The sequence below is a fragment of the Rhineura floridana genome, chromosome 12 (genome assembly GCF_030035675.1).
Source record: "Rhineura floridana isolate rRhiFlo1 chromosome 12, rRhiFlo1.hap2, whole genome shotgun sequence".
In the NCBI taxonomy this organism is placed as follows: Eukaryota; Metazoa; Chordata; class Lepidosauria; order Squamata; family Rhineuridae; genus Rhineura; species Rhineura floridana.
Genome location: NC_084491.1, coordinates 44863238 through 44924185, shown reverse-complemented (window position 1 = coordinate 44924185; position 60948 = coordinate 44863238). Strand labels below are relative to the sequence as shown.

The 60948-nt window shown below is 49.1% G+C and overlaps 3 protein-coding genes across 7 annotated transcripts; all 3 read left to right on the top strand.

Annotated features, from left to right (window-relative positions):
• The first annotated feature begins 1769 nt into the window (after positions 1-1769).
• On the top strand, positions 1770-9605 carry APOA4 (apolipoprotein A4). Its single transcript, XM_061592536.1, has 4 exons — positions 1770-1804; positions 5847-5939; positions 6680-6806; positions 8339-9605. Exons 2-4 carry the CDS (start codon positions 5888-5890, stop codon positions 9264-9266), a joined length of 1107 nt encoding a protein of 368 aa, XP_061448520.1. The 5' UTR covers positions 1770-1804; positions 5847-5887; the 3' UTR covers positions 9267-9605.
• A 6435-nt stretch (positions 9606-16040) lies between these two features.
• On the top strand, positions 16041-28427 carry ZPR1 (ZPR1 zinc finger). Of its 3 annotated transcripts, none has more exons than XM_061592533.1 (14): positions 16042-16271; positions 16843-17004; positions 19680-19770; positions 20654-20724; positions 24360-24446; positions 24563-24685; positions 24848-24901; positions 25087-25153; positions 25492-25562; positions 25655-25744; positions 25838-25948; positions 26360-26446; positions 26774-26839; positions 27823-28427. In XM_061592533.1, the coding sequence occupies exons 1-14, from the start codon at positions 16065-16067 to the stop codon at positions 27955-27957; spliced, it is 1422 nt and encodes a 473-aa protein (XP_061448517.1). In that variant the 5' UTR covers positions 16042-16064; the 3' UTR covers positions 27958-28427. The 3 variants fall into 3 exon arrangements, with proteins under 3 accessions (XP_061448518.1, XP_061448517.1, XP_061448519.1); XM_061592535.1 differs by having other exon boundaries at positions 16192-16271; positions 16914-17004; XM_061592534.1 differs by lacking the exon at positions 26360-26446 and having other exon boundaries at positions 16041-16271.
• Positions 28428-29685: 1258 nt separating this feature from the next.
• On the top strand, positions 29686-59770 carry BUD13 (BUD13 homolog). 3 transcript variants are annotated; one of them, XR_009758687.1, is made up of 12 exons: positions 29686-29896; positions 31780-31876; positions 32159-32243; positions 32904-32955; positions 34176-34960; positions 35099-35451; positions 35600-35708; positions 36403-36541; positions 37074-37261; positions 37895-37976; positions 38771-39021; positions 59518-59770. XR_009758687.1 is itself a non-coding variant. In XM_061592896.1 (11 exons), exons 1-11 carry the CDS (start codon positions 29748-29750, stop codon positions 38862-38864), a joined length of 2133 nt encoding a protein of 710 aa, XP_061448880.1. In that variant the 5' UTR covers positions 29686-29747; the 3' UTR covers positions 38865-39872. The 3 variants fall into 3 exon arrangements, 2 of the variants coding, with proteins under 2 accessions (XP_061448880.1, XP_061448881.1); XM_061592896.1 differs by lacking the exon at positions 59518-59770 and having other exon boundaries at positions 38771-39872; XM_061592897.1 differs by lacking the exons at positions 29686-29896; positions 59518-59770 and adding an exon at positions 30432-30711 and having other exon boundaries at positions 38771-39872.
• The last annotated feature ends 1178 nt before the right edge of the window (positions 59771-60948 follow it).

Sequence of the window (60948 nt, the reverse complement as noted above, 5' to 3'; positions counted from 1 at the left end):
CCCCTCCCCAGGTTTTCTACCACCACCCTGATCAGTCAGCGTTCTGTGTTCATGGGACCGGCTCACTTTGGGTTTTTCCCATCCATTTTGTTTTTTAGGGTGGTGGGTGATAGGGACACACTTCTGCTCAGTCCCAGCAGTGCTGAATTCTTTCTTTTACTGTTTAATATGTATGCTTTTTACTGACCTTTGTAATTTTATTGTATTTTACTCTATGTTGTGCACCGCCCTGAGAGCCTTTTGGCTGTGGGGGGTATAGAAATCGAAATAAATAAATAAATAAATAAATAAATAAAATGTCTCCATTAAAGGTGGGTATATCTGAGGACATGGAAAAATAGCTTCTCAGGGTGAACCAGGAAGTGACCTCTCCAGACAATGAGATGTCTCTCTCTCTCTCTCACGAAGGTTGTGTGCCTGTCTCTGCTGCCCTCCCCGCCCCCCATGTTGCTTACTATCCTTTCTTTGTATTTATTTATTTATTATTACATTTATATCCCACCTTTCCTCCAAGGAGCTCAAGGGGGCATACAAACATGGTTCTCCCCCTCCTGATTTTATCCTCACAACAACCCTGTGAGGTAGGTTAGGCTGAGAGACAGTGACTGGCCCAAAGTCACCCAGTGAGCTTCATGGCCAAGTGGGGATTTGAACCCAGGTCTCCCAGGCCCCAGTCCGATGCTCTAACCACTACACCACACTGGTTCCCAAAATGAAATATAGCTGGGCCATAATGGGAGAGACTCCCATGAACAGTATTTAATGTATTGTGTTGTCATTCAGCCGTTTCCCTTTGAAAAGGTCCTTTCTTTGAGGATGGCCGCCCTACGTCCAATAACAGAGTGGCCTGGTAGGGCGAGATGCAAGAGGTTCTCATGTATGCTGTCGTATTTGGATGCATTTATTCTTTCTCACTGGGGCTGTCCCGTCTGCCCTATGCAGAATGCACACAGAAAAGCTTAGGCCATAATACATTTCTTTTCTCTTTTAAGATGCCTTTGGACTCTCTTGCTGCTGCTGCTGCTGCTGCTGCTGCAACGAATTGAGGGTTGTGTCCAGTGCTACTCCTACTCAGAGTAGACCCTTTGAAGTTAATGGACATGACTAACTTGGGTTCATTGATTTCAGTGGGCCTACTCTGTGTAGAACTTAGATGGATACAACCCTAACAAACCAGCATACATGGAATCCCTGCGCCTGGCTGTCCTCTGTCCCAAACCTCCTCAGGCGGACCCATCGTCCTGCCTGGCCTCCTGGAGACCTGCCCAAGCTGGTCAACTTCGCCAATTCTCTTCCTGGTTAAATGGATGAATCTCACTTTGGGTTTATTGTTTTCTGCTGGAGCCTGTGGCTTGCCTTGCCTGTCAGAGCCGCCTGATTGTCCAGCAGGCAGTTCTCCACTCGCACCTGGCTGTGGTCTAAATTACGCAGGCTGATGGGCCCGAAGTATGAGCTCACTGCCAGGAGCTGAACTGGGTACTCCCTTCCAAATGGTGAGTCAAGTATGTCCTGCAATGAGGGACAGCTGTTTGTTAAAATGGGCATCTGCGAAGTTTGAACTACCTTGTGTTACACAACACAGCAGCCTTAAGAGATGAAAGAGCTCATCTTTGGACTCTCCTGGCCATTGCCATCCCTGGCTGAGCTCTGCCCCTCCATCCTGTACATCAAATCCACCTCACCTTGGACTGTGATCCCAAGATAACACATTCCAGACAGAGCAGCAGGGAGCAGCTCCATAAATTGGTTTCTTTCTAAACCAAGAAAGATGCCTGGGAGCCTGAAAGCCCCATCCGGGCAGATGGTGGGTTGGCTGTTTTCACTTGGTGGGGAGGGAAAGGCACCTTGCATAAGCTCAGAGGCACAATGCAATGTAGTATTTGCTTCACATATTGCAGAGGTGAGCAATGGCAGCAAAATCAGGCTCCAAGGCTGAGCTCTGCCTCCCATCTCCAACAGGGATTGTGCTCTAATGATTCTCTTTGGTAATGGGGGGGGGAGAGAGAAGGGAGTGCTCGGTCCAGCTAATACAGATTTGTCTGTATCCTGGCAAGGGGAGAGACTTTGGCCCTTCCGTCACTAAACCAGGAAATGGCCAAGGGTTGCAGCACCACACCTCGTCATCAGCCACTCAGGCAGGAATCTAAACCCAAAGCTCTGGGGGCCTGGTGAGATGGAAGGTGACTGGCTCCAGGACCTCCCACGCCCTGCCCAAGCGCTGCTGTCATCAGAAGCTGGGTGGCGATGTCACTGTTGGAGAGTGTGGTGTTCAGACTGGCACCCCTCTCTTTTGATGCTGGCTGGTGGTGTGCGCGCAGCATTTTTGCTTCATGCTGGGGCTTACAGACCAAAGAAAAAAAGTGGGGTAGCAGCAGGTGGGGAGTGGAGGTGGGGACCACAACAGGTCTGGAGAGAGATCAAAGTAACTACTGGCATACACAGGTGTGCGTGCACATGGGTATACATGTAATCCTGGTGCTCCTTGAAATAAAATTTATTTCAGGCCTGGCACATTTTGGAACAGTCCCTCCTCAAGAGCATTGTAAATATACTAATGCATACATACCAAATGGGATAGTAAAGTATAATACATTCTCAGACTCTTATACTGGATGAATATGAAATAAAATAGTTAAATTACTTTATGTATTCCCCCCCCCAAAATTAGAATGTATCTAGTAAAACCAAACTGAAAACACCTCTACAAAGAAAGGAGAGGGAAGAATGAATAAGTCTCAAAATTAAGCCTGAAAACTTTAAAAATAGATGTATGTATATGTCTAAAAAGTAATCATATAAACATATATATGATTTATATATCATCTATATATGACCAAGCAACCCTAATCCTGTATATGACCAAACACAACCAAGAAAAAGTAAAACTGTTCAGCGTAGCAATTCTTATCAAACGCATTAAGGCATTATGTCTGCAATAAACTTTAACACCCAGCCTGAAGAAGAGTTCTAGTTAGTCAGACACTCCTTTTCTTACTCTAGTGATAAACCATTTTGTTGTTAAATGGGACAGAAGGCCTTTTCTGTGGTGGCTTCCAAATTTGGGAACTCCTTGCCCCCTTGATGTACAACTGGCCGTAAAATTGGGGACTTTCAGAAAACGCACAAAAGCGTATCTTTCCCCCCTGGTTTTTGGGTGTGGGCAGCGATTCTTTACTTTCTGCATATAATTGTATTGTTTGGTTGTTGTCTTAATTGTTTTATGTTCAATGTATTTTATTGTTTGTTATGTTGTTGGGACCTTTAGTGAAGGATGGGTGAGAAATATGCTAAATAAAATAAATACTTTTTTGTTGTAAGATAGCTAGATTTGTTCAACACCAGGAAATAAAAGTGGCAAATCAGTGGTATCTCAATGAACAAAGGGGTCTTCCCTACATATTTCAACATGTTATTGACATCTGTGAAATGACTAATAACAGTTTAGTAAAAACTCTACAAGAATGGCATCACCAGATTTCATGCATGTGGGGGCTGCCTCTTGTCTGCTCTTTATTCCTCTGTGAGGAACCTGCTCTTTCGTTTTCAAAAGCATCATGAAGTCCAAGAGGTAAAATGTTGGAAGATGAGCATCCTTGGAAGCTAAACAAAGCTTTTTCTTCACCTCTGAAAACTGATGCACATAGGGTGATCCTTGGGTGGCCAAAGGACGGAGGTGCTGCGGAACCCCCGCTGTTGTGCTTCCTCTTTGGGGGGCGAGCCCCCCAAATACCTCTGCCACAAGCAGGTACGGGGGAGGGACACACGTCGCCTCCCTCCTGAGTGTGCATGAGAAGAACCTGTCTGGGCCAGGCTTTAATTGCCAAGTGGCACTGCCACCTTCTTTGAGTTTCACCTTGCAGGAGCCAGACGACTGGAGACTCCTGGCAGCGCCATTGGCCCTGTGGCTGGGATCCGTGGCTGCTGTCTTCAGGCAGACGCATAGCCCATTCCTCTTCCAGGATCTGGGAGCAGGCGGAGAGGAAGAAGACACTCTGGTGGGGGGACTGGCCAGGGCAAGGGATGAATCCTGAAAAGAGGGTGCCGGATGAGGTGCTCCCTGACTCACAAGCCCTACTGCTAACTCAGTATGTGTGGACCAGGAAATGGTTATGGAAGTGAGGAGGGTGGAGAGAGAGAAATGAATGCATTCTGTACATGCCCAGAGACTGTTTTCTTGCTCTTGTCTCAGAGTTGTGCCCTGTCACTGAAAACCAGTTCTGGGTTGTGGCCAGGGTGGGCGTCACCCTCTTCACTGGCAGGTTAATTCACAGGGACTGTGGCAAACGTGGCTCCTGCCCGGTAGAGCTGCATCCCACCCAGGAGTGCTATAGCGATCCGGAAGGGGCAGAATGCCCACCCCTGAGCCCGGCTGGAAGCGTGCTTGGCTGGGGGACCAGCAACGTCCCGGCGTCTTGGATCTTCAAGCCACACTCGGCTGAGGGCAAGCTGTGTTCACCCCTGGTTTACAGCCAAACTCTCCTGGCCATTCCATTCCAGGCCCCTTCACTGTACACACCGATGCAATGAGTAGTCCTCAAGCATTCATTTGTATATGCTCAACCTCGCCCCCTCCCAAAATAAGTGCTGGCTTGCCTTCCTGGCAGAGGCGGCTGTGGGGTGTGTGTGGGGAGAGATCCCCTGCTCCTGCTGCTGCTGCTGCGCCCTCTCCTTGCCCAGCAGATAAGGAAGGCGTCTTGTTGCCATCCAGGCCTCCACGTTGTGCTCTTGCTAAAGTCCAACTGCTTGAGGATGTGTCACCAGCCTGCGTGGAAGCTGCAAGGAAGCCTGCGCTCGGGGTATAAATACAGGTGGGCAAAGCAGGCTGAGCAAGAGGCGAGCAGCCCTGAGGGGAGAAGAGGAGGTGAGCTGAGCTGGCTGCAAGGGGGGGGGCTGGCTTGGGCACGGCTCCTCCATGACTCTGCAGGCCGCAGATGTTGGGTCAGTCAGGACCTCTGGCCCTTTGCGGCTTGGAAGGAAGGTGTGGGGGAGCTCCTTTGCTCTCCGCGGACCTTGAAGGGGGGCATTATTTCTGCCCCCTCGTCCCTCTCCCAGCCTCTAACGGTAACCAGAGCAGGCAGCACCTAGCCAATTGTCCTCCGGCCTGACCTTTTATGTTTTCCTGGAGGGGGCTACTGTTTGGTCCCTGCCTCGCCTTTGCGCTTTCCTGCAGCTCAGATTCAGGGCTGACCTTTTCTTCACGCAGCAGCACAAACACTCGGGAATTTGCTCCCACAGGAGGCACTCACGGCCACCAGCTTGGATGGCTCCAAAAGAGGATTACATGTATGGATGACAAGGCTATCAGTGGCTGCTAGCCAGGATGGCTCTACTCTGACGCCACTCACAGCTGGAGGCAGCGTGCTTCCGAATACCAGTTTCTGGAAACCGCAGGAGGGGAGAGTCGCTCTTGTGCTCAGGTCCTGCTTGCAGGCTTCCCACTGGGATGTCTCCTTGCCCACGTGTGAGCAGCAGGCTGGACTAGATGGGCCCCCTTTGGCCTGATCCAGCAGGCTCTTCTGATGGTCTTATGCTAACTTAAGTGCCTTATTCAGCCTTTGCCAACCTGGTGCCCTCCAGATGTTGCTGGACTACACCTCCCATCAGCTTCAGGCAGCAAAGCCCTATTGTCTTTTCCAGCATGGCCTGAGTGGGCTGGGGCTGATGGGAGTTGTCGTCCAACAACATCTGGAGGGCACCAGGTTGGCAAAGACTGCTTTAATTGATATAGAAAGGATGCAGAGAGCTATATGTGAGAAGGCAGGGGGGAGGGGATGCTGCAGCCGGGCTGACATTTCTGGGACACCCACTAAATCAGTTTTGACCCTCCCGCCTCTTCTCTTTGGCAGATCAGATTTCTGAAACTACTTCCACAACCCCCCAGACACGAATGATGACTCCGAAGGCAGTTGCCTTGGTTCTCAGCCTCTTGGCCATCACAGGTAACCCAGAAGACCATATTTCTAGATATTGAATTGGTGCATTTTAGAGCTGAACAGTAAATCTAAATATTCTTCTAGCTTTGAAAATTCTAAATGACCGTCTCCTGCTGTTTGCTGGCAGAGGAGCTGGCCAGAAATTAATTCAGAAATATGCAGAGGTGCTACATAGCTATGATCTAAGGATTTACGAGGGATGTTTGCCTCACAACTCAAGTTTAGCGAATGAATCTTGACTTACAAACAAGCTAAAGTCTTGTGAGTCATGCACCACAGATTAATTCTTTACAAAAGTGCTTTGCTCAGCTGTCTCAAATGGCAATAACATTGTTTAGGAAAACTCCATGAATCAGGAAGGAGAGGCACAAAACTGGGAGAATTGGATTTCACAGCGGGAGGAAGATAGAAAAACTGGGTTCCTTGTGCTTGGGATGAGAGGGAGAAGGGGCAGATCTGAGTGTTGCTGGGTTGGCATATTCACCAGAAGCCTATAGCTGGCCCTCCTGTGCCCGGCTGGCTACATACATTAAACCTGGCAGCAGTCTGGCTGAGGGAGCTCAACTGTTTGGGCACGAGAGCTGTGGCCACCACAGGCTTCGAGGACACAGGTCCCCAATGTCTCCAGAAGTGATGGGAGCTCAGCTGTGGATGTGCAGAAGCTGGCCCCCCAGAGGTGGAGTGGGGCAGGCGCTGATCCGGGCCATACACAGTGGCACCCACTTGCCTCCTTTCTGTTCTTGCAGGGGCCCAGGCCAATATCAACGCTGACCAGGTGGCGGACGTGGTCTGGAACTACTTCACCCAACTGGGCAGCAATGCCCAGGAGACAGTGGACCAGCTCCAGCAGTCAGAGATCACCAAGCAGCTGAAGTGAGTCGATGCTTCTTCTGCAGGGGCCTGCAGAGCGGTGGAGGGTGGGCTCTTGATTGCCTCCAGGCTGGAAAGAGAAGGCTGTTCTGCTTAGAGAAACCTGCACCCCTCCTCCCTTGTCTGAGCTTCTCCATGTGCTTGTGAAAGCAGAAGGCAGTTTGTAGGAAGGGAAAGGACCTGCCTGGCAGGGAAGCCATTTTAGTTGGGTTCCAAGTTATTTTATGTTAAATCGCTTGATTCTGCTCTTTTGCCACGTGAGGTTTTTATTCTGCTTCCAATTATTATCATTATTATTATTTTATATACTACTTACTGCCACAAGAGGCTTCTAGGGAGTTGACAAAGGATAAAAACCAGTTACACATTAAAATATAAGCAGCCATAATTAAAATATACAATAAAACAACCCAATTAGAACATTAAAATATAAATATCCATAATTAACATTTGCGATAAAATAATCCAATTAAAACAACGCAGCCATTAAAACAGGAGACCCTGGTGTGCGGTGCAGCCCCTGAAAAAAGCAGATTTTTAGCTGCTATGTTATGGTTTTCTTGTTTTAGTGTACTTTGATGTTCTTTATAGCTGTTTGGAAACTGTTTCTAAATTGAAAGCAGTCTGCAAAAATCATTGTTTTTAGGGAGAGAGGGTGGATGGCTGCTTATCAGGGATGCTCAAGTAGTTGTGAGTTTCCTGCATTGGTGAGGGGCTGGACTAGATGACCTTTGAAGTACCTCAGAATTCTATGTAATGCCTACATAAATGAACACACTCACAGACACACAATGGTCAGTAGGTAAGGTAGGGCTGGCACTGGCATTCTCTGGGGGTGCCTGCTGGGGGTGGGCAGGCATCCCTCTCTCTCTCTGTGCCCCCTTCCATTTTTAGCCCACATGAAATAAGATTAGATGCTGCATGCAGGCCTTGTGCTGCACGTTGCCCACCTCTGGCGTAGGGCACAGTCCCCGGGGCTGAAGAAAGGAACTTTCTGGGGGCCTCATACAGACGGGTGGTGGTGCAAAAAGCGGGTGTGTAACTGTCCTCTCTGTGCTCCATCCAGGCAATTGAGAGGCATTCTCACAGTTCAAGGACACCTGCCAGCCACGTATCACTAGAGGAGGGTGCCAGTGAGGGGTGTGGCCTGGGTAGAGTCCCGAGGGCCAGGTGGAGTCATGGAGAGGGCTGGAGGGCCACATTTGGCCTCAGCTTCCCTATCCCTGCTGTGGGGTGCAATCCCTGACAAAATGCATTGCTGCTGTTCTCCCTGAGCCGGCTAGAAGGGGACAGGCCTGCCTGGGAACAAGCCATGCAGGGGGCTGGGATCACAGACGCAGGGGAAAGCCCCACTGGGAAGCGCCACGAGTCTTGGCTGCGTGGCCCAGCAGCAGAGGTGGAGAGTCAGTGGTGCACCCTGGGTCGGCACCACAGAGAAAACAGTGTCACTCCGAGGGCTCCCTGGTTCGAGCGTTTTGGGAGCCAGGGAGTCCTTTCTCTCTGCTCCTCGCTCACCAGCGTGTCCTCTTCCACAGCGCCCTCCTCCGGGATAACCTCCAGGCCGTCCACACCTACGCTGACGAACTGAAGGAGCAGCTGATTCCCTTCGCCACCAACGTGCACGCCCGGCTGGCAGCCGACTCCGAGAAACTGAAGGAGCAAATCCGCCAGGAGGTGCAGCAGCTCCGCGCCCGGATCGTCCCACATGCCGACGAGGTCCACCAGCAGATCAACAAGAACATCCAGGAGCTGCAGGCCAGGCTGGCCCCTTATGCCGAGGAGCTGCACGCCCAGGTGAACAGAAACGCTGCAGAGCTGCGCAAGCAGCTGGAGCCCCTGGCCCAAGAGCTGCAGGCCAAGGTGCAGGAGAACATTGGCAGCCTCCGGGCCTCCCTGTCCCCCTACGCCGACGAGCTGCAGCAGCAGGTCAACCAGAAGGTGGAGGACATCAAAGGGCAGCTGACTCCCTATGCTGATGACCTGAAGGCCAAGGTGGACCAGACCATGGCCGATCTGCAGAGTAGCCTGTCTCCCTACACCCAGGATGTCCAAGCCCAGCTGGACCGCCAGCTGGAGGTGCTGTCCTTCCAGATGAAGAAGAGCGCCGAGGAACTGCGGGCCAGGCTCCTGGAGGGGACCGAGGAGCTGCGGCTGAAGCTGAGCCCTCTTGCCCAGGAACTGAGGGAGAAGCTGCAGGAGGACACGGCTGGCCTGCGTGAGTCTCTGACTCCCTTCGTGGAAGGCCTGAGTGGGAAGATCGACCAGCAGATCGAAGAGTTCCGCCAGACCGTGGGGCCCTACGGGGAGAACTTCAACAAGCTCCTGGTGCAGAAGGTGGAGGAGATGAGGCAGAAGTTGGAGCCCTATGCTGGCGAGGTAGAAGATCACATGAGCTTCCTGGAGAAGGACGTGAGGGACAGGTTCACTTCCTTCTTCAACACCGTCAAGGAGAGTGGAAACTAAAGGGGCCCCTTTCCTCTTTATGTAGCCCATAATGGTAAAAGGCGCCTTTTATTTCTGACACCACAGCTCCAGCATGCCTTGTGCTTGAAACCTTGCACAATGTCCTCCTGACCTTCCCAGGATACGAATGAGAAACAAGTCCCAAAATAAGTCTCCCAGCAGGATCCCAGATGCCACAGCCTCGAATAAATGGGGATGGGAGCCCCAGGGCCATGCAGGAGGAGGCCTGCCTGTTGGGACAATGCTGGGCACCTTTCTCTTACTGTCTGTCCATTGCTGCTGGCAGTGCCCATGCACTGCAGTGTGCACAAGCGCCCATGCGCGCACACACACGCACACTCTGCTGAAATAAACAAGCAACTCGGCAATGCATGCATGCGACTCCGTCTCTTTGATTGAGAGAGGCAGCCTCATGCCTGGGCTGCCTCAGAGGGCAGTGGGGACGGGAGAATCTGATCCCAGTATTGAAACTGTTTTGAAGAATGGAAATGGGGGTACCCTAGGCTGAATAGATGGGACAAAGCTGAGGCCCAGTAGAGAGACTCTTCTCACAAAAAAATACAAATTTGCAGGGTTTTTTTTAAACCTGCTTCACAAATAGGCCTGTTGCCTGCCTCTGGCACTATTGGTTGAGTTGTTGTGATGCCAAGGAATGTTCACAAGCATTTTAGCTGCTTGGGGAAAAGGCTTCTGCAACAACAGCTACATCTGACACAATGTGGGGTCTCTGAGCGGAAAGGAAAGTTCATGTCGGGTGGGAGAATTTATATTTATTTATTTATTTATTTATTAAATTTCTATACCGCCCCATAGCCGAAGCTCTCTGGGCGGTTCACAACAAACCTTACATGGGGCTTAGAGAGGGAGAGGCTGGGTGGTAGGTAGGGGACTGTGGCCCAGGAAATAGATGCTTTTCTTTGTGGGCAGAGACGAAAGTGCTGCCCCTGAATCCCACAAAGAGCTCTCTCCCAGAGACGAAAGTGGGTTTGATGAGTGAAGAAGCAGCATCATGGAAGAGATGGTGTGGATCCAGTTCAGGACTTAGAAAACCAGGGCAGATATGATCAAAAGGAGGGATGGACACAAATATTAAAATATCCCTACGTTTCCACCACATGCAAAATCATTCAGGTACTACCCAGTGAGGCTGAACAACAGGCTTAAGACTACACTCTGTAAATCAGAATTTTGGCTTGCTAGTAGAAAAGGCTAAATTCTTACAAGGTCTGCCACTCCACCTTTAGACATGAAGTGTTAACAGCTCCATTTTAGCAAAGTTTCTCTGAACCAATTTGCCAGGAGATGAGAGCAATGCTTTGATCTAGCATCACGTGATATTTTAATGAGCCTTGCAAGGCACATAGCTTTGATCTCCTGCAAAGCTTATCTTGATTGCTAATTACATTGTTTAGGAAGCTGGAAAGTGACCAGGAGAAGGAGAAGGTGGCAAGGTCAGGTTCCAAAGCCGGAGTGAGGGGAGGGGTGGCAACTTTAAGAGCCCACCCATGCAAAATTCTAGAGTTGGAAAAGGTTCAGAAGAGGGCAACCAGAATGATCAAGGGGATGGAGCGACTCCCTTACGAGGAAAGGTTGCAGCATTTGGGGCTTTTTAGTTTAGAGAAAAGGCGGGTCAGAGGAGACATGATAGAAGTGTATAAAATTATGCATGGCATTGAGAAAGTGGATAGAGAAAAGTTCTTCTCCCTCTCTCATAATACTAGAACTCGTGGACATTCAAAGAAGCTGAATGTTGGAAGATTCAGGACAGACAAAAGGAAGTACTTCTTTACTCAGCGCATAGTTAAACTATGGAATTTGCTCCCACAAGATGCAGTAATAGCCACCAGCTTGGACAGCTTTAAAAGAAGATTAGACAAATTCATGGAGGACAGGGCTATCAATGGCTACTAGCCGTGATGGCTGTGCTCTGCCACCCTAGTCAGAGGCAGCATGCTTCTGAAAACCAGTTGCCGGAAGCCCCAGGAGGGGAGAGTGTTCTTGCACTCGGGTCCTGCTTGCGGGCTTCCCCCAGGCACCTGGTTGGCCACTGTGAGAACAGGATGCTGGACTAGATGGGCCACTGGCCTGATCCAGCAGGCTCTTCTTATGTTCTTATGTTCTTAACTGGGAGCTGTGGCAGGTTTGCTTTGAGGTGTTTCAGTTTTCAGTTCAGGCTTCCCCAGCCGGGTGCCTTCCAGATGCAACTCCCATCAGCCTGAGGCTGGATAAAGTCCTAAACATCTGGAAGGCACTGGGTTGGAGAAGGCTGCTTTACGGAAAGGAGCAGGACCATGCAGGGAACTAGATTGAAACCACATTGGAAAAGGTCAGAGGTCATATTCAGGGAGGAGAAAATGATCACACACACCCCTGGCCCCAGGGGAATGCATTTTCTACCCAGGAAGCCACAGAGAGCCAAGGTGGGCTAGAGATGGGAGGAGGAGGAGTGCTGCCACATGAGGCCTTACTCTTCCTTTGGGAAGAATTGGGGCCTTCCTGGGTTGACCTTTGATACCAGGTTGGGGGCAATGACCGCATGGAACTTCCCCTGGCCACTAGCTGGCCTTTGCTGGCTATGCAGACTCTGACCTCTTTCAATGATTCACACACAGAGGTTTTGCTGGGAATAGTTCTGTGATCATGGAGGGCTGTGTGTGTGTGTGTTTTCAAAATGGCCAGGGATTGGGGAGCACTCCCAAACTCTCTACAAACATAGGAAAGGGGGAGTTGGCAGACACTGGGCTGCTTTCCTTCAAAGCATCTCTCTCTCTCCCCTTTTTTGGGACCAGGGCAACCCCTGCAAGGGCTGGCTCACTTTCCCCCCTTCAGCCTCTTCATTGGTGTAAGATGGAGACGGCACCCACGCAGGTGTCTTGAGGGGCCCAGCCTCTCTGGCAGCCCAGGAGCACAAATGTGGCCAGAGCCAAGGGTCAGAGCGGGCAGGTCAGCTCTGAGGCTCTCTGAGGCTCCACATGCGGGCCATGGGTTGTGTCCCATGGTACTCCTACTCAGAGTAGGCACACAGGTTAGTGGACGACACCCATACGATCATTAGTTTCAGTGGGTCTACTCAGTGGATGCAACCCTTTATGTCTGGCTTTCCCAGTATTGCAGAGATGCATACCATGGTGGCTGTGGGAAGATGGGGTCAGAATTGGCTCTCAGCATCCCATTAACCTGCAGTGACTCTGCACATCCTGCTCAGAGTAGCTGTTATTTAGTTAATGTATATACTGCACCATATTTGAGCAGAAAACTCTTAGCAGTTTACTGATCCAAAACTGCTAGAGGTCCTGCTCCTTGCAGCATGGTGCAGGAGGGACCCTCCTCCATTGGAAACAGCTGGTTTGCTCCTCCAAAGCCTTTTCCAGCCCAGAGGGAGGAATGGGGCTATACAAAACAAGGCCATGAAAGATTGGAATAAAGCAGAGCTACACAAAGAAGCAATTCCACTGAAGCTCCGTTATATTTCTGTGTATCAAAACTCACTTGGCCAGGGTGGTGTTACCTTGAATACAGTTAGCCTTCCCAGGGTTCATTGTCTGTGAATTTTTCCCTTCCTTGAACTAATTAGTTTGGACTAATGGCACCTTGATGCTTCCCACTGCGCTCGGCTCATAGTTGGAGGAGACGGAATATTTGGGGCTGGGGAGGCAAAGGCCAGACGAGATTCCTGCTTCACTCCAAATACAGGGAGCCAGGTAGATCAAGACCAACTTGATCTGGGGGTTAATCAGGGGATCCAATGAGGGTCCACGCACACCATGCCAAATTCTGGCCTGCATCAACCTTCACTGGATACTTTCAATCCTGGTTCAGTCTGCATCAGCAGCCTGGTGGATCAGGGAGCAAAGCAAGACAGAAAAAGCACAATCTCAAAACTATAAATGGTTTATTGAAAAATACAAAGACGGATGATGTTATGGAACTGCTAAAATAGAATATGAAACAATGTTAATATGGAAGTAATTTAAACTGAGAACTTAAAGAACATATATATATACGTTTAATGTTTTGACTTCATCATACACACTCTGACCAGCACATCAAGGCTTCTGGCTGGTAGTCAGCAGTCTGAAGGGTACCGAGGTACAAGCAGCTTTTGGCCAGAAATGAAATGGACTGGGCATATTTTCAGCCATCTTTGCTCACCATGGCCACTGCTCTACTCTGTCCTCGTCATGCGATAACAGTTGCGCGTGTGGACTTAACAAGGATCAAACTAACCCAGGGAGCTGGAGCCCATTACTGTCCGCAGCAAAGGCAACGGTCTCTGTTTGCCTCCCATTGAGGAGGGGGGATGTAAGTGGTGTATGCGTGGGTTGGGGGCCGGCAAAGTAGGCCCTCTGCCCACTGCTCCCAACAGATGCAGATGTCACCTCTTCATAAATGTCTTTCAACTTCCACGTTGTGTTTACATGGAGGGAGGGCCAGGCTGGCTGGTTCTGCAGCTGTGCGCAAGGCACTGAATCCTGCCCGGCATATATAGAGGGAGCAGCAGGGCATCCTCAGGAGCCAACCACAAGAAGGGAAGTGCCCAGCAAACAGATTGGACACAGGTGGCACAATTCCAGCATCGGTAGTGGATGAACAGAATGCCTTAAGGAATAAGGTAAAAGTGATTAAAATCTGGCACTGTAACCTGAGCAGAAAAAGCAGTTTAGTTTAATCAGTTCCTGATTTTTTAATTTGAAAAGAGGAATAATAAAACAGATGGATTACATCTTATAGTGTGGAAGGAACATGCATGGTGTCCATGTGCAGCCGAGTCTGAATGAAATCCATGTGCACTGGGGTGATACTGCTAACTTGTCATTTTCATGCCTCCTTGCAGAATCCCAGATCATCATGGCCCCCAAAGCTGCATTTCTAGCTGTGCTCCTTCTAGCTGTCACCTTTTCAGGGTGGGGCTCTTCCTGTCAATAATCAGTGGGCATTGGGGAGGGGAAAGGTCTGGGGCTGTGCCTCTGGCTGGGGCAACTAAGAGATCTGAGTGCGTGCTTATGGTCCACCGTCTCTTAACTCAGCACTTGCAAGTCTCTCCTTCTAGCTCCAAGACCCAATCAGAGCAGCCAGCAGTGTGCCAGGCAGATTCACCTTCTGGGTGTCTACATCTTCTGGGCACGAGACTTTTCTGGATATAACCCCCTCCAAATAGTTACATGAAAGGCCTGGAACGTGACCTCTCTGGCTGCCTGCACTGCAACCCCCAAGGCAGGGTGCTACAATTTTAAAATACAGCATTTCAGTTCATTGTAACTGAATTTATTCCAGTTGAATGTGAGAGCACTGCTGGGTGCACAAGGATCACGCTAAGGCTTTCCCTGAGATGGTTGTGTTGCCTTTTCTTTACACCCCCCCCCTTCCACACAGCTTCTCAGGGCAATCTTCAGCAGAGCCGCTTCTGGGGCGACTTCAGCCAACTGACTCATGACAAGGACAGCATGGAGCATGCCCAGCAGCTGAAAGCAGGGAAGGGAATGAAGTGAGTCTGACTCTGTAAGATTATCATCAAGGACGACGGCAGTGTTCTTGCAAACAAATGTCACAGTTTGTGTGTTTCCTTCTCACCCACCCTTCTCCCCCAGCAGCCACTTTGTAGGGGAAGGGCAGGCAGTCACGGCTTGCAGAGAGATTGGCCACTCTTTATACTGGCCGAAGGAAGCAAGTGCAGCCAACTGGGAATGTTTATTGAACTCGGTTCCTGTTTGTGGGCTTCCCACAAAGGGCATCTGGTTGGTCGCTGTGAGGACAGGAGGCAGGACAAGAAGAGCCCCTTTGGCCTGATCCAGCTACAGGGTCTTCTTCTGTTCCGATTTTGAAAATTATATCCTGCCTCTCAGTGACACAAGGAGCTGCGCATGTGCAACTCATGGCTAGAAATGGTTCTTTTGGTTGGGTGGGGGGTTTCAGCCCACTACATTGTCTTTGAAGGGAAGGGAGTGAGTCTCCACTACTGACCATTGGTAGAGAGAGACCCCCTTCTGTTTTGCCTTCCCACTCTTTGGGCTCGCAGTGCACCCACATGCAGGAGAACCCATTTGCTAATATATAGCAACATATTTATGTAATTGTTGTTTAAATGTTTATTTAACTCTCTCTCTGGAGTCTGAGCAGTGTAGAACACCTAAGTAAATGAGAGGCAGACTCACCCCATTGTTCCATCCTCAGAATTAAGCTAAGTGAAGTTGAAGACGACTATTTTATGGTGGCCAGGGAGGACAGGTAGTCAGCACAAGGAGCCTGAGCTTTGGAAGTCTGCCCTCAACAGGTGCAATGCAGCCACAGTATGAGGAATTGGGGATGCTGGAGGAGGCAGCACCATTGCTGAGGTTGGTGGCCTGGCACAGCCACGACTCGAGGGACGCTATGTTTGGAAGAGAGATGGGGCTACCCCATGATTGCAAGGGGAGGGTAACAACAGTGTGATAGCCGTGATGTGTGGAATCACATTCGGAAGTCTGCAAGCAGGCCCTCCCCTAAAACTAGTATTCCAAGGTAGACTGCCTGTGGTTGTGGAGGTTCTCCAGAGTCTTCAGCCCGCTTAGCTCCCAGCAGCCTCAGGCGCTTGCAGCCTGTCCTGGGTCGCCTTGGCAGGTGCAGGATCTACTTTCTGGTACGCAGGGCCTCCAGGCTTCGGGCAGGCGGCAGTGGGAAGGCCGCTAAGGCCTAGGCCAGGCCCCGAGGCCCACGTGGGAGTACCACGCGCTGATTCAGCCACTCGGCGCCCGTGACGTCATCCGAAGCCGGCCGGCGCCCATTTGGCAGCCGTAAAGGGGCGCGCTGGGCAGAATACGCATGCGCCGAGTGGAAGTTCCGGGTTACCGGAAGCGGAAGCGCGTCTGGGTCGCCGCTGAGGGAGGCATGGCGGGTCTCGGGGCGCTGGGCCCCGTCAGCGACGGTGGGGGAGAAGCGGCCCCGGGGCTGTTCCGCCCATTTAGCGCCGAGGACGAGGAGCAGTTGCCGGCCGAGATCGAGTCCCTCTGCATGGCCTGTCACTCCAACGTGGGTCGGGGGGGTCGGTCCGTGGGGGGGGCGGCGGGCGAGCGGGGGGGCTCCTTCCTATACCTAGCTTTTACTGTTCCTCCATCCCCTCTCCTTTTCCTGACCTCTCCCTGAAGCGAGGTGGCCTCCTCACCATCCCTTTCTTTGCTGCCGCCTTAAGCTACGCCCGGTGAACTCCGTCCGACAGCCCTTCATCCCTCGCCGTCTCTCCCTCCTCTGCAGGGGCCTCCTTTCCGACAAACAGCCTCGGTGCTGTGTAGGCTTCAAACGGCGCTGCTGAATTCAGGGGTAGATAGATGGTGGGCTTCGGCTGTGGCTTGTTCCCACGCCTCTCTTGGTGTTTGAGGAGCAGGTTGGTGTTAGTTTGGGATGGGGGGCGTCTGCCATCGTAGAATCGTAGAGTTGGAAGGGGCCTCTAAGGCCATTGAGCCCCCCCCCCGTGCAATGCAGGGGTCCAGCTTTGGTGCTGAGGTGAAGGCTGTGGTGCATTCACGTGAAGTGGGAAGGTGCGACAGGGATTGGGATGGGGAGCCCTTGCAGTTTGGATTTATGCTTCTTTTTCTTGTCCTAGGGAGTGACTCGGTTGTTGCTGACTAAGATCCCATTCTTCAAAGAGATTATTGTCAGTTCCTTCACTTGCAGTAGCTGCAGCTGGACCAACTCAGAGATCCAGTCTGCTGGCCGGATCCAGGATCAAGGAGTGTGCTATACGCTGACTGTGCAGTCCAAGCAGGTGGGTGGGTTAGGCTGCCTCCAACTCCCCCAGGGTAATTCATTAAGGACAACAATGTTGCTTTATGTTGGCAGCTTTGAAGATTGGTTTTGGCACCATCCCTGCCCCTTTGGATCAACTGCTAACACTTGAATGCATCACAGAACCGATTCACTTCAAGGCTGATCTGGCTCATAACACCCCATTTGGCACAGAAGAGTTGGTCAATCATGCTTGTTCTTCTGTATTACAAAGCCAGCATGGTGTGTGGCCGTAGGTGGGCTGGGCTGCTGATTTCACGTAGCAGATATCAGCCTAGAGAAATCCAGCTTTGAGGTCCCCAGCCATGATCTCAGAGGACATGATGCAGCTGCATTGCTAAAACTAAGCAGGTGTTGGTCTGGTCAGAGCCTGGGTGAGAGACCATCTGGGAGCCTCATGCACGCTGCCTTGAGTTGCACAGAAAAACAGTGAGGTAGAAATGTACGAAATAACTTGACACCACTGAAATTACCTTTATTTATTACATTTGTATACTGTCTTTCCTGCAAGGAACTCAAGCTGGTGTACGTAGGTTGTATTCTGCGAAGTTCTACACATAGTAGACCCATCAAAATTAATGAATCTAAGTTAGTCATGTCCATTAACTTCAGTGGGTCTACTCTGAGTACAGTTAGCATTAAATAGCCTCCCATGCTTCTTCCCATTTTATTTTCACAACAACTGTGAGAGGTAGGTTAGGCTGAGAGACGTTGAATGGCCCAAGGTCACCCAGTGAGTTTCATGACTGAGTGGAGTATTGAACCCTGGTCTCCCAGGTCACAGTCCAATACTATAACCATTTGGCATATGTTCTAGACATCTTTCTGTGGCTCAAGGTGGTGCCCAAATTTTAACCCAGATTATATATTAAAAAATGCTAAATCAGTGGTCTTAATATAGATTACACAACCATATTAAAGGAGATGTATTTTACCTTCTTCCTCCAATGCAGAGTTTAAAACAATCTGTGATCAGCAGGTTGCACAAAAGCATAATCCAGTAGGGTTGGGGAACTGGATCCATCCAATGGGCCAGACCCTTACATTACCCTCCACACCAACTTTGACAGGTGGGTGGAGCCCCCTATTTCAGTCACTGACATCACAACATCAGGTGACCTGTTTTCCTTTGCCTGTGTGGTTTGAAATCAAACTGTGGGCAAAGGTCCAGGGTTCTGCAGACACTGCCAATCAGCAGACTGTCAGTGCCTGCAAACCCCCTTTTACCAGGGAGCCACGTCTTTACCTGCCCCACACCTGATGCTATATAGGACATTGGGTGTAGGGCAGATGGGTATGGCTCAACTGAAAGGGCCTTGCCACCCAAATGGGGAGGAATGGCAGCCCTAACTAGGCCTGTGGGCCAGATGTTTTGCGGCTTTTCGTGTGGTAGATTCTCCTCGCATGCAGGCTTTTTCCCCAAGCTGGATCATAGAACCTCTGTGCCCTTGGGGTTTGTCAGAGCTACACTGGGATTTATTTATTTCTAATCAGAATTCATGATGAAACCATTATTTTCAGGAGGGAAGGTCCTCCTTTTAGAGCCCTTGGAAAGATTGTTTGCTCTTTCATCAGACCCCATGATCTGACAAGCAGAGATACCATTTAGCTCTTAATACCTAGTGAGAAAATCCAAAATTTTGTCATGTACAAAACATGTTTGCATGGTTTATCAGAGCTTTTTAACAATTCTATATCCCCAAAAGGTCTTGGTTCAAAAGGAGGATGGATGGGAGACATCTGCTGTGTTTTCTTGTAAAGTGCTGCCTGCCTGCCCGCCCATCCATTTCTCCCACCTACTTGCTTTGATTCTAACATTGCGATAGATCAATTAGCATAGATAAAGTAACGAGTCACTCACGTGGTTCATCTCCAGACTTTGTTAAATTGAGCTGATCATCATCAACAATTAGTGAAAAGTAAAGGCCTCATTCACTCTATAAAGGCCTGCTGTCATAATTATCCTGGGTGCCTTTCAGACAATTATTAGTTGTATGAATGTTTTTAAAAGTAAATGGGTGTGAGTGATCTGGGTTGGGACCTGAGTCTAGTTTGGCCCTTAGAATACCCTGGTGGCTCTGGATAGGGGGAAGCCTTTGAATGTGTGACATCCGTGTTTCCTACCCACATGGGGCTAATGGGCAGGTAGTTTTTGTTTGGGCCAATGGTTGGCCTCTTTCCTATAACCCTAAATATTCTCCCAAAGTGGAACCTGACTAATCCTGTCTCTGAGACTGGGAGGGAAAGTTGCTGACTTACCCTTTGGAAGAAGGTACTTTGGTGCCATATGTCTGCAAATATTGAAAGCAGCATTTCGATTTCTGTGCCACTTCCTCTGGGTTAGTAACGACCACCTGCCTCTGTTGTACATTCAGAAGTTGGTGTCCCTAACCCCTTTCTCTAGTTATCAAGAATAAAATGTAACATGGGAATATCCTGCCAGGAAGGGGCACAAGAATTGGGGTGGTCCAAGGGCAACTGAAAGGCTCCCCGGCCTGGCTTGGGCTTCTTGAATTAGTTGGGGATGTTTTATCACCCAGTTTGTTCTCCCCTTCAGTTCATGTGTGCTTTGGGCTTGTCCTCGTCCTCACCCAACAGGGTGGGCTACAGGGTTTTTAGGCTGGTATAACCTGTCCTGTAAATCATTCTCTCCAGGATATGAATAGGGAAGTGGTGAAGACTGACTGTGCCACAGCTAGAGTCCCCGAGCTAGACTTTGAAATCCCTGCTTTTTCTCAGAAGGGAGGTGGGTATACGGTTGTTTCGCTATGTCTTGGGGCAGCTGGCAATGGGATACAGGAGCTACTAGGGCATTCTTGAGGACCTTTCTGGCGGAGGAGCTGCTCTTTGAGGGTGTGGAAAGCCATATGTTCCGCTGTGGGGCTTTTGAGGGTGTGTGGAGGAGGCATTTGTCATTGGGCTGTGATATGCTTGGCTTGAACAGCTGTGCGAGAAGGTGGCCAGAAGGACCCCTGGCCTAGTTGCCTGCCCAGTCAGCCTATGGAAGGCAGTCCTCTGCTGAATATACTGGCATGCCGAGAGTCTGCCCGTGTGTTTTTTCTGATTACGTTAACATAAGAAGATCAGAGCCTGGCTGTTGGCCAGGCCAAAGGCCAATTCTCATAATTGCCAACCACGTGCCCATGGGAAGCCCAACAGTGGAGAGATAGCATAGTCATTGTCGCTAGTAGCCATCGATATCCTAAAACTCCATGCATTTCTCTTTTAAAGCTATCCAGGGTGGTGGCCATCACTACTGATGGTTCTCCAAAGTGTTAGGGGCATTTAGCCGCGCTCCTTGTTCCGTGCACCTGCACTGGCTGCCCTGTGCTAGATCTCTGCTGTATAGAGCAGCTGGGGGGCAGGGCATTGATGGGGGTATGGTGAATGGTAGAGGAGGCATAAGGTGTTGCACTGCCTTGTGAGAAACAGAGGTTGGGGGTTCCTGTTTTTGGCTTCCTACAGAGGATCTGGTTGCTAATATTAATTCATGAGAGCCGGCAAATGAGAGCCAGCATCCTTATTTTCAGTAATAACGATAACTTTTCTGTGCCAGTGTGGAAGAGTGTAATTTGGGGTCTGGATTGTGGGGTATTGATGTCTCTGCGTTTCCCCCTCCCTCTCACTAGCTCTTACCACCATTGAAGGGTTAATTGACAGAGCCATTGACGGCTTGGAGCAGGACCAGCCAATCCGCAGGGTAAGCCGCTTGCAGGGGGTCCGTAGGAGGGATTTCCAGTCTGAATGTCTTGATGGGGCTTTTGGGTCAGCTGGGGATGTGAACTGCTGAAGGATTTCTTGCTTAATAATAATAATAATAATAATAATAAATTTAATTTATGTGTCGCCTATCTGGCCAGTGGCTACTCTAGGCGACGTACATACATACAATAAATATAGCAAAATACAATACAAAAAATACAGTGTAATAGTATAAATTATAAAACAAACAATACATAATAGGAGGCATGTAAACAAAAAATATTAAGCCTCCCCAGAAATCCCAAAAGCCTGTTGAAAGAGCCAGGTCTTTAAGGCCTTGCGGAACATATGCAGGGAAGAGATGTGCCGAAGATCTTGTGGGAGGTAGTTCCAGAGGGTGGGGGCTGCCACTGAAAAGGCCCTCTCTCTAGTACCCGCCAATCTAGCTGCTTTGGTTGGCGGGACTGAGAGAAGCCCTTGTGTGGCCGATCTTGTTAGGCGGCATGATTGGTGGCGTTGTAGGCGCTCCTTTAGATAAACTGGACCGAGACCATATAGGGATTTAAAGGTTAATACCAACACCTTGAATTGGGCCCGGAAAACAACTGGAAGCCAGTGTAGATCGAACAACACTGGCGTGATGTGGTCCCGGCGACGACTGTTTGTGAGTAGTTGAGCCGCCGCATTTTGTATAAGTTGTAGTTTCCGGACCGTTTTCAAGGGTAACCCCACGTAGAGCGCATTACAGTAATCTAATCGAGAGGTGACCAGGGCATGCACTACCAGTGGGAGCTGATGAACAGGAAGGTAGGGTTGCAGCCTACGTACAAAGTGTAGTTGATACCAAGCTGCCCGGCTCACAGCTGAAATCTGAGCCTCCATGGACAGCTTGGAATCAAGTACAACCCCGAGGCTGCGGACCTGGTCCTTTAGGGGTAAACTCACCCCATTGAACTTCAGGTCAACAGTTCCCAACCTTCTCTTGTCCCCCACGAGCAGTACCTCGGTCTTGTCGGGGTTCAGTTTCAGCCTATTCCTTCCCATCCATCCACTCATGGACTCCAGGCACTTGGACAAGGTTTCCACAGCCAACTCTGGCGAAGATTTAAATGAGAGATAGAGCTGAGTGTCATCCGCATATTGGTGACACTGCAGCCCAAATCTCCTGATGATTGCCCCCAGCGGCTTCATATAGATGTTAAATAGCATGGGAGAGAGGATAGAACCTTGTGGCACACCACAATTGAGAGGCCAAGGGTCTGAAACCTCCTCCCCCAATGCCACCTGTTGGTACCTATCAGAGAGAAAGGAACGGAACCACCGTAATACGGTGCCTCCTATTCCCAATCCCTCTAGGCGATATAAAAGGATACTGTGGTCGACAGTATCAAAAGCCGCTGAGAGATCGAGGAGGACAAGGAAGGTGAATTCTCCCCTATCTAATGCCCTCCTCATATCATCTACCAGAGCGACCAAGGCTGTTTCAGTTCCGTGACCAGTCCTGAAGCCCGATTGGTATGGATCTAAGTAATCCGTTTCATCCAAGTGTGTCGACAACTGATTGGCCACCACTCGCTCAGTGACCTTGCCCAAGAATGGTAAATTCGAAATTGGGCGAAAGTTATTAAAAACTTGGGGATCCAAGGAGGGCTTCTTCAGGATGGGCTTTACAATTGCCTCCTTGAGGGCTGATGGCATCACACCCTCTTTCAAGGATGTGTTTACCACCGCCTTGATCCCCTCACCCAACTTCTCTCTGCATCTCATGATGAGCCACGATGGGCAAGGGTCAGTTAGACAGGTGGTAGGCCTTACAGTCGAGAGCACCTTGTCCACATCCTCAGAAGAGAGAGGCCGAAAATGATCCCAGCATACCGGCGTGCAACTGGTCAACTCTGGTTCATTCACTGTATCCACGGCGCACGGGATCGAGCTCCGTATGTGTTCGATTTTATCAGCAAAGTGCTTAGCCAAAGTGTCACAGGAGGCTTTTGACTGTTCCAAGGGTTCCTGAGCAACTGGACCGACCAGGCTTCGGACCACTTGGAATAACCTCCTGGGACAGCACTCTGCAGACGCAATAGAGGCAGTAAAGAAAGCCTTCTTTTCTGTCTTTATTGCCACTTGGTAGGCAGTTACTGCTGCTCTAACTTGTGTCCGGACACCTTCGGAGCGGGATTTCCGCCACCGGCGTTCTAGTCGTCTCACCTCCTGTCTCAGAGTATGCAGCCGTGGTGTATACCATGGAGCCAACTGAGTTCTGTTCAGGGGGAGAGGATGTTTCGGAGCCACCCGGTCTAACGCCCCGGTGATCTTTGCATTCCACTCCATCACCAGGGTTTCAACCGGGCAACCTTCAGCAGGTTCCAGTTCCCCTAGCGCAGTCAGGAATCCATCAGGATCCATCAGGCGCCTGGGGCGGACCATTCTAATAGGTCCATCACCCCTGCGGAGAGGGTGTGGCATCGAGAATTCTATATTCACCAGATAGTGATCTGACCATGACACGGGTAAAAGAAGTAGCCCCCAACTTCAGAACACTTCCCTCCTTTCCCAGGACAAATACAAGGTCGAGAGCATGACCGGCTACATGGGTGGGCCCAGTATTACTGAGGTGCAGTTCCCAGGAAGCCATGGTTTCCAGGAAATCCCGAGGGGCTCCAGTGAGAGTGGTCTCGGCATGCACGTTAAAGTCACCCAGCACTAACAATTCTGGGGACAACGCCCGTACAGCCGAGACCACCTCCAGCACCTCGGCCAGGGAGTCTGCCGTGCAGCGGGGTGGGCGGTACACCAGCAGGATCCCTAAACTGCCCTTCGGGCCCAACCTCCAGTACATACAATCAACGAACTTGGTCCTATGGAGAGGAGGTCTGGCAAAAACCGAGGACTCCCGGTAAATGACTGCCACACCCCCTCCCCGCCTACCCACCCTCGGCTGCTTATTGAAAAAGATTCCTGGCATTGGCAGTTCCTGCAGTAATGTTTGTAGCATGACCAGTATAGGCTTCCTCGGGTGTAAAAGGGAAGCAGAGCTTGAGTTATGTCTAGAAGCACTGAATGACCTTGTGGTTTGGACAGCTCTGTTGTGTTCCTGTGAGAAAGTAAGGCAGGTTCCTAAATATTTGGATCTGTTTAGCAATATTGTTAATAGCCCTAGAAGCCCAGAATGTGGAGGCCTAAAACCTTAACTATTACAGTTTGGTAAACAAAGAGTCCGTTAAATATGTCTGGCAATAACATACAGCAAGTCCACTGTACATAGAACCGGCCTGTCCTAGCAGACTTAGTCTTAAAGCACAGAGTCATGTGCCGTGGGACCTGCTTAATGGAAGGTTGCTGCAAGTCAGGAATAGGAGACTCTTGCAGGGGACAAATAATCTGACCTGGTGTAAGGCAGTTCCCTGCGTGCATGTTGGTTACCCTTTGCTGTAAAGCAGGGCAGAAGGATGTTTGGTGGCCCAGATGTTGCTGGCGTTCAACAGCCATCTTCCCTGATCGCTGGCCGTGGTGCCTGGGGCTGGTAGAAATTGGAGTCCAACATCTGAAGGGCCATAAATTCCTCATCCCGACTGTGAAGCCTCTCCGAAGCTGGTCTGTATAATGAGGGCTGTTTCTGCTTTGGGGGCACAGGAAACTAACCCAGATGTGGGAGTGAAGATTGATGAATTCATCTCTAAGCTGAAGCATTTGAAAGAAGTGGCTTCAGCCTTCACGTTTGTAAGTACCATCAAACTAGGGTTGCATGGAGGGATCCGGCCTGTACCTGCACGCTCCCTGTAGAAGCAAAAGGAGGCTATTCGTGTCTCTTCCCTTCCACTTCTTTTCTCTGCCAGGTCCTAGATGACCCCTCGGGTAATAGCTTTGTGGAGAACCCTCATGCCCCACAGAGGGATGAAGCCCTGATGGTTGCCCACTACAGGAGGACGGCTCAGCAGTCGGCTCTGCTTGGAATCCAGGTGGATAGGGAATGTCTAGGCTTGGTAGATCCATGAAGGCTCTGTAACGTCTTACTTGCACAATGCCTTTCTAGTTCATGTGGTTCTGTTGTTAATCTCTTGTCCTCTGAGCCACATTGTAGAACCTGAGGTCACAATTCCAACATACCTCTTTGTTCTCAGGAAGAGGAGTCCAATGAGGACTTGACTGATTCTGTGGATGACCTGCGGAATGAAGTGAGTAAACAGCCTGGGTCATGGGCAGAGTTTTGATGTAGCTAGTGCTTGAGTGCCCCGTTGGGTCTGGCTGTTACCCCTTGGGTTAGGGTTAGGATTAACCCTAACCCATCCTCCAGAAAGTGGGGGTGGCAGCGGCGGCCTTTGAACAAGTACCTTGACATTGCCTCTGTCCTGTATTCCAGGTGCTGCAGTTTGCCACAAACTGTCCAGAGTGCAATGCTTCTGCCACTACAAATATGAAGCTGGTGCGTATCCTTTTTGAGTCTATAGAAGAGGATCATGTCATGTTCCAGTCCTGCAATGTGGGGCCAGTAAAGTGCATGTGGATGGATGGATCACTCTTGCTGAGAGAGTGCACTTCCGCTGTGCATATTTTACAGCTTTTGGGTGGCAGGAGGTGCATCGACTGTGGCTTGCAGTGCAGTCCTGTGATTGGAGGTGACGGTCTGGGATTCTGACAAGGGGACTTGACAAGCAGCCACCTCATGTAAGCAACAATGGGAGTGTGGTTGTGTCTGTATAAGCAAACCAGGGATGTGAGCTTGACTATTTGAGTCTGTTGCTTTCCTTGACTGCTTTCTCTCCAGAAATTCCCCATTTCAAAGAAGTAATTATCATGGCTACCAACTGTGATACCTGTGGACACAGAACAAATGAGGTAAGGCTTATTGGCTGGAAGGATTGATGTTTTCTTGGACTTCACAGAGAGCTGAACTCTACCATGTTTACTGTTTGCATGCCTGTCCACAGGTTAAGTCTGGAGGGGCCATAGAGCTATTGGGGACCAAGATAACCCTTCATGTGACGGACCTGTCAGACATGATAAGAGACGTGCTAAAGGTGGTGCACTTTTTCTAGTAGTTGTCCATCTCTTGCAAATTTCTGTAGCCAAAGCAGTCTACAGAAATTAAATATAATGTTCTTCTTCCACAGTCTGAAACATGCAGGGTGGAGATTCCAGAGCTGGAGTTTGAACTAGGAATGGGAGTGCTGGGTGGGAAATTCACGACTCTGGAGGGATTGCTGAAGGATATCCAGACTCTGGTGAGTTTCTTTTTTTAAAAATACATGTATACCCCCCTCTTTGAGGGAAAAACCCTCACAAAGCAACTCATACCAAATGAAAAAATGTACAGGAAGGAACTTAAAAAGCTGTTATCATGAAACAAAACAAGCCACCTTAAAACAGGAGAAACTTCAAATATTTGAGTTGGTTTGCTGCCTGCACTTCAGTTGGAGAAATGTCCACTTTCTCTTGACTGGTGTCGATGTGGCAGATTGCTGTCAATGGGTGCTGGTCTCCTGAAGGCCAGGAGGCAGGAATACTAAGTTAGAGAACGAGAAGGCTGAGTCTGCCAGACAGGAGTGGGGTCAGAAGCCTTGGGGTGATGGCCGGCTTGGGCTGGGAGAGCTTCTCTTGAGCAGTAACCAAATCCTGAGTTGTCTCCCTGACAGGTAGAGAAGAACCCCTTCACCCTGGGGGACAGCTCGGCCCCTGACAGAGCAGAAAAACTCCACACATTTGTCAGGAAGCTGCAAGAGGTTTGGTGCTTCTCTGCCTTCAACACGGCATCCTAGTGTTCTGTTTTATACTTTGTTGGTATTTTTCTATAATTTTTCATCTTTAATTTTGCTGAATTTTGTGGTGGTATTGATGTATGTGCTTACTGGTTTTTAGTTTGTTTCATTTTTATGAACCACTTAGGGACTCTTCTTTTATGTTGTGTAGCTTATAAGTGAAATAAATAAATGCTGAGAAGGGCACTTGGGGTTGATGCTCCTCCTAAACTAATTTTCTGGCTGGGAGGAGAGGTGGTAAAGTCTTCCCTGAATCCTCTGATGGGCCTGTCTTCTCTGTTTCTCTCTCAGATCATGGATGGGCAACTGAGGATACATTTTGTCCTGGATGACCCTGCGGGAAACAGTTACCTCCAGGTATAGTGGAAAGAGCACAGACGAAATGAGTGACTGTTGAGCAGATTGTTCTGTAGGAAGTGGTGGCCGTGTTAGTTCCAAAGAACGAGAAATACAAAATAGCTGGAATGGTCCAGTTAAAGATATCGGCTGTTGTGCACACTTTTGAGTTTCAAAGTAGTTGAGGGAAGAGAGCAAACAAGCACAAGCGCAGTGCAATTGGCCTATCACACTGGCAGCACTGATGGCAGATTGAGGTGGCATCCCCTAGGCTCTAAGCATCTGGGGCAGCAAGGGAGAAAGGGCAGAGCCAATTGAGGGTGCAGACCTCTGCTGGGAGGGCAGGGTGGTGATGAACAGGGGTGTTTCTGGGTTGGGGAGGAGGTGTCTGAACCCTCCTTTGCCAGGAACAAGACACAGGAAGAGGAACTGCGTTTGGGATTTGGGACCCAGGTGGATGTGGATGTGGCAGACTCTTTGCCAGTCCACTCAGCCATGAAAATTGCTATGAAAGCTGCTATGGCCTTGGCTTAACTGATATGTTGTTGTGGTTGGAAAGAACGGAGAGGACACCTTGGCCCTCTCCGTATTCTCCCAGCCTTGCAGACTTTGAAAAGCAGTAAAGACAGCATGAATATAAGTCAGGTATAGGGAACCTGGTGTTCTCCAGACGAATGTTGGTCTACAAATCCCATCATCCCTGCCCTTGGGCTGTGCTGGCTATGGCTCATGGGAGTTGTAGTCCAACATCATCTGGAAGGCCAGAGTTTCCCCATCCCTCATCTAAATATATGCCTGTTCTTCATTTTGACCTTGCACAAACCACTTCATCCCCTTCCTAACATTAGCTAAATTGTTAGTAGGCCAGAGTGCACAAACTGCCTTTCTCTTCACCCCCTCCCCTGGCCTGGTAACTGGGGGGATGGTAGCATCAGGTGCCGTGTGCAAAGGTCTCTTGTGTGACATCCCTGCATAACACAGCCACCTCCTCTTGATGCCTGCAGAATGTGTACGCTCCTGAAGAAGACCCAGAGATGCAAGTGGAGCGCTATGAGCGACTGTTTGAGCAGAATGAGGAACTGGGCCTTAACGACATGAGAACAGAGAGCTACGAGGCAGACGGCTCTTCCACACGGTAGCAGTGCCCTAGAGGCCGAGGACAGTGTTATTCAGAAAAAACTGAACTCTTCCACTTGCCTGGCAAATGTGGCTCTTTGGGGAAGGAGCAGCCTGTGCTTCTCTGGATGGAATCTGACCCACAGAAAACTGCCAGCAGGGCCTGTCCATATAAAAAGCTAAAGCATTGCTTAGTTTGAGGCTGATTTTATGTTGTGGGATGGGGTTTTCTTTTTCACCCGAACAGCATAAGCCATCTTCAGCTTAATTTGGCCACCTGTGGCAGACATCCACGTGCGTTGTTCTTCAGGATGTTCAGCACTTGATTCTGCATTGGGTGCTGCTCCTCTGTGCATGAGTAGTGGCTTGAATTTCCACTAATGGATGCTGCGTTGACACCTCCCTCCCTCCCCCCTCCCTGCCCCTTCCCTTGCAGGTTTTTGTCTTTTTCCTTCTGTTAACTCTGGAGCAATAAAAGTGAGGTGTACTAATAGTCTGTGAGATTCCCTTGTGAAAACACAATTCCTGGTTAACTGAGCTAGTGCAACCCTGACAGTGTGGGGTATTCAAGGTTTGAAGAACAGAAGGGATGTAGTTGACCCTCATTCCTTGTTAAACTGAAAGCTGATACCTGACCTTGAAAGAATGAGCATTTCATACGAGCACCATTGATAGTCTCTGCAGGGCAGGGGCTTTAAATCTTGCCTACTTTCGCCTTCATGTGTTAGCTGTGGCTGAGCAATTTTGTCTAAAAATCTGGAAGGGGGAGGGCTGAGATCTGTCTGTTGAACACTTGGAATGTGGCTGTGTAAGATCCTCTCCACCTAGATGCCATGGCAGAAATCAGTCTTTGCTGCTCGCTAGCTGTTTGGCGTAACTCGCATCAGCCATGGCCATATGCTGACTGGGGCTGATGACAGTTGTCCAAAACATCTCAAGGGCACCCGCTTGATGAAGTTTCTGTAAATGATAGGCATGGCGCCTTCAGAAGCCCCCTAATGTTAGTAATTTCTCCCTGGCCAAGCTGTGTGGGGGATTGTTTTGGTCTCTTTGGCCTGTGCTAGAGCAGGGAGAGATCAATTGAAGAGAACATTTACACACCCCTGCATCCTGTTTTCCCCAGTAGCCAACCCCTCTGCCTCTGGTAAGGCTACAAGCAGGAGCACATGAGGGCAACAGTGCTCCCTCCCTCACATTGCCCTGTGGCTGGTACTTAGAGGCATCTCATCCTGGTGCTCGTATAGCCATGGATATGATAAGGAAAGGTCACTCAAGGAGAGTTCTTCCATAGATGGGATGGGGAAGGGGCTGCCTTGGCTCGTCTTTCTCCCACTTGGTTGTGTAACTGCTACAACCTCAGTTGCAAGGTTATAGTCCCAAACAATTTGAATGAGTAAAGTTTATCTAAAGAATATAAAAAGCGAAAAACAAACAAGACACTGGCAGAAAATGAAATCCATGCAAAACAAATTTAAGCATTTACAGAAATTAATATCCCCCACTCAGGCATGAAGCTTGCTGGGTGGCCTTGGGCTAGTCATAGTCTCTCAGCCTAACCCACCTCACAGGGTTGTTGAGAGGATACACACCTTGAGCTCCTAGAAGGAAAGGTGGGATATAATTGCAATAATAAATCAGGAAGGGGTCCCTGCTCTAAGCCCGCTGCCAGGCTGTTTCTTCGTTCCCTCCGAGTGCAGAGATGCTGCCGCTAGGGGGCGCTCCGTGCCTCGGTGCGCTCCTTCGCTCGACAGTTTGGCGGCTCTATGGTTCTGACCCCGTCGCTGACCTGGCTTCCGCTTCCGTCCGCGGAAAGATGGCGGCGGCCCCGGCTCCAGCCTCGGGCCTGTCCAAGGCCGAATACCTGCGGCGGCGCTACCTGGAGGCCAGCGGGCCGGAGGCGGGCTTGGAGGCCAAGAAGCGGCGCAGGAAGAAGAAAGCGGGGAAGGAGCTGCCGCCGGGGAGGTGCGTGTGTGCGGCCGGCAGAGGCGGGAACCGTCCCTCCCTCCCTGGGGCGGTGTGATCGCGGAGCGATGCCTCGGCCGCAGGCCCCTTGCGGGGACAGCGAGGTCTCGCCTCTCGCGCTTCTTCGAACTACTTGGAGTGGTAGTGGCCACGGTGGCGATAGCCATATGGGGTCCGACCATAGCAGCCTTGTCAGACCCCGCAAAGCCCCCGCACGCCCTTTTCAAATTCGCGGGAACGGCACCAGCCTTGCGAATGCGCCCGCAGCCCTTTTCTATAATAATAATAATAAAATTTTATTTATGAGTCGCCTATCTGGCCGAATTAACGGCCACTCTAGGAGACGTACATGTACATGATAAAATACAATAAAAACCAATGAAAACCACAAACAATAATTAATATACCGGCATTAAAAGCAACCCACCTCAGAGATCCCATAGGCCTGCCTGAACAGCCAGGTCTTCAAGGCCCGACGGAAGCCTATCAGGGAGGGGGCATGGCGAAGGTCAAAAGGAAGGGAATTCCAGAGGGTGGGGGCCACAATCAAAAATGTCCGCTCTCTGGTCCGCACCAGCCTCGCTATCTTAACTGGTGGGACCGAGAGAAGGTCTTGCGTGGCTGATCTTGTCAGGCGGCATAATTGGTGATGCTGGAGGCGCTCCTTCAGATAAACTGGGCTGGAACTATATAGGGCTTTGAAGGTCAACACCAACACCTTGAATTGGGCCCGGCAAACAACTGGTAGCCAGTGTAGATCTACTCGCTTGCTGGGGCTGGGAGCGGAGGAACCCCTCTTTCTGTCTGCCTGCATGGTTTGTACCCTCCTGCATGTTCTGCGTCTGCGGAAAACCCCCTTTCCAGACAGCCATTTTCTTCGCCTTCTGGCCACTCTGCTGAGCGCTCCCTCCCTCGACTTTTAGCCTGATCGCTCGCTCATCCGCTGGTCTCTGTGGCTTTCCTTGCCCTCGCCCGTCTGCAATTTCTGGTTGCCTGGTGCTTTCCGGCTAGTACTTCACACAAGTCTGTTTTGTATAGTGTACCTCCCAATCTTCGTTCTCCCTCATTCTCCCCAGCTAAAACTGAGCCTCGGTATTATGCAGTTGCGCTGGCTGGCATTCATCCCTTCCCAGCCAGCCACTTCTAGGAGCTTACAATTGCTTTCAGATGGTAAGGTCCTAGAAGGCAGGAGTTTGCCATCTTTGTCTGTGAAATCCTGGAAAGAACTGTTGATGGTGTTGTGCAATTTTTTAAAAAAAAATTGTAATCATTTTTCAAAAATAACAGTATAAACAACTGTAAAAACATACTGGGAACTAAGTCTGCAATGGGAAAAGAAAGGGATGGCCAGAGAAGGAAAGGAAAATTAAGTGTGGTGTCAAGGAAAGAGAGCCAACATCTATTTTTGTAATAGTCATATAGTGAGGTTAGAACTATTGTTTTTAGGGTGTTTTTTTTTTTGCATTGTGTGTCTTGGCTATGAGTTCCAGAATGACAGGCCACCCCAGAGGCCTTTGTGTATGTCATCTAGAGAGTGTGGTAAATGATCTCCTTGAAGCAATGATACTATGTTAAATAACAATTGAAAAACAAAAATGAGGGTGCAATCCACTTATGCATTCTAAGCCTTCAGGAGACTAGTCCAAGTGTTGGGCTTGGATGTGGGAAACCTAAATAACTAAGTAGATCTAGGCAAGTGTTTTCTTATGGTACCCTGGAGCCTTTTTTCTGTTTATTGCTGCACTCCCTTGATAGGGGAGGGGAGGTAATATGTCAGGGGCACATCATCCCATTCTCTTTGCCACCCACATGAAATTAGGCTGAGGGGCACAGGTTGCCCACCTTGATCAACTGCCACACTGTGTTATCTGTTTGCCATCCAGAATACGTATAGTGGATGATGATGACACGAGTTGGAAAAACATCCCTGTTGAGCAGGAAAAAGAGGATGAGGAGGGGGATGATGGAGACTTGCCTGTGGTGAGTATTTGGAGGCAACTGGGAACAGAGCATTTAGCTGTACCAAATTGCTATTACTAAAAGCATTTAGAACACTCTAATTCTCTCAGAGTATTGCACTGTTTTCTTTTTCTTATCAACTGTGTGCAGTGGAGGTCAGCATAATTCCAATATTACTCGTAGGCAACAGACACGAACAAACACATTGAGCAGATACTGTAAATTGGGTTGCTCAGCTGTGGGTTTTTTGGCTTTGCAGTGTGAAATGCTTGGGTTTGCCCAGTTCTCCTATCTTTCTGTCAGGTGGCTGAGTTTATTGATGAGCGGCCAGATGAAGTTAAATGGATGGAAGAATTCCGAACCAGTAACAAGTGGAAACTATTGGGAGGTCAGTGTTCTTCTATCAGGGTGGTGTGTGTGCTTTGTGAGATACTTGCATAAGGTTAGCACTGCGTGCAGCTACACCCCTAAGCTAGGCACAATTTGTTTTTTGGTGGAGGGGTTCAGATAGGTCTCTCTTTCTGTAGGCATAGCAGAACAGTCAGGTTAGAAGACAAGTGGAGGGATGGTTTGGGCAGGGCCAGCGCCAGAGGGCGGCCAGGTTGGGCCCTGGCCGAGGACCCCTGCGGCCCAGAGGGGCCCCTCATTAGGGTGGGAGAGTAGCGCTCCCCTTCTGCAATCCATGGCAGGGTCCCTGCTGCAGATCGCAGGGAGGGAGCTTCCAGACCATCTACCTGTTTACTCGCTCCACCTACCTCTCTCCTGTCTTTTGCTGCTGTGCGCGCTGCAACCAAGATGACAGCGGGGGCTTCTTTAAGGGGCTGATGCCCCTACCGCCATCTTGCTGTATCAGATAGAGACACTTCTGCAGGAAAATAAAGCAATGGAAAATTTTCTACTACACATCACTGCTCTTGGGTTAGTTTTCTAGGCATTACTATCCTTTGGAAGCTTATTGCAAAGCACATGGAAATGTATATCTTACCATAACGTAGTTTTTATGTAGACCTCTATATTTATATGGTTTCCATTTTTTGCTTGCTTTTAGATCAGAATGAAGAATCACCTGATCTTTCTGTAATTGCAAAGTCAACAAATAAGTAAGTGGGGATGTGGGTGGTTAGCTGAGCATTTAGCATCCTGTCTTTTCCTGACTAGGACAAGTGTGTGGTATGGGTTGCACAGCTGGGAAGGTCTTATCAATATGATTTTAACACCTGCTGATAAACACCTGCCCAAACCTTCAGTGTAGGAGCAGCCCTTTAACATAGTTTGTGGGTGGGAGGAAAGACTAGCACTTTATTTTTGCTACTCTCTGGCTCTGTGAAGTAGTTAAAACTAAAGTACAAAGCGTGTTGCAACCTCATTGAAAACAGGCTGTGCAGACTCTGCTCAGCTGAAAGGTATCCAGGAAGTTCAAGGTTCCAGTCTTGGTGTACAAAGCCTTATACAGCTTGGGATCAGGATACATGAAAGACCTCTTATTCCTTATATACCCAGTCGATCACTGCACCCTGCAGGTGAGGGCCTCCTGCAGATACCATCTTTTCAGGAGGTCTGTTCTGCACAAAATAGGAAACAGACCTTTAGTGTGGCGGCACCTACCCTGTGGAACTCCCTCCCCTTAAATATTAGACAGGCATCTGTGTTATCTTTTCGGTGCCTGTTGAAGACGTTCCTCTTTTCAACAAGCCTTTTAAGTTGAGACCTTATCCCAGTCTGCCTCTGTGCTGGAATTGCTTTTTAATATTTTTAAAACTTTTTAAAATATATATAACCTTTTTATAAGATGTCTTGAAACCTTTTTGAAAATGTTTTTAAATATGTTTTGTTTTAATGTATTTTAAAGTCTTTTTGTGATGCTTTAAAGTGTTTTTAGTGGTGTTGTTTGCTGCCCTGGGCTCCTGCTGGGAGGAAGGGCAGGATATAAATTAAATAATAAATAAATAAAGTTTCCCAACATCTGTTTTACATAGTTAGAACCAGAGTGGCTTGAGTGGGGTGTAAGAGGCATGCCAGGATAAATCTTTAATAGTTGCATAACTCCAAAGAAAGAGTCCCCATGGTGGACCATTGGCATGCCTGCTGCAGGTGCTGTGGTGTTGGCAAAGAAGCTGCCAGTGGCAGTATCCTGAGTGCCAACAGCAGGAGGCAAGCCACAGGGAGTGCTCTGGTCTGCTACTTCTGGCTTGCTTCTGTTGCCTGCTGTGTCCCAGGCATCGACCAGAGATTCTTGGCAAAGCCATATCTGACAACAAGATGTTAACTGTTAGAAGCTTTGACTAACATATGCTGTGGCTTTCCTTGTCTTACTTTCCAGTTCAGAAGCCACAAAACATAAGGAAACGAAGAACTGCCCAGATCAGTCCCTGCCCAGGAGGGGCCGCCGTGACTCCCCGGATCAGTCCCCGCCCAGGAGGGGCCGCCGTGACTCCCCGGATCAGTCCCCGCCCAGGAGGGGCCGCCGTGACTCCCCGGATCAGTCCCCGCCCAGGAGGGGCCGCCGTGACTCCCCGGATCAGTCCCCGCCCAGGAGGGGCCGCCGTGACTCCCCGGATCAGTCCCCGCCCAGGAGGGGCCGCCGTGACTCCCCGGATCAGTCCCCGCCCAGGAGGGGCCGCCGTGACTCCCTGGATCAGTCCCCGCCCAGGAGGGGCCGCCGTGACTCCCCGGATCAGTCCCCGCCCAGGAGGGGCCGCCGTGACTCCCCGGATCAGTCCCCGCCCAGGAGGGGCCGCCGTGACTCCCCGGATCAGTCCCTGCCCAGGAGGGGCCGCCGTGACTCCCCGTATCAGTCCCCGCCCAGGAGGGGCCGCCGTGACTCCCCGGATCAGTCCCCGCCCAGGTGGGGCCGCCGTGACTCCCCGGATCAGTGTTCATCTCCTAAAAGACCCCATTCTGTAACAGGCAAAAATAATACCAGAAACTCACATGGAAGCCAGCAGGAATGCTACCCTGACAAGCCTTCAGCCCATCGGAGGTGGCAAAGTACCTTTGACCTGTCACCACCCCAGAAGAAAAGGTGCAATTCTGATGCAGGGCTGTTGCTGCCTCGGAAGCATCAGTCACCCCCCAGAGCGCTAAGACAGCAAAGCAACGCCAGAGGTGAGTCTGCGTGTGGAACCCTCTCTCCAGAGTGGAATATTTTTTGGAGTGTGAATTACCCATGATCCTCATTGGAAACCTGGCAAACGCCCCATCTCACTTGGTAATTCATGTTGACGTTTGTATGTCTTTTTACAGAAGCCAATCAATGGCTCCATTCACCTGCACCTTCCCCAAGGAAGCACCAAAGGCACGATTCCGAATCTGACTCCGATTCCCCCCCACTGCAGAGAAGGAACGGCAGCAAAGCCTCCTCAGATCCAGGCCTTTCCCCACAACGGGCCCCTCGCAATGCACACTTGCAGCGCCCAGCCTCTCCGTCCGACCTCTTCCCTCCCAGAAGGACGCGGTGCAGGTCTTCAGACTCTGACTTGTCTCCTCCCCGAAGAGGTCAAGAAGCTAGGAAGAAGGCCCACAAGTCCAAGAGCCCCCCTGAGCTCTCCCCACCTCGTCGGGGCAAGGGCTCCAAAGGGAGGGGCGACAGCCAAAGGGTGAGGGCTCCGTTTGGAAATCTGGCAACCACTGTGGGGCCCAGTCATGGTTGCCTGTGCGCTTGCCCCATGTGCTAGGGGAATAGCTTCCTTCAGAGGCAGCCTGCATTTTTTTTTACCCTGCTCTTGTGCTGCCTTTGGCTTGCAGGACCCTCAGATGCTTTCAGGGGGCAAAGTGGGCTTGGTGTCGGCCAAATTACTGAGGAAGGAGCGTCATGAGCTCAGGAAGCAGCAAGGCAGCAGCAAACATCTGGAAGGTGAGAGCCGTGCACCCTCTTGGGGTGGGGACAGGCCGAGAGTATGGCTTGAATCCCTGGCACGGGTGGGACATGAATCCAGCCCTCACCCACCAGCCTCTGCAGGCATCTCTGGGATTTGCAGTCCCTCTCAGGGCTGTGTTGTTAAAGCGGAACTGAAAGTGGCTTCCTGGAGGAGATGTTGGGCTGTAGCCCACCATAGGAAAACAGGGCAAGTCGGTGCTTTGGGCTGATTGCCCTCCTGCAAGTGCAGTGGTGACATACAGGGACTGGTAGTTGCAGGCATGGCATTCACTAAAGTGAACCAGTTAGTTTTTAGACGGCTGTGAGGGGATATGATTGTAAAATGTGTAAGCCTACAGATGCTTGCTTGCGCTTCACGTAACGCCCAGTGAAATTAGCAGCCAGCAGATCTAATGGAAATGCAAATATGCTGTCCACAGCTGACCTGTGAAACTCAGGGGCGGCGGCTGATGTGACTTGCTTACATTGCAAGGCCAAAAGTAAAGTTCTGCAACCCAGAGAGTCATCTTCCCTGCAAGCAGAAAACATCAGTTTTGCTTATTATATGCATCCTACTTTCCTGCAGAAATAACCATGACCTGTTGCTGGATCACCAAATGCATTGCTTTGATTGTGAGTCCACCAGTGTTGAATACCTGGCTTGAATGCCTGCCTCCTTTTCCCCCTGCAGCTGAATCGCGACATACTGAGACGGTTTTCCGGGATAAGTCGGGCCGCAAAAGGGACCTGAAGCAGGAGCGGCTGGAGCAGCAGAAGAGAGCAGAGGAGGCGTCTGAGCGAGACAAGCAGTATGCCAAGTGGGGGAAGGGGTAAGAGCTTAGGGGGGAAGCCCCACTGCCAGCCGTGTCGGCGAGGGAAGTGGGAGAGTCACCTCATGGTGGGAAAGGAAGGTGCCTTATGCTGGCTTAGACAGTTGGTCCATCTAGCCTAATATTGTCTACTCTGACTGGCAGAGAAGTATCTCGTGTCTTTCCCACCAATTGCAACATTTCTAGGAACAAAGAGAGCTCCCTTATGCAGAGTCAGGCCCTTGATCCACCTAGCTCAGTATTGCCTACACTGACTGGCAGCAGTGGCTCTCCAGGGTTTCAGGCAGGGAATCTCTCCCAGCCCTACCTGGAGATGCCGTTGGGGATTGAATCTGGGACCTCCTGCATGCCAGGCAGGTGCTCTGTTCCAAGCCACGGCCCTTTCCCTGGGAGAAGAGCTGCGACCTGAAGCCATCCTTGGTGTGTGGCCGACGTGGGTTGCCAGCGATTCTGCTCTCCTTCTCACGCCACGGTCAGGAACAGTTGAGCCTGGCAGCTTATCCACTGCTCTGGCTTGTTGCCTCTCTTGCAGCCTTACACAGAGCCGGCAGCAGCAGCAGAACGTAGAGGATGCTGTGAAAGAGATGCAGAAGCCGCTGGCTCGGTACATAGATGACCAGGACCTGGACAAGATGCTGCGGGAGCAAGAGCGCGAGGGTGACCCCATGGCTGATTTCCTGAAGAAGAAGAAGGCGGTCCAGGAGAAGAAAGACACGAAAGGTCAGCACTTGCAGCCGGGAGTTACTGGTGGAAAGCGGGGGGCTGGGGGTGCATTGCACAGGAAGGGGCACTGAACCGATTCTGGTGCTGCCTGGAGAGCAAGTCTGGTTTGTTACAGCCAAGAGGTGGAATGTCCTGCACCCTAAACTTGAGAGAGGCACCTAAATGAAATTTACAACTGTGTCTTTTGGGGGAAAAACTCCCTGAGTTCTCAAAGGTATTTTTGGGGTGGGGTGTGTGGAGATGGCACCTCTAAGAGGAGTGACTAAGCGGTTGTGGTGAAGGGAGGTTGTGCAGGATGTAACACATGCATGCACGTGTGAAGACTCCCCCTTCATCATTTGATTTCTCTCTCAGTTGTAAACAACTGTTACATTCCACTTCTGAGGTCCCCTCAACAAAAGTTGCTTTTGAAAAAGAAGGTGACGTTCAGGGATGTTTCCCCTTGGAAGATGTTTTGTGATTTGTTGGCACAGCAGGGGCCCAGCTCTCTTGGCTGTTATCTTTCCACAGCCCCTGTGCCTCCCACACCGCCTTTGGGGACTGCTGGGGGGGTGTCAGTGCTTATACAATGCCCTGCTTTCACTGAAAAAATAACTGATGATGCCGTTTAACTCCCTGCGCATGCTTCAGAAAAGCCACGATACGATGGACCAGCCCCCCCACTGAACAGGTTTAACATCTGGCCTGGATACCGCTGGGATGGAGTTGACAGGTAAGTCTGTTTTCCTTCCAGTAATGGTCATCATTCATCCATTGGCATTCATTCACTCGTGGCCAAGTAAGATTGTCTTCCAAGATAATTTGCTTGGAAGAAGCCTGTGCGTGAATTTGTTTTATGTGGGGAGATCGGCACGCAACGATCAACACACAATCTTGACAGAAAAAGGCTTTGATCCAATGGCATGGATACCACGACAATTGGAAGTCTTTTATCTGCTGCAGCCTTCGTCCGCCTTCACAGCCATTGTAACATACACACTGTTATCCTCCACCTGTTCTGCTGTTGAGGACTTTCTTGGATCGTTCTTTGTCTGGTTCCTCTCCCTTGACCTTACCGCCATGGGTGACCCTGCTAGGAGCACATGACTCCTGACGGCATCGCTCACAGGGTTCATTGGAACACGCAAGCCCACTCACCACTGCAAGGTGATGATCCATCAATAATGACCAGTGATGGTCATAGATGGCTGCTAATTACAAAGGACTCAGAATACCGGTATGATGGATGCAAGTAGCATTTCCTACACGCAGTATTGACTATTATGGCTGATACTGCTTCTATTAAGGCATCCATTTGCTTTCCTTTCCATCCTCTGCCCTTGACAATGACCCTGAAGCTGCATACCTAGTGGGCTTTTTCAGGCTGTTTGGGGGATTCCTCTGTTCAGCTGCTGCTGCTGCTGCCACCTCCGTGTTGGTTGCCCAGTGAAGGCCATCCAGTATCCCCAAGAAGTTCCTTGTTATCATTGTCTCTGTTTCATATTGTCATTGTCTCCATTCCTGTAGGTCCAACGGCTTTGAGCAGAAGCGCTTTGCCAGGATCGCAAGTAAGAAGGCAGTTCAAGAGCTGGCATACAAGTGGAGTGTGGAGGACATGTGATTTGCCAGCCTGAGGCGCAAGAGAACCTCCTCACATTGCTGGAGGTGCAAAGGATCTTCTCTGCAAGAGTTAAAGGGGTTCACCTATCGAGACTCTTTCTGGTGGACATGGCTTTCCCCCCCCCCCAACAGAAGGCGAGGCTGATGGAATTCCTGCAGTATGTATAGACTGTGCTAGAAGGAGTGAGTGAGTCCTCTGTGGTGGGGAAGCCCCAGATCTAGTTTGAATGGAGCCTCCTAGAAATCTGCAGCAGGAAGAACCTGATCCCTTAAATATTAATCTTATGGAGCAGTTGAGGATGCTGCAGCTGATTTCAAGCTGGGTGTCCCAAATCTCAGGTGCTTTTTTTCCTGTGTGGTAGGGGGTGAGGAGAGGCAAAGTTAAGAGTCTCTTCCTCTTGTGCCATAATGGAATGTTTTGGCTGTGTTCTCTTGGGGCTGCTGGACATGTTTGAAACCACTGGCTGGTTTGAGACTGAACTTGCTGGTGTAAATAAGCACAGCATTGTCTTGGGCTTCCTGTCCTGCATGGCCGCATATGTCTTGTGGAGTGTGCAGGTCATGCCTAGGCAGGGAGGATGCCTTTGCTGCCCTTTCCTGAAAGGGCCATTGTGGTTTGAGAATAAGCTCACCTACAGCAGCCACTCAAAGAGCTGGTTAGGAAGTCAACATACAGAGTTTAAAATCCTTGCATTTCCCCTGATGCCTCTGCCGGTGTCCCCAAAGGAGGCTGTTCTGGTGGAATTCCTGCAGAATACCCAGAAGCTAAAGTGCAAAGACTTTTTCATAGGAAACGGGATTCTTTGCAGCTAAAATTTCTAATATCCTTTGTAATTTGAATGTACAGTTTGTAAATAACAGCTTTCTTACTTTGTGTGCCTTTTTAAAAGAGGTGTTACTGTGTGTGGGTACCAGGGAACAGGAAAGATGTGTTTGGGCTTGAGTCGTTTGGAGTTGGTATTAATTAATTTACTCCTTTTTATTTTTGAATACAAGTACATTTTTGCTATGGCTATATCCAAGCATGAACAAAAATTGCAAGTACCATTTCAAAATCTGCAAAGGAGCCCATCTCCCCCTTTTAAAATCCATGATGTTCAGCCATTCGCCCCTGAGGTCTGACCCTTCTGCTTGGTGACCCACTCACACTTTCTTTATGCAAGGATCCGCTTCTCTCCTGGATTTCTCTTGCTGGGCTAGGTACATTTGCAAGCGGCAGACGGAGTGGAAGGGGCCTGCACGATAGGACACAGAGCTTGCTTAAGCTGCTGCTGCTGCTCTCGTCCCTACCCTGCAACGCCCCAGCCAAACCTTTTGATGCCTCCCTGTGGCTTCTCTGGGCCACTGCTTGGCTGCATCCCTGGTGGATGGTGGCAAAACCTTGCTCTCGCTCAGTCTGGATGGGTTTTGGGTCTGGCTTGTAACTCTTGGCCTTCTCTGTTTTCTTAGGCAGAGATATGTGTTGCTTGTTGTGGTTTGACTTTCAAAATGCCCTTTTTAAAAACAACAAAACAAGCCCCAAACCGGCAGCAGAAGTCGTCTCCCTCTCTGGTAGAGATGTGATACTGTATTAAAATGGCCTTTGTCTGAGCGGGACCAGACACCATAAGCCATCTGCTAACAGAAGAGAGGAGCTGATAAATGGCAACCCTGGGAGAGCAGGTCCATCCCTCACTTCCATATACTTTGGCAGGAAGATAGTTGAACTAGAAAGGACCGAGGGTGGAGGAAATTGTTGCAGAAGCATGAAAATAATGTGAGGCAGTGTGTATATTCATTTCCCCTCTAGTGAAGAGCTGATCCTGTTTCAAGACTTGAAGATGCAGCTTCTCTGGACTGCAAAAGTGCAAGGAGGGAGAGCAAGTGAGTGAGAGGGCACTCTTTACATGGGGGAGCCTGAGCCACACTTGTAAGCAATGGCTTTCCAAAGTACAGCTGGTGCATTTTCCCAGGACAGTTTCAGCAGTCTGCTGCGTCCCGAGAGATTGGGCACGTGCATCCTTGGGTCTCTGTTCAGCTACTGAGCTCAAGATTGAGGTTTTGTATTGATGCCTCCAGGCTCCTGCTCCCTACGTGCCCCTTTTCTGCAGTCCCATCTAAGAAGCTATACATTTGGGTGCACGTTTTTCTTCTCTGGCCCGTGCAGCGGAGTGCCTTCCCACACCTCTGAGGCAGCATTCCTAGGAAATTGCCTTGTATTGGTCGGAGCACTTCTCTTTGTAGCCTAGGTTGTCTGCTGTGGCTGGCAGAGGCTCTCCAGTTCCATATTTTAAAGGTCCTTCTTGCACTTAGGTCAGCCTAGGCTACCATCTCCTCACTCTGCTAGTTAGGGATACCCCGACAAAGCATACAGAGCAAAACTCAGCCCAGAAACCCACATGGGAGGTATGATGAAAAGAGTAATTCCAAGGTCGGTTGGTAAAAAGGAAACGAGAAGGGCAGTAGAATGCAGGAGAGCAACCGGAAGTTGGTGTCAGCCCACAGGAAAGAAAATGAGCGAAGGGAGGAGGGAGCGGGTGTGGAGGGGGGAACAATGGACACACCCACCTAAAAGCATCAGAGCAAAGCATCTGCAATCACTAGAGAAAGGGAGTGAAGACTTCTTTTCATTTTGTATTAGTGGATTGGGTTAGTACCGATTTGCAGGGGGGAAGCTGCGTGATAGTTTGTTTGCCGGTAACGTCCTGTGAACCATGCTAATGTAAAGGAGATGTGAATAGCACCAAACACACAGTAAGCCACTGTGTAGATGAGCCCCTTGTCTAGAATGTTTTCCTACTTAACCCAAGACCTGGCAGTAAATCAGTTTCTTTCCACTCATCCTAGTAGTCCCTTGGCAGTGCAGCTTCTGGCCTTTTTGCTTTCACCTCTTTGCCCTTGGAGTCGGGTCCTCTGTAGCTCTCTCCGTTCTGGCTGCTTCCGATTTCTAGCTCTCCTTCAACAACTTTTTCCTTTCTTGATTTTCAGCTTCACTTAGATATATGGCATTTTGACGCCACCATCCAACCTCTTTACCAATCACAAGGGTAGTAGAGTTTTGCTAAGTTTCTGGTTTCCATAATAATTGGATTGCCCACCCTCCCTTCAGTTTCATGGGCTGACCACCTGAGTCATCTGGCAAGAGCAGCCTCTGGAGAGAGAGAGGCCATTTTACAACAGAGCACAAAATGGCTGAACACACAGGGCATTCTCAAGCCCCCCTTGGTAGACCTCAAAAATCAGGGGGCTTAGGAGGTACAGCTGTGAGAAGGGGTTGCCCCCACCTTCTGCTGCCGAGGTGATTGCCTCACTCTGCCCAATGGTAGGGCCAGACCTTCCTCTGGAGTGCACCTTTGGCTACACCCTCTCTCCCCATGCCGTAGGTCACATTCACACCCGACGTTTATTCCACTTTTATTCCACTTTAAACAGTCATGGCTTCCCCCCAAAAATCATGGGAAATGTAGTTTGTGAAGGATGGCGAGAGTTGTTAGGAGATCCCCATTCTCACAGAGCTACAGTTTTCCAGAGTGGTTTAACCGTCATTTCCTCTTCCCAGAAAACTCCGAGAATTGTAGCTCTATGAGGTGTTCTCTGTGAGTCTTTGAACAGCTTTCAGCACCCTTCACAAACTACCCTTCCCAGGATTCTAGTGGAATAAATGTCTGGTGTGAATGTGGCCTTACACACAGCTGCTATTCAGAAACAGATGGATGCTTACCTGGGTCTAAATGCTGTTCCTGTTGGACTAGCAGCCCATGGTTAGAACATCATGAGCACCGTTACCCGTAGGAGCTGCCTTGGTTCTGTAGCCTGGCTTTTGACAGCTTGCTCTGCACCATGTGGTGGGTTCCCCACCCCTACCCAAAAAGTTTAATTTGAAGAGCTGCTGGCCACAGAGGTGTCGCTCGCCCTTGGCTCTGGGAGGAGGCAGTGCACTCTTGGTGTGCCAGCCACTAGCCCAGTTTGCATGCCCCTTTGAGTGTTATTTCTGGAAAGACAGCTGCCGCCTTCAGAACCGGCATCACTGGTCGACTTTGATTAGCCTTAGCCACAGGAAATGGGGGTGAAAGGATATTAAAATCTTAATTTAATTTAGAATACTGTCATTCACAGTCACAGCAAACACTGAGCAGGCTAATCATTATGCAAATGAGGCAGATAGAAAAATGATTAATAATTGTACAAATTAAAAAATATTGTAAACATCCTGTGAGTAGTGATAAGTCTGCATGGCACCGGCATGCAGGCGGGCGGAGACACGGTGCAGCCGGCTCTAGCATCCTGATTGTCTCATTAGCGCACTTTAATTAGGGAGCCATGAGCAGGAGCCAAGCAGCATAGGGGGGGAGGGAGGGAGGGAGGATGGTGGGTCAAGGAGGGGAGCTGCGAGGTGGGTGGGTGCAGCTGGGAGGGAGGGAGGGAGGGGGAGGTGAGGCAAACTTTGCCAAGAGGGGTTGGAAGGTCAGAGGGGATGAAGCCTTCGCTTTGCACAATTTGCTCTTCATGTTGTGTTCGGTGGTGTCCTCAGTGTGGAGGCGGCACAGTCTCTCTCCGCTGACCCTGTGATCTGTATACAGTATATAAAATTAATGACCCAAGTGGACAAGACCTGACCAGGTTTGCTGACCTGGATGGAAAAGGTTCCACCAGGAAGCTCAGAAGGAGAGGAAGATTAGAAGCCACTGTTTGGTCCACCTTGACTTTCTACCCAACTTGTTGCCACCCTCCCCATTTCCCCCACCCCAAAACAAACCCCTCTTCCCTATCACGGAAGAAAACTCCAGGAAGCTCTTGTTTTCAGTCTTCTTTGTGACCCAGCAGTCGTTGCCCCGGCCCCTCGCTCTCCTGAAACAGCCTTGGGCCGGCCGGCCAGCTGCTTGTTAAGGTGCTCATCACTCCTGCCTCTTGCGGATGAGGTGCTCCTCGGCACATTTTGCCCGGTACTTCTCGACATTTGAAATCCAGGTAATTGGACCATGAATGGAGTTGTGCAAGTTTGTGGGTAGATTCTACTCTGCTTCAGTACAGATCTAGGACAGAGTATTTTATCTTGGGTTTATGACTCTGCACTAAAGTGTGCCTGCCTCCTTGAACACTCTGCAAAGTGTTGCGGCTCAAGGACAGAGGCTCCCACAGACCCACTGCTCATTCTGCCAGATGCACCTGAGGAGGTGATGCAAGGGTAAAACTCAGGTGCGGTTGAGAACTGAGATACCTTGTACAGCGGCTTAGTAATTAATTGTGCAACATTATTTCCCCCCACCGTCCCCATTTAACTGTTTTACTTTCATACTTTAGACAGGAAGCGAGATGATGATGATGATGATGATAATAGGCTTACACTGGGTAATAGGCTTATGTGGTACATTATGCATGTCAAGGACAAGCAATTAAGCTTGGCCTCACACATAGTAATTAGGTTTTTGTTGATGAGCTCATCAGTAATGTGTTTAGTTAAGATTAAGGGCTTAGTCCTCAATGTGCAACATTGCCCAGAGTTTCTCCCCCCCCCATCTTCTTCCTCCAAACTTCTCAGTAGAAACATGTCTGAGGGGAGGGGGCTGGGGGAAGCCCCACTTTCCAGCCAGCACAGGGCTGGGGAGCCTGTGGCCCAGCAAAGGTTGTTGCTGAACTATAGCTCCCATCATGCCCAAGCACTGAGCCATTCTGGCCACTGGGGCAGCTGGGAGTTGGAGTCCAACATCATCCGGAAGGCCACGGATGTTCCCTGTGCCTGAGCTTGGAGAAGAGGACCGTTGGAAGATGAGAACCTAGCAAAGAGTTCCAGATAAGCTGAGCTAGGACAGGGTAGGCCTACAACCTTAGGAACCCAGCCAGCTGCCTTGTACCAAGTCAGACCGTTGGCCCATCTAGCTCAGTCCTGTTTACACTGGCTGGCAGAGGCTCTCCGGGATTCCAGGCGGGGGGCTCTCTCCAGTCCAGTCCTACCTGGGGATGCCAGTTGGGGTTGCACATGGGACCTGCATGCAAGGCAGATGCTCTGCACTGAGCTGCCTCCTCCTTGGGGCTCAGCCATGTCCTCCGTTGTGTTTTTTGGTGGGAGAAAACAACATAGCTGCTGCATTTGCTGCATCGTCCCCCGTGTTACTCAGACTTCCGGTCTTGCCCTGGCTGCTCCCTCTGGAAGCGGGGGGGTGGAGCTCAGTTGAGATGGATTTGCTTTGGGGTTGGTGGGTTCTGGCTGGACTGAGCCCCCCCCTCCTGCCCTTTCCCAATTAATATTTTCAAGGCATTTCCATGTCCTTCATAATAGCAAGGCGTGGAATAAAAACGAGGCTTGACTCAGATGCAGGTCCAGCCCTGTACTTGGGCATAAGCATTTTTTCAGTGGTCTGTCCACACCAGAGAGCTGCTGCAGCTGCGGATGGCTCCCCCTTTGCCACTGCCCTCTCTAATCACTCTGGCTGGCGTTGGACTTGGTGGCTCATCAGTCATTGCCTCACACGTGCCATTAGGAGCAGATGCTCTGCAATTGCAGGCTCAGCTGTGAGCCATGGGGGAGGCTGTGTTAGGGGGCTGAATGCTCTGGGCTGTCATTGAAATATCAAATGAGCTACAGAAGAAATGAGGATGGAAGGAAGGAAGGATGCTGTGTCGGGTGGCCTCCTTGGTCTTTTAGAGGGTCAGGACTTCATTGGAAGGTCGATGGAGGTCTGGAGCAGGGATGAGGGCCTCAGGAATGGGGTGGGGGAAATGGGGCCCCAGCTGGCCCTCAGGATTCTCCACAGGCTGCGCCACCTCCCCAATGTCAGCCCTACTTTGCACCCCCCTTAAGTGTTTCTGCCTGGCTGGGGTGTGTCCATCATCTCTGATGATGCCTCTTGCTTGCTGGATGGAGAGTGGAGAGGGAGTGTGGTGTGGGTCGAAGCCAGCTTGTGGTACAAAGGTAACATTTATGTTGGTTGCTCTGCTCAGGTTTGCCTTTTGCCCCCCCCCATGGCTGGCATGTGACCCCCCAGAAGGCAACGTGGCCCTTGTCCTGAAAAGGGTCCCCCCCCGTGGTCTGGAGGCTTTGGCATCGGATCCTTGAGGCAGGGGGGGTTGGAGAGAGGGAAGACTTTCATTGCACCAGACAGGTGGCCTGCCTACCCCTGTGCTAGCCGTAGTGGGCAGCTGCTAATGTAGCCACCCGGGGCTGCTGCTGCAACGTCTATAGGTCAGATGTTGTCAGGTGGCACAGAGTAGCCAATGGGGTTCCAGCTGCTTAGCACAGCTTGTAGTGGTGGTGGGGGAGGAAGCAGCAGTGGACCTTGCTAGTTGAATATATCAAGCATAGGTGCTTTTGCTAGGGAGCTCTCTGCTCCCAGTGGCATTGCACAAGATCATCATCTCTGTGGCACACACTTCATTCTGAAGGTGGGGAGCAGAGGGGGCTGCCTTGTATCCAGTCAACCTTTAGTTTGTCTCGCTCAGTATTGCCTACACGGACTGGCAGCAGCTCTCCAGGGCTTCAGGCTCGGGTCTCTCTCAGCCCTGCCTGAAGATGCCATCAGGGGCAGAGCCTGGGGCCTGCTGATGCAAAGCCGGTGCTCTCCCAGAGCTGCTGCTTGCAAATGGGTGCTATGCTTATGGATCGGTCACTGACTGGGGAAAGCGAGAAAGTGAGCAGGAATAAACGGACAGTTCTCCCAGTGGGCGTGTGTAGAAAGTGAAGTCCTTCAAGGATTGGTATTGGGAGCTGTTCAACTTGTTCATAAATCATCTAGAGTTAGGGGTGAGCAATAAAGCAGCCAAGTTTGCTGATGGCACTAAACAGTTCAAGGTGGTTAAAACAAAAAGGGACTGTGAGGAGCGCCAAAAGGATCTCTCCGAGCAGGGTGAATGGTCAGTAAAATGGCAAATGCAATTCAGTGTAAGCAAGTGCCAAGAGATGCCAATTGGGGCAAGAGATCCAGATTTGAGGTCTGCACGGGCAACAACTGACCAGGAAACAGATCTTGGACGGATGGAGATGTCGACCCCGTGTGCGGCAGCTGTGAAAAAGTCAAATCCCATGTTGGGGGTCAGTAGGAAAGGGACTGAAAATAGAACAGCTGATATCATAATGCTTTTGTACAAATCCATTATAAGACCACACTTGGAATATTCTCCATGGTGGGCTGGAGATACTGGGAGACAGGAAACAAGGGGCTGGAGCCACTCCCCTAGGAGGAAAGTTTGGACTTTTTACTTTTAGAAAAGGGGCAAGAAGGGGGGGGAGTATTGATTGATTGATTGATTGATTAATGTATTTGCATATAGCTGTTTCATTTAAAAATATCAAAACAGTTTACAAGAAGTTAAAAACCCTGTACAGTAAAAAAAGAACCATTAAAAATACAGTAAAAACAGAGGTCAGCTATTGCAAAAAGTCATCTTCTTAATAGAGGTCCAGGGGATGGAGAAACATGGACAGAGAAGTCTCTCTCTCTCTCATAGTGAAGCTGGGCAATTTGCTCCCAGAGGATGTAGTGAGGGCCACCAATCTGGATGGCTTTAAAAGGGAGTCAGACATGTTTACCGAGGAAAACAAGGCTATCCGTGGCTGTGGCGATGTTCTCCCCCACTGGTGGAGGCTGGGTGCCCTCCATGCCAGTTACTGGGCATCCCCAGTGGGGAGAGTTCTGTTGTGCTCATATCCTGCTTGTGGGTTTCCCATTGAGGCATCTGGCTGGCCACCGTGAGAACAGGATGCTGGATGAGATGGGACATTGGCCGGTCCAGCTACAGGACTCCTATTCAGAGAAGGGATTTGTGGCAGGAATGTGGTGGCGAGAGAAAGAGTTAAATCCCCCCCCTGTCTTAAGGCTGCTCAGGCTGCTACTTACATAACAAAAACCTCACATTAGTTGCATGAATATAGTTAGATTCATGTCTGGTTTGGTCCTGAGCCTGTGTAAAGAGCTACTGTCCAAATTGAACTACCGGGTGTCTTGAAAACCAGGCAGCTCAACCACAGCCCTGTGCGAACCTCAATTTAGTGCCACTGCAACCTGCTTGGCAGTCAGCAGATGGCAGCAAATGCCAATCCAGGTGAGTGAGCCCACCTGCCTTGGTGCTTTCACATGCCTCATGCATGGTCTGCAGCTGCAGTGCACCAGTTGTGCATTGTGCAAAGGGAAGGGGCTGCTGCAAGGTTTGGGGGTGCCATGGTGGGCTGGAGATCCTGGGGGACAGGAAACGAGGCTTCCTCTCACTAAGGGTTGTCTTGGCATGGCTGTGGGAACCTGCTACGGTCACTTGCAGCTGCTTGTCCCATTTCTTGGTAGAAATGAAGGGGCAAAAGTGTTTGGATTCCAGCAGGTGAAAAAGCCACATGGCAGCCATTCCCACCCCAGGAACAAGGGCCACGTTCTACCTCTGTAAGACGCTCAGGTAGCCACCGCATCACCTATATGCAGCGCTTACAAAGTTTATCCCCATGGGAGTTCTTTTGCTGCAGGCAAATCTTGTCCCTTCTGGCCCACAGAAGCTCCTGAGTCCTTCTCGGCATCGCATCCACTTCACACACTAACATGGAGTGAAGCCTAAATTAGCCCTTTTAAACTGGCCCCGTGGAGCAGGCAGCAAGCTGCTGTATGTCTCCATCTCCTCATTACTATCTAAGTGAGGACATTCACAGAGAAAACCTACAAAAATATTTACTTTCAGTCCCTCCCCCCAGTAATTAACACCCCTCCTGCTTTCTGTGAGCTCTGGTGGTACTACTTAGCAAAACCTCCTTAATGAATATTTTTAAATGCAAGAGCATCCCACGCACTGGAATATCCAGAGGAAAAGCACATCCTCACTCTCACTCTCTGTGATTTTTTGTGAGATTTTAATATTTATAGTTTCATATTCCTGTGAATAATATTTAAAAAGAAGAAAAGGAAAGAAAGGGAAAATGTACAGATCTTGCCCCAAGGTGAGCTTAGAGAGGCCAGGGATATTGATAGAGTGCCTTCTGTTCCCTTTTCAATTACAGACACCTCACATAATTAAGTGCTAATAACCATGTTAATCTAAAATGGATGTTCTTTTCTCCTGGCCATCTCTTAATAGAATTAAAAACAGATAATAAGCAAAGATGGGCAAGATCTGTGCAGTTACAGATGAGATGAGAAAGGAACAGAAAGGGGACCAGGGCTGCCGGGCCCTAGGAGCTTCTCTTTGGCTGCTTAAAAAAAACATTCTGTGCCAGCAGAATGCATGGTATGGTCCACAAGAAGCCAGCGAGGCAGCTCATTGTCCCAAGAAAATAGCAATCTAAAGCTGAGAGGGTAGTTCATGACAGATGCTTTTGGAGGTCACGGATTCATAGGGTCGCCATAAGTCGTAGTCAACTTGGAGGCACATAACAACAACAAAGCTGAGAGCAGATAGTGGGGACAAGAGATGAAGACCTAGCCTTAATAGACAAAATAAAGACTGAAATTGCCGGGGCAGGGTGGCATCCACCCATGAGTTCTCAAAGAACTCAAATGTGAAATTGCTGATCTTCTAACAAAAATATGAAACTTGTCCCTAAGATTCGCAACCATGCTCGAGGATTGGAAAGTGGTCAATGTAGCACCAAACTTTAAAAAGAGATTGGGGGGGGGGATCCCACAGATTACAGGCCAGTTAGCGTAATGTCTGTCCTGGGAAAACTGGTAGAAAGTATTGTTAAAGATAAAATAACCAAGCCTATAGAAGAGTGAGCCTTGCTGAAGCAGAACCAGGATAGCTTCTGCAAGAGCAAGTCTTATTTCACCAACCTGTTGGAGTGTGTCAACAAGGATATAGACAGAGATAATCTGGCTGACATAGTGTACTTGGACTTTCAAAAAGCTTTTGACAAGGTACCTCACCAAAGACTCCTGTGTAAGCTCAGCAGTCATGTAATGAGAGGGGTCCTCGTGTGGATCAGGAACTGGTTAAGCAACAGGAAGCAGAGAGCAGGAATGAATGGACAATTCTCCCAATGGAGGGATGTAGAAAGTGGAGTCCCCCAAAGATCAGCATTGGGACCTGTGCTTTTTAATTTGTTCATAAATGATCTAGAGTTAGAGGTGAGCAGTGAGGTGGCCAAGTTTGCTGATGACACTAAATTGTTCAGGGTCGCTAAAACAAAAAAAGATTGTGAAGCGCTCCAAAAGGACCTGTCCAAACTGAGTGACTGAGCAAATGCAATTTAATGTGAGCAAGTGTAAAGTGATGCATGCTGGAGCAAAATAACAACAACAACAATTTCACATATACACTCATGGTGTCTGAGCTGGTTGTCACTGACCAGGAACTAGACTTTGAGGTTGTAGTGGATAGTTCGATGAAGATGTTGACAACATGTGTGCAACAGCTGTGAAAAAGGCAAATTCCATGCTAGGGATCATTAGGAAAGGTATTGAAAATAAAACTGCTGATATCATTATGCCATTAAACAAATCTATGGTGCAGCCACATTTGGAATACTGTGCAGCCACATTTGGAATACTGTGCACAGTTCTGGTTGCCTAACATGAAAAAAGGAAAATGTAGAGTTGGAAAAGGTTCAGAAAAGGGCAACCAGAATGATCATGGGGATGGTGCAACTCCCCTATGAGGAAAGGTTGCAGTGTTTTGAGGCTTTTCGTTTAGAGAATAGGCGAGTAAGAGATGACATGATAGGAGTTTGTAAAATTATGCATGGCATGGAGAAAGTGGATAGAGATAATTTGTTCTCATAACACAAGAACTCATGGACATCCAATGAAGGTGAATGCTGGAAGATTTAGGACAGATAAAAGAAAGTCCTTTTTCACACACAGCATAGTTAAAGGATGGAACTTGCTCCCAGAGGAGGCAGTGATGGCCACCACTGAGCATGGCTTTAAAATAGGATTAGACAAATTCATGGAGGAGGTTAAGGCTATCCATGTCTACTAGCCACAGGGACTGGGGAGAGTGCTCTTGTGCTCAAGTCCTGCTTGTGGGCTTCCTGTGGGCATGTGGTTGCCCACTGTGAGAACAGGATGCTGGACTAGATGGGCCAGCAGGTGCTTCTTATATTCTTAGAGAGAATAGGAGCAGTGAGGAGAGATGAGGCGAACAAGTGACAAATGCAACCAAATGCCGTTCCATGGACTTCAGCCTTCACTGTAGTTTGGGAGGAAGAGGTGAAACAGAGAGGGACCTTCTCAAAGGTATCCACAGGGTGACCCTCACAAGGTTGCAATGTACAAGAAACGTGCTGTGTGTCTTCTGCAAAATGTGTGGCCCAGCAGATGGGACCAGCCCCCAGAGACTTCTGGGTAAAAAAGACCGCTCAGCTAAGCTGCAATGCTTTCATGATCCATACAACTTCAGTCTGTTTGATTTCAAGGATTTTTATCCTGAAGGGTGGGATATAAATGATTGTGACAAATAAATAAAATTCAGTGGGATTGAATTGAATTACAAGTCAAATACTCCAGTTCACCCAAATTGTGGGGTACCACAGTGCTGGTTCCAGTAATTTGGAGGCCCTTTGGCATGGCAGCACACTCAATGAGCCCACTAACCTGGAAGAGATACAAACTGCAGTTTCTCTTTGGCTGCTGCATCTGATCTTCTTGGTTGTATTCAATGTTAGTTCTACACAGAGAAGACCCATTGAAATTAATGAAGTTAAGGTTTGTTGTTATGTGCCTTCAAGTCGATTACGACTTATGGCGACCCTATGAATCAACAAACCCCAACTGCATCTGTTATAAACCACCCTGTTCACCCAGTGGGTCTACTCTGAGTAGGACTAATATGGAATACCACTCTCTGTACACAGTGCAAGAGGGACTGCTGTTAGGGCAGGGGGCCCTCTGCTGGTCTTGGCGCCTGGGCAAGTGCCCGGCCTTGCCACCCTCTGGAGCCAGCTTTGGGGCATTAGTCTTGTTGCCACAGAAAGTTTCCAAATGAGTCTGCAAATTGCTAGCAAAAGCAAACTCATATCCAAATGTGGGTAGCTATTTTGCTGTACTGTGTGGACTTACGATGTTTCCTGCAGTTGTGAATGAATGTCTGAAGAAAGGAATCATTTATCCTGATGGCAGCCTCACCATACTTGGCTTGAAGCAGAGCTAGCCAGCCTTGAAGCACATTTGAACATTGTACTGTTGTGGATGTTTCTATTAAAAATGTCCCTGGAGTACATTTGGGGTGTCCCTTTGAGTTTCTTGTGGCACACCAATGCAGCCACCTTCGATCTTGCTGATAAAACCGTAACTTGCTATGAAAACTATTGTTTCTAATACTCCTTTATTGAACAGCATCCAGACTTCCTCTGTGTGTGTGTTTCTATATAACTAATATATCTTAAGCAAGGGGAGTTGGAAGGTTTTGCTCAAGTGTTTATGTTTTCCCCCTAAGTTGAAATCTGGAGCAAAGAGGGGGCAGGAGTTTGCTTGAGCACCTAACTGTGTCTCTCTCTTCCCCCCCCCCTTACTTTCTCTGCCTGCCCCAGAGCTATCATGCAACCGCAGACTGAATGGCAAAGACATACTTTTCCTTGTTCTCTTTACACAGCTTAAATTTTTAAGACAAACAGCCTTGTAACACCATCTCCTAATGAAACTGTTCTACGGTAATTAATTATGTATCAGGCTTGTTTGCATGCGCGCCACCACTTGCTTTGCCTCGGCTGAGGCTTTGATCTGTCAAAGGCTAAATGGGAGATAAATAATGAAATTACAAAGCAGCCAGGGTGGAAACAAACATGTTCCGAGGGAAGAGTATCCTCCAGCAGGCAGCGATGGAAGAGAGCTCTTGAATTCTGGGGTCACCTTTAGTGAGTTACGTTCCCCGCTTCCACCCTGAGTTTCTGAGGGACCAGAAATTTCTAAAGAAAGCTGTTCTGTTGTGCATGGCTCCTTTTGTGAATAATGACTTTCTACTCAGAAACTGCAGAAAGCAAGTTGGTGACAGTGTGTAGTGGAGCTTATTCCTGTTTTTGTTAGGTAGTAGCCTTCAAATCCCTCCACAAAACCCAGAGACAGAATCGTATCAGATGCAATGTTACAGTTCTGTGTACCTGGGTCTTATTTCACCCACATGGCACTGGTGTGCCTTTGTGTCAGCATGCACATGCTGTCAATGCCGTTTGATGGGAAGGGGCCATTGCTCTGTGCTCTGCATGCAGAAGGTCCCAGCTGCAATCCCCAGCAGCATCTTCAGGTAGGGCTGGGAGAGACCCCGCCTGAAGCCCTGCAGAGCTGCTGCCAGTCAGTGCGGACAATAATTGGCTGGGTGGGGCAAGGGTCTGACTCTGTTTGAGGCAGCCTCCCTGGTTCCTGTTCTTTCCCAGCATGTATACACATCAATTTAAGGGCCAAAATTCAGTCTGTGATTCCATAAAGCTCTGAATTAGAAAATGATACTCAGTGTTCTTAGTCTTGTGTTGCTGTGGCCATATTGATGATGTGACAGCTGCAGCCATCACACAACAGATGGTGTCATTCATTGCAGGTCAGCCCTTAGAGGCAGAGCTTTTTTAAACCACTGCAAGCCGGATGGCAGCCATTGCCTCAACTAATCCCTGTGTGGATGGACCCAAAGAGGTTACGGACGGTGGATATTTTGGGTGAAAGGGATTCATGCTCATAACCATTTCCAAGGCTGGCTCCAGAGGGTAGGCAAAGCCGGGCACTTGTCAAGGCTCCTGACCAGCAGAGGGCTCACAGCCCTAGCAGTGCGACTTCTTGCACTTTGCACAGAAGATCCAAGAAGATCCGGTGTGGTAGCCTAAGAAAAGTTACAGCTGACATGTCCCGCCTCCTCCAGGTTAAGGGCCCCCACTGCCTGAGGGCTCCCCAAATCCCACCCCCACAAGGGGCAGAAGAATCACTGGGCTTCACCAAATTCAGGATTACTTTATACAGTGGCAAGTGTTATCAGTGTGTAAGACACTTTGCAGAGAAACATACACATAACTGACCCTGTCTTGAGGTGCTTGTGATGTTCCTATATTAATGTATATATGGTAAGTGTTGTTGTTTTAGAAGATACATGGTAAGTGGAGTGAAAGAGGAGGGGGAGTGAATGGGCAGTAGAATGCGAGATGATTGGCTGAGTTTTTAAAATGGCTGAATGTATAAAAGGAAGAGTGAGAGTGGAATCGGGGGGGGGAGAAGAGAAAGTGGATTGCTTGGTGGGGTTTAGAGAGTTGTTTGCCAGGAGAGTGTGAAGAAGGAGGGAGGTGGAGTTCGGATTAGTATTGAGTAAAACCATATGCTTATGTGCCTTAAGAAGAAATCTTGTTAATCTTGTTAGCTTTGTTATCTTTAATAAATACTTAATTTGGTTTACCAAAGGCCTGATCCTTGGCTGGGGTTTCACAGACCAGAAGGGAGGGTAAGGTAATGACCAAGGCTGAAGGGGAACTGTAACAAATGGTGGCAGCGGTGAAGAGAATAACAATACCAGTATTCAGAGTCTCTGGGAATACTAGTATTGGGACGTTACTGGTGGTTGCCTAGCAGGGGGATCTGTTGAGATCTGTGCTAGAGCGGATAGGTAAATCATAAGAGAGTGCGGTCCGGACTGGTGGAGTCCCTGGTGGTGCCTAGAGACAGGCAGTAACCACGAGCAGGTAGGAACCTGACAGGGAGAGCCAGGAAAGGACGCATCACATGTGGTGTCAGTAGCAGTGGGATACGAACAACAGAGAATCCAGATATGAATACTAGAGAATCCCTAACAGTGGTGTGGCAAACAGAAATAACAAAACAAGATTACTTGTGAGAGTGACTGGCAAAGAGTGTGTGGCAAAGAGTGAGTGAACTCAAACACCATGGCTGAATACATAAAAATGAAAAGAGAGGAGCTGGTGGAGAAGTGCATAACATTCAATTTACCTCACAAGGGTAAAGGGGTAGATGAATTGAGAGTAGCACTTATAGGATTTGCAACTGCACAGCAAAAACAACCTGTCAGGGAAAAGACCCCAGAAGGATATTTAAGCAATCCCGCTTATATAGAGTACTTGAGAGAGAAGTTAAGATGGGAGGCTGTGCAGGAGGCCGCAGAGATGGCGGATCACTTCGCCTCTAATAGAACTGGCTGGGTGGGGAAAACATCAAGAGAGTTTAAACCCAGACCATATAGTGCTGGCAGAAGGGATGTGGTACCACAGCGAGTGAGTCCTCCAGTAAAATCTGAAGGGCACAGGACACCCCAGAGTGGATCTGTGTACCCTAAAAGTGAGGAGAAATTATGCTACAAATGTGGTAGACCGGGGCACCTACGTTTTCAATGTGAGGTTGCCAACCCCATTAATAATCCTGCTCAGACAAGGGCAGTGAAAACAAAGCCCAAGGCTTTAGAAACAGCGAAAAAGGTTCAGTTCTGCCAGATAAACTGGACAGAAGTAACAGACCTTGATTCAAGTCTGAGAGAGGAAGTGAGTGTACAAGGGGCAAATTATTGGGCATTGCTTGACACTGGTGCCGCTCAGACGTTACTGAGGCCAGATTTAATAAAATCTGAGGTAATATTACCTCAGGAAACTGTGACTATCCAAGGAGTGAGGGGTCAACCAGAAAGTTTGCCTGTGGCCCTGGTGGATATGACTTGGAGAGGCTGAGAGGGCCGATATAAAGTAGGCATTAATGCCCAGCAACAAGAACCAGTAATACTGGGAAGGGATGTAATGGGCGCCCAAGGAAAGATCTATGTAGTGAGCAGACAGCAAATTGGCAGAGAAAAAGAAGCCATATTAAGGGGGGCTGAAACAAACAGGGTGGAATCTGTTAACCAGCCTCAGGTCACCATAGCAACCACTAGCAGGCCTGCTGAAGAAGACAAACTGTATCAAGTGGTCTCTGGGGAAGAAGCAGATCAATTCAGGGAAGAGCTGCATAAAGATATAAGTTTGAAGCAGATAAAGGAACAAGCCCTGACCCAACAGATTCCTTTCACTGACAAACTGAGGAATCAAGTTGTGTGTGAGAATGGGATTTTATATAGACTGTGGTTGCCTGCTGAGAGAAAGGATGAATGTGAACCAGTGAAGCAATTGATAGTACCTAGCAAATACAGAACCAGATTGCTAGAGGTAGCCCACGATGTCCCATGTGCAGGACATCTGGGAATAAAAAAGACCAAGAGGAGATTGGCTGCACATTATTATTGGCCAAATATCTCCAAGGATGTAAAACAACATTGTCTATCTTGTGGAATATGCCAAAAGGTGGGAAAGAGTGGAGTAAAGACCAAGGCACCCTTAAAGCCCCTTCCTATAATTGGACAACCCTTTTATAGAGTGGGAATAGATTTGGTGGGCCGTTTTTCCAAACCCACAAGGCATGGCAAGAAATATCTAGTGGTGGTGGTGGATTTTGCCACCAGGTACCCAGACGCAGAAGCACTGAGATCTGTAGAAGCCCCTGTAGTGGCAGAGGCTTTATTAAAAATCTTTATGAGGCTGGGTTTCCCTCATGAAGTGCTGACAGATCAAGGCAGTGTATTCATGGGAGAAGTGATGCAATGTATGTGGAAATGTTGTGGTCTAAAACATCTAAAGACCACTACTTACCATCCCGCCACTAATGGGTTAACAGAGAGATTCAATGGCGTTTTGAAGGGCATGATCAGAAGCTATGTTCAAGATCACCCACAAGACTGGGATGAACGTTTGGGATGCTTCTTATTTGCGTATAGAGAAGTCCCTCAAGAGTCAACAGGCTTCTCACCCTTTGAACTCATGTTCACTAGAAAAGTGAGGGGACCTTTGGAACTATTAAAAAATTCATGGGAAGAAACTCTGGGAGAGTACAAAACTTCTGTAGTAGATTTTGTATTGGAATTCCGCAATAAATTAACATCAATGATGGAAGTAGTGAAAGAGAATTTGAGTCATGCACAGGAGAAGCAAAGTTACTGGTATGACAGAACAGCCAGAGAACGTGTGTATGATGTGGGAGATATGGTTATGGCATTCATACCCAGGAAACATGACAAATTACAGGCTAACTGGGAAGGACCATATACCATCAGAGAAAGGCTTGACACAGTGACGTATGTAATTACCACAGACCAATTAAACAAAAGCAAAGTGGTTCATGTAAATATGTTGAAGCCTTACCATATCAGGGATGCACAGGTGTTGCAAGTTACCTTATTCCCTGAGGGAAGTGGGCCTGAACTTCCAGATTTGGTACAGGAAAGCAAAGACAAAGGAGGGGTAGATCAAGTGGAATGGTCAGAGGAGGTGAAGGAGGAAGTAAAAGAGGAGATTCTGAGAGTTTTGAAAACCTATAGGAATCTCTTTAGCAACAAACCTGGCCGAACCAGTATAGTTATACATTCCATTGATACTGGAGATCATGCCCCAATCAGATCTGTTCCGTACCGTGTGAATGGGAAAGTTTTGAATGAGATCAAAAAGGAGGTGGAAGATATGCTGGAATTAGGAGTGATCAGGGAATCCATCAGTCCCTGGGCCTCAAGTATTGTCCTGGTTCCGAAAAAAGATGGAACGACCAGGTTTTGCATTGATTATCAGCTAATCAATAAAATTACTGTCCCAGATGCGTATCCTATGCCTAGGGTAGATGCAATGTTAGAGTTATTGGGGGCAGCAACCATTATCTCTACACTAGATCTCTGTAAAGGATTTTGGCAAATGGAACTAGACGAGCAATCCAGAGCCAAAACTGCCTTCAGTAAACCAGATGGGTTATATGAGTTTGTGACCTTACCCATGGGACTAAGGAACTCACCAAGTTCATTTCAGAGGCTAATCAATACTGTGTTGCGAGGCATGTCAGATTTTGCAGTGGCCTATATCGATGACATAGCCATTTTTAGCAAGTCGGTGCCTGAGCATGTCCAACACCTGACAACAGTATTGGAGGCCTTAAGAAAAGCAGGCCTCACAAGAAAAGCTAAGAAATGCCAGTTTGGACTAAAGGAAGTAATCTATTTAGGACATAAGGTGGGGAGTGGGAAAATCACCCCCTTATGGAGCAAGGTGGAGGCAATACAAGCGTGGCCGATCCCCTTAACCAAAAAACAAGTAAGGGCATTTCTGGGTGTGGCTGGATTTTATAGGAAGTTTGTGCAAAATTTTGGGGAAATAGCAACCCCCTTGCATGAATTAACAAAGAAGAAGTGTTCTGAGCGTGTGGTATGGACGGATGAATGTCAGAAGGCTTTTGATCTACTGAAGCAAGCCTTGTGCCAAGGACCCATATTAATAGCACCAGACTATGAGAAACCATTCATCGTGGCTACAGATGCGTCGGACCTGGCGCTGGGAGTCGTCTTGCTACAGGAGAGAGAAGGCACCAGACATCCAGTGGCGTACCTGAGTCGCAAGCTGACGCCGAGGGAGAAAAACTATTCGTCGGTCCAGAAGGAGTGCCTAGCGGTCGTGTGGGGACTGAACAAGTTGCGCCCATACATGTGGGGACGAAGATTCACAGTGACTACGGATCATCGGGCCTTGTTATGGTTGCAGACTATGAAAAACCATAACACTATGCTGCAGAGGTGGTCCTGGGCCCTACAGGACTATCAAGTGGACTTCCAGTTCATAAAAGGCAAGGACAATGTACTGGCCGATGGACTTTCCAGGCAAGTGGCTGGGACTGCAGTGACGTGACCAGACAGAGGAACAAAGAAAGACATTTTCCCCATAGAGACTTTTATTTGTTAACGCGACGTATAAATCCTGGAACAGGAATAATACTCTGCTGTTGTTTAAGGGGGGGGAAATGTGATGTTCCTATATTAATGTATATATGGTAAGTGTTGTTGTTTTAGAAGATACATGGTAAGTGGAGTGAAAGAGGAGGGGGAGTGAATGGGCAGTAGAATGCGAGATGATTGGCTGAGTTTTTAAAATGGCTGAATGTATAAAAGGAAGAGTGAGAGTGGAATCTGGGGGGAGAAGAGAACTGAGTGGGTTGCTTGGTGGGGTTTAGAGAGTTGTTTGCCAGGAGAGTGTGAAGAAGGAGGGAGGTGGAGTTCGGATTAGTATTGAGTAAAACCATATGCTTATGTGCCTTAAGAAGAAATCTTGTTAATCTTGTTAGCTTTGTTATCTTTAATAAATACTTAATTTGGTTTACCAAAGGCCTGATCCTTGGCTGGGGTTTCACAGACCAGAAGGGAGGGTAAGGTAATGACCAAGGCTGAAGGGGAACTGTAACAAATGGTGGCAGCGGTGAAGAGAATAACAATACCAGTATTCAGAGTCTCTGGGAATACTAGTATTGGGACGTTACTGGTGGTTGCCTAGCAGGGGGATCTGTTGAGATCTGTGCTAGAGCGGATAGGTAAATCATAAGAGAGTGCGGTCCGGACTGGTGGAGTCCCTGGTGGTGCCTAGAGACAGGCAGTAACCACGAGCAGGTAAGAACCTGACAGGGAGAGCCAAGGAAGGACGCATCACAGTGCTCACAATCTAACTTCAGGGGAACAAGAAATGAAGATGTGCAAATGTAGTGACACATACTTAAGCTTCGTTTTGGGTGTGAGGATGAGAGCTGGTTCACAGAAGAGATGAGTTTTGAGAAGGGATTTACAGGATTCTACCAAGCCAGTTGTGTGGGTGGTTGAGGCTGTAGGTGGCATTAAAGTTGGTCGCATTTGTCTGAAGTTTCCTGTGTCCTGTTCTTTGTTTATTTATTGCAATTATGTATGTCCTGTTTTTCAGGATGCACATCCTTCTAAAACATTGAATCCTCTTCCCACCACAGATATAGTTGGGGACTGAGTCACCTAAGCTTCTAGTGCCAATGGAAGACCTGCTGCTTCTTCAGCCAGAGATTTGGTTAAATCTGCAGCACTGCACTTTGCAAAGAGCTCTTTGACTACGTCTCTGCACTGCCTGTTGCACTGGTGTATCTTTTAAGGATCATTTTATTGTGCTATTCAGCAATTGTGCCCCACTTTGGGATTACTTTATAATAAAAAGCGGGTAACCAATTTTATAAATAAATAAAATAAAAATCTATAATGAACAACATGATCCTATCCAATCTGTGGACCGTCTTGCCTCGAGGGGAAGAGAGAGAGAGAAGGCAGAACAGCCATCTTGCTCCTGCTGTTCCAGCTGGGGTGGCATCTCCCTCCCTCAACTGCCACTGCAGGGCTACTCAAGGATCCCAGCTCCCTGCTGAAGCTAAGCAGGGTCAGGTGTGGTCAGTGCCTGGATGGGAGACCACCTGGGAACCATATGGAAGCCACCTTGGGTTTCTATCATGGAAAGAAAGGTGGGGTATAAATGTAATAAATAAATAAATAAAATAAACTTTTTGTGGCTCTTTTTTATTTTATAGTGTTAACTGACACTTGTTATTTTAATACTTCTAGGTAAACTGCTGTATGAGGTTTGTCTGAAAAGTGGTATATGAATAACTTTTTAAAAATAATGTCCACAGGGTCCTTCCCACAGGGCATCTGGTAGCAGAATGGCCTTTGGGGTTGAGGTGGGATGGCAGCTAGTCCAACTGGAGGAGGTGCTGAAGCAGTCTCGCCCCCCCTTTTCCGGAATTATGGGACAGCATGTGGGCCTTGGGTTGTTTGCAGGAGAAAGGCAATAATCTTCCTGGTCTAGTTTTCTGATTGGCATGTCCTCTAAGCAACCCTCTGCCAGCCTGGTGCCACCCAGGTGTTTTAGACCACAATTCCCATCAGCCCCTGCTGCATAGCTGTATTATCTATTCCAACATGGCTGTGCTGGCTCAGGGTGATGGCAGCTGGAGTCCAAAACACCTACAGGGCAGCAGGTTGGCAAAAGGTCCCCTGGACAAGTTGTATCTCATCAGAGCAGCTTCTGTTAAGAGAGCCAATAATAGTCACGGGGAAAGAAGAGCTGCCTGAAGACGGTTCCGGTCCCATCTTTCCTGCTGCACCTCAGTGCGCGGGTGCATCCACCTCCTGTAGCACCCCCCTTGTGGCCCTGTGGGATGGGATGGAAGCCACCAGGGCCTAGACCTTTGCTCTGGCTGGCCTGCTGTCACTCCCTCTTGCTGGAGGCCCATTCATATGCACAGGGAATGGAATTCAATAAAACTCATTAACCTAACGCCAGGCTGATAAGATGAGTGCCTGAGATGTTGCTGTCTCTAGCACACAAAGCTCCTCCGAGGCTCTGCCACAGCCAGATAATTGCTTCAAAGCCAGCA

Coding starts and splice junctions, on each gene's coding strand:
- ZPR1 (XM_061592533.1), top strand. CDS start 16,065: ATGCGCCGAGTGGAAGTTCCGGGTTACCGGAAGCGGAAGCGCGTCTGG. Junction 20,725..24,359: donor AGGACCAGCCAATCCGCAGG/GTAAGCCGCTTG, acceptor TTGGGGGCACAG/GAAACTAACCCAGATGTGGG. Junction 25,745..25,837: donor TGATAAGAGACGTGCTAAAG/GTGGTGCACTTT, acceptor CTTCTTCCACAG/TCTGAAACATGCAGGGTGGA.
- APOA4 (XM_061592536.1), top strand. CDS start 5,888: ATGATGACTCCGAAGGCAGTTGCCTTGGTTCTCAGCCTCTTGGCCATC. Junction 5,940..6,679: donor CAGCCTCTTGGCCATCACAG/GTAACCCAGAAG, acceptor CTGTTCTTGCAG/GGGCCCAGGCCAATATCAAC. Junction 6,807..8,338: donor GAGATCACCAAGCAGCTGAA/GTGAGTCGATGC, acceptor CCTCTTCCACAG/CGCCCTCCTCCGGGATAACC.
- BUD13 (XM_061592896.1), top strand. CDS start 29,748: ATGGCGGCGGCCCCGGCTCCAGCCTCGGGCCTGTCCAAGGCCGAATAC. Junction 31,877..32,158: donor ATGATGGAGACTTGCCTGTG/GTGAGTATTTGG, acceptor TCTTTCTGTCAG/GTGGCTGAGTTTATTGATGA. Junction 36,542..37,073: donor TATGCCAAGTGGGGGAAGGG/GTAAGAGCTTAG, acceptor CCTCTCTTGCAG/CCTTACACAGAGCCGGCAGC.